The 52775-nt window shown below is 36.8% G+C and overlaps 1 protein-coding gene across 3 annotated transcripts; it reads left to right on the forward strand.

Annotated features, from left to right (window-relative positions):
* The first annotated feature begins 2983 nt into the window (after positions 1–2983).
* Positions 2984–49749, forward strand: LOC103716926 (ferredoxin-dependent glutamate synthase, chloroplastic). 3 transcript variants are annotated; one of them, XM_008805127.6, is made up of 33 exons: positions 2984–3521; positions 9272–9584; positions 9964–10406; positions 10553–10684; positions 13896–13994; positions 14218–14288; positions 15690–15786; positions 16718–16810; positions 19419–19564; positions 24285–24444; positions 28145–28255; positions 28379–28594; positions 31569–31726; positions 33926–34055; positions 34485–34543; positions 34657–34762; positions 36180–36276; positions 39209–39324; positions 39425–39622; positions 39752–39862; positions 40025–40264; positions 40409–40507; positions 43530–43625; positions 43714–43911; positions 43983–44057; positions 44256–44384; positions 44480–44578; positions 47462–47604; positions 47693–47786; positions 47865–48103; positions 48220–48298; positions 48982–49065; positions 49147–49749. In XM_008805127.6, exons 1-33 carry the CDS (start codon positions 3216–3218, stop codon positions 49309–49311), a joined length of 4902 nt encoding a protein of 1633 aa, XP_008803349.2. In that variant the 5' UTR covers positions 2984–3215; the 3' UTR covers positions 49312–49749. The 3 variants fall into 3 exon arrangements, with proteins under 3 accessions (XP_008803349.2, XP_026664198.2, XP_088564408.1); XM_026808397.4 differs by having other exon boundaries at positions 3044–3521; positions 9257–9584; XM_088708282.2 differs by lacking the exon at positions 48982–49065 and having other exon boundaries at positions 3044–3521; positions 9257–9584; positions 49107–49172.
* The last annotated feature ends 3026 nt before the right edge of the window (positions 49750–52775 follow it).

Genomic DNA, 52775 nt, shown 5'->3' on the forward strand with positions numbered 1-52775 from the left:
AAAAATTATTGAATATTGCCGTCGGAAATCGGCCCAACCAAGATGTCAAACTGGTTGAGCTACTGGAGTGCGCGAACGATCGGTTGCTCAAATTATAAAGATCGGCTGAAGATCGTGGTGTATCTTCAAGATGGCGAGGTGGTGCCATTGTGCTCAGATGATGATAGTTGCAATGCTGGTTGCTCCTGAGATGGTACTGAAAAAAAGAGATCGTGCTCGTATTTTTGCTCCAATGTAAGTCCTCTACTCGAATAGTGTCCGATGAGGGATCCTCCGATACCTAAGTTAGACAGACTCTTAGGGAACAGTGAAGGTATTGTAAAAACAACATAGTGGTAGCACAAGGATGTAAGACAACTCGAAAGTATTGTCTGGAGGGTCCCTCAGGAATGGCTTATACAGGCGAAGATCTATTTTTTGGTAGCTTATCACACATTTTGAAGGTCATGCATGGGTTTTTTGCTTGGGCACACTTTCTGCGCATTTAGCCCATATGGTTATTAAAATTGCTTGTGATCGTTGCCGTGGTGTTGCTGGTTGGAGAGAGAATTTGAAATTAGGACTCTCCGTGCGTCTCTAGGTCGGCCATTTGGCGGGCTTTGATTGGTAGATCAAAAGCTTCTTGGCGAGCACTGATTGGTTGGTTTGACACATCAACTATGATCGGTTTCAAAGTGTATCACTAAAATCATCCAAAATATAAAATTTTTTCACAAATTCCATATATAAAATTATTATATGCATTGTCAAAATGAGAAAGCCAAAGCATGCTTTAAGACGAGCAAAGATTCTCTACAGTGCATAGTTTGTACTATAACATATTGTGCAATGCTCGATAGTTGCTATCTCAATAGCTGCCATCAGAAGATGGATACCTGTATATATGTGTGTGTGTGTGTATATATATATATAAATACCTCCTCATGACATCTTGTAATTTCAGTTGATGAATGAATAAAAAGAGTTTCTTTCTTCCTTAGCAATCTTGCTTTGTCACCTTGAGAGAAGGTTGGGCGTGAGGCCCTTGTTCCAAGTTAGGCGTGAGGCCCTAAAGCCACTATCACATCCACCGCTGCCCTACCTCCTCTCGCCTCCCTTTTCTTTTGTGATTTTCATTCCCCTTTCACGCCAAAGTTCTAATCCTTGTTTCTTTGCAGGTCCTTAAAGTACTCCATGTCATTGGGTCAATTATCCTTCCACACCAATAGCAAAAGGGCCCTGTTGCAACGGAAGATGAAGCTTGGTCATCCAATCATCAACCTTCGAGAGTGAAATCAAGGATCCTCCTCCAGAAAAATTTCAGAAGTTCAATGTTTGGTAAACCTCAACTCTAAGTCTGATTTATTGAAGGAAGTATCCTAATCAAGTGGTTTCTCAATCACAACGGTCCATTCTTCTAAGTCCTAAATGAATTAGTATATGCGGGTAACTAGTCCTGAAATTACTATGCTCATGTTAATGTTTTCTTATCCCATATGTGAATGAATTTCCTGCTGCTATTAGGCTAGTTAATCAACATAACTTACTAATAATCCTTATGTTTAAATCCCTCGCATTCATCCTGCATCATTTTTGGTATCAAATATCATGAGGAGGTATATATATATATATATATATATATATATATATATATATATATATATATATATCTATATCTATATATATATATATATATATATAGAGGCTTACAGTACTCTGCCACGTAAGAAAAAAGATTCTGGCCCTGAGCCCTTAGAGACGCATCTGAAAGCAGACAAAAATACAATCCAATAATTAGTATGGTTTGATATACGAGGGCCACCAATCGCAATCTCGTTTAATCTTTTATTATTCCGAGAATGACCCAGATTCTCTTTTGCTGTTGTGACGACGACTCCCACTCTTGTTTTTAGGCAACGCGTTCAACAGTTCATGCCTTCCCCAAATTTCCCCCTTCTGACTTCATATTTTTTTGCGTCTTGCCGCTCTCTCGCTCTCTCCCTCTCACAGCAACACGTCACCGGAGACGTCTCATTCGCGAGTCACACCAATTTTTTAGTCCTCGGGTGCAGCGAAAATGTTGGAGTCAAGTCAAACCGTCGTTTCTCATATACCGCCTGTGTATTTTAAGTTTGGAAAGTCATTTTATTTATTTCTTCCTATTTCCTTATTCCTTTCTTTCTTTTTTTTCTTCTTTCTCTCTACCAAATTGCTCTTAATATTTTATTATAACTATAAATAACAAGGTTACAAGAGTCATCCCCATAATATTTAAATTAGGAATAAAATAATAAATAGAACCACTGCTACCATAAATATAATAAAAAAATATTTACTAAACACTTTTTATAAAAAGCTATGATCTTGCAATATTTTAACCGAACTTTTATATGCCTCATCGGATATTGTCATCACTGGTTGTAGTATAATTTTGCATAATCATTTGATTAATATAATTTAGGCAATAATTTTTATCTAAAAAAAATTGCACAAGATAAAGAATTATTTTTATTTTTGATTGAAGTGAAGATTGAAGTTTTTCCCACCAAAGTAAAATTGAAGTTCGAAAAATATTATGCCTTCATTTAAGTATAAAATGGAAATTTTTAAAATCATTATAAAGGTCAATACATCATCATAAAAACTACTAATTTAGAGCTTGCTAGGAAGTAAAAAAAAAGAAATCTAATCATTTAAATTTAATTTGATGAACAAAGTTTCTTTGTGGTTGGATTCTATTCAATTTGGAGAGATCTAGCTTCCAATCATAACTGTTTGTGATTGAAACGACAGTTGTGTCTAGCGAGCCCTATCATGGATCCTATCTAATGACATATGGTTGTGATCAAAAGGCTATCCTCCTCCCCAATCTAACATTTTTTTTATAATTTAAATAATTTGATTGCCAAGTGGAATACAGGGATAAGAGTCAAATTCTCTTGCGGCGCATCACACCCCCAAACTCCAATAAGCCAGCGCAGACTCGAAAGACCAGTTTATCCCTCTCCTGTCGTCTCTCTCTCCCTCTTTTCCTCTCTCTCTCGTCTCCTCCAGCCTCAAGGGAGGTGGACGTGAGCGGAGGCGCGCGCGCGCGCTCTCTCTCTCTCATACTTATCCTCATCTTATTCCCTCCTCCACACGATCTTCCCTTTCCTATCCTCATTATTCCTGACCTCCTTCATCATTACGACTACTATTATTCTCGCTATCCTCGCCTGTCGCCCTGCGATCAGGGAATGGCGGCTCTCCCCCAACCGATTCCAGCCTCCAAGATCCTCCTCCGCTCCTCCCCCTCCAATCCCACCTTCGTCTCCTCCCACCGGACCCTCCTCCCTGGCGATCTCTCCGTCCTTGCTCTCAAGTCACGAAGGTCGAGTACCAGGGGTGGCGGCGCCCTCAGAGGAGGACTACGTCGGAGGAGCTGGTCGTCGTCTTCCGTGAGGGCCCTCCTCGACTCTGACGTCTCCGGCGCCGCCCTCAAGGCTTCATCCAACGTCTCTTCACGGCAGCGGCGACAGCAGGACGATGATCATCAGTCCAAGGTACTCTGTTTTCGATCTTGTTCATCTTGATGATTTATTTGCATTCAAATCTTGGACTTTTTTATGCAATATGTGTTTCAAAAGCCTTTATGATTATTTGGCTGTAGAGCTTCACAAGGGAGAGTTTTTTCTTCAGTTGAGTGATGGAAATTTACTTGCTTTGTACATGGGGTCCTGGAGTTGCCATTTTTGGTTAATTTTAATTGTAAATGATGCTACTGGACTCGTCTGTTCAGTGGCCGGAAGTCGATTTCTTGTGTCTGCTAGACTGCATCTGCAGTATAATCAGGATAGGTTGGCTTTCTAGATTATTGGCGTTTCTGGTAATGTTGTTACTGAGAATTGATGATTTGAATTAGGCAGACTGCTTACAAGCTTTCTAGATTATTCGAATGAAACAGAGGAATGGAGGCCCCTCCACCTTCTCTGCACGGCTCGCTGGCCCTCCGCCGGCCTCTGCCATCCTCCTTCTCTCTCCCTCCTCCTCCCCCCTTTCTCTCTCTCTCTTTTCCTCTCTTCTGTTCTCCCTCTCCTCTGCCCCCTTTACTGCCTCGGTACGGATCCGGCATGGGGTGACCCGTGCCGCTGGGCAACCAGTCCAGGCTTTCGTTCCGGCACACCAGTCCTTGACCTAGATAATAATTTCTGGTTAGCCTTTTAGGTAAGACCCTGCACTGTTACACATCAAATTTGGTCGGCCTAAAATTTTAATTGTTTTGTAACACCCAAAGAAGGCTTGGAACTATCAAAAATAAGAACTAATATCTATTATTGAACATTAGCAGGAAAGATGACCATAAATATTAGGATCTACTATTATCAGTTTAATATTAAAGAATCAATGCAATGTTATTTAATTGACATGGCCTTTGTCCCATGCAACTGTTCTTACCATGAATAAATTCTCGATAATCCACAACAATCAATCAGCTTTCCTACTAATTGCTTGTGTGATTCTGTGGTATGAGGTCAAATGATAGTCAAGGCTCAGAACAATGTTCAGATGGTCAGATCATCACGTGCCTATTAGATAATTTATGTAATAATTTGTCTCTATTAGAAGAAAATACCAGTCTTTGGTACATATAATCTAATTTTTCATGAAGTCCAAAAACTTAAAACAGCTAACACTCAACCCAGGTAGCTAGATCAGAAATGCTTGAGTTAAATCTTAATTCTACAAAGATGGCTAATGAAGGCCCATAACCATTACTTAATTCTGCAGCTTATTAGACACAAGTATGATGGACATCTAAGAGCATATTTGCAGAGGGTGGACCATCAAATCTCTCATACGATGGAAACACTAATAGTTTTATAATTTCAGTGAATAATCATGTGCTTTTTGACTATCCAGTGATTGCTGCATTGTGAGAAAGCAAAATGAGAAGTGTTCATGGAAATGATTAAGCAGAACTTATCAAGATCATATAGTTTAGAAACAAATAGGACACAAGCAATTGAAGGCAGTAGAAATGAAGACCCTGACCTGCATATGCAAGATTTAAGAATGATAATGTTAAATATGAATGCAATAGCATAAGCTTTGGAGTTAACAGTAAAAAACAAGGTGAAGTCCTTGTTATATAGCTTGGAGATATGGCAAGGAGGGAAACATGCCCTTGACAAGAGAAGTAACTTACATTTGCATGGATGGGCTTGGAGGAAAGTTAAAGTTCATGTATCAGAAATCTTTTAACTATGATGTCAAAAGGATTTTGTTTGCAAGGAAGGTTCCTGTGGGTACTTTGACTTTCACATGTTTTTTTCCTGGGTCTTTTCTTGAGGGTATTTTCATCCTCATGGTATGTGGACAAACTCGTTTGTGTATTTTGGAAATATATATATGTGAGATTTAGTACTATTAGACCTTTTTTTAATTCAGTTCATATAGTTAGTTTATAGTTTTGCTGGTTTGCTAAAATATTTATGCAGTTCTATAAGGTTAGAATTGGTATAATGATATGAAGTAAACCTAAGTACCAAAACTTTTGAGGAACTTTCAGCCTAGAATATAGAACTATGAGCAAAAAATTTGCCTGTCTAGATAAAAAGGGGACCTCTCCAGAACAACAATGAAGAGGATTCATCACTAGATTGCTGTGCATCTCCTTTTACCATGTACATATTAAATTCCCAAGCTTTTAAAATGGAAAATAATAAACCTGTTTAATGAGTTCCAGGGGTAAATTGTTCAAAACACCCAGTGTGCACTTGACAAAACATGAGAATAACTGAGAGCCATTGGAAAATTCTTCCCACCTAAGCAAGATTAGTTGGCGCTATATGTCTTTGGGTGGAGAGTTCAAACACTAGAATAAAAGATTTGGACTTTTGGTACAACTGTGTTCTGTATCTGATACTATGGGCATATATTTTCATATTTGTATATTCATACATAATACATACAAATTCACACACAATCCCTGTTTACAGAGAGGGAAAAATAATCATATGCTTGTCTCTGCATATTAGTTTATGCATAGAACCTTATGACTTGTAATATATAACTGTGGATGAATTTCAATCAACAGCAAGGCCTATATTGGTTTTTAAATGACAATGCTCCATTTGTGACCAACCAAATCCTGCTTTTTTATGGAAATACCACTTGTATCATCAAAAAAAGAGGCTTTTTTTTTAAATAATATAGAGCGTTAATTTCGTTGCACAACCTTCTCAATCAGTGTAGTTTGAGCTACACATGTACTCATAGAATATGGTAATTAGTAGTGCCATCTGATACTATGCTTCAGAATTTGGTTCCTTCTGGTTAAATTTACTCCATTTACTATCCTTTCTGGTTCTTCATAAGGAGTAAGAGCAATGCTTTTTAATTGCTGAATGGTGTTGAGCTGAATATTCTGCCAGATTCACAAGCCGTTCTCAACTATGTAACTTGTATGTTAATTCATCCAAACCCTGAAACCAAGCCTTGTATTTGCTTCTCTTGAGCTTGTGTCAAGCAAATTTTCGGAAAGCATCTTTGAGCAAGAGTATTTTTCCTTTAGAGTAGGAGTTTAGAAATCTATGTCCTCATTTTCATCTACGTCTATTATGGCTCATTATACATCATAACTACTTCTAGATTGGGTGTTTTGGAACTTAAGATATAAGCTGTCTGCATCCAGCGCAAACATGCTATATGATTTTGAAAGGTTTCTGTTCCTTGCAAGCTTGAAAACCCTATTCCTTAATTTTGAGAAGCAAATTTAAATCATTTATTGAAGATTTATATTGCCTTGAATGATTTGTCAGTAGAATTACCTGAACTTTAACCAACAAGGCTGACATACAAAATCTTGAGAAATAAAATAAGCAAGGGAGAGGTTTAGGTCCGACGATCATCCGACTAGCAGGTGGTCAGATGCAGCAAGGACCATTGGATAACCATTGTGATCTGTGATTGATGAGCTTCAAGATTCGTGATACCTGGGACCCCCAGCACTACATTTAAGGCCATGCCAGTCATGGATCACGATGGTGATCCAATGATAAAGCGCTGCATCAGACCACCTGCTGGTCCGACGAGTATTAGACCTAAACTGCTCCCTTAAGAAACCTGTTTCCATCATTAAGTTGCATCAATAACCATAGTTACCATTAGAGCAAGTGTTTTTAAAATTCCTAATCATCATTTTTATATCCATTTCAATAGATGATTGTAATATTTAATACCTGGTGGCAAGCATGCACTTTCAGGCACACTTTCTAGTCAAATGCCAAATCTACGACACTAATACGATGCAGAAAAGTAATGTATCATGTACAGAAAATCCAGTTATGATACTTCAATTTGTATTATATCTAGGGACTCATTTATGAAGCCACGCATGCATGTTTTATATAAGTTGAGCATTATCTTGAATAATAAGGCGTCATAAGAAGATACTACCAATACTACTGTTGAGTATCGAGGAATACTAGTTTCAATATCTAAAATTGAGCATCCCAATGCACAAGGCTCCTGCCACTGGGTTTGAAAAGGGTCAGATGTATGCAGTGACACCTAAGTCACGATGGAGCAAACTTACCACTATACCAAGGCTTGCCCTTATGCTAGCTTTGGTATCTACGCCTCTAAATTGTCAATTGGGGTCACGATAGCTCATGATATTTTTAAAAAATATGTTGTCATTTATTTCACATTAGAGAACTGCAAGATTTACAAAAGGTGTAGAGAAGACTACCTCTCTTGCTACACCCAAAACATCCCTAATATGTGGGCCTTGGATATATTCAAAATGGACCCTCCTTAGGAAAAGTAATATTTGTGGTTCCCATGGCATATTGGCAACATCGGCTTACAAGATTGTATATAAAAACATGCCTCAAGCATTTCTATGAAATATAGTTATTAAACCTGGATCAGACCGGCTGGTAGGGTCAAAAAACCGGTAAATCGATCCCCTGTTTGGTTGGATTTGTTGATAGGACTGAAAATGCATATGACTTGGGGAGAACTAGTTTGAATCGGGTCCTTCCCTAGCTCCAAAGTTATCATTTGAAATAGTGGTTAAGCGGAGATTTGAACCACTTACCATTTGTAAGATTAAAAACCCCTCAAGCACCGAGACAACATTTAATATATACAACTTTATTAAGTTAGACAAAATATTATCCATGTTATTTAAAAGGAGTTATTTGTCAACATTTTAATAATCAATTATCACATAAAAGAAAAAGAAAAAATGATATTTTTTAATTTTTGGTACAAAATTAAAGAAAAAATATCAATGAGGGGGATTATACTAAATCCATATAGTATAATGATGTATACAATGCTTGAATTATCGATATAGATGCTACATAGTTGGTTCTCAAATAATTTTCTAAAACCGTACAATTAAAAATCAACAAAATCAATAAATTCTATATATTTTTCCATGTTATATATAACTGTCTTTACATTCTTTTAGAAAATGGATGAATCACGATATTTTTTTTTCTATTTATGCTGCAATTGAAGCATAGTGTAGTATGTAGATCAATGTGATTTAAAGAATAGTATTTAAAGTCAACAATTTATCAATAGTGATACACTTTTATACCACATCTAATTTCTATTTTTTAAACTTTTTATATTTTAAATTATAACCTGGTATTCAGACCAATGACATGGTGATCCAGCTTTTGGCTGGGTGGGTCTCCAGCCCGGGTTTAATAACTATGATGTGAACTATGAGGCACAATTTTTTATAATTCTGTTCTGATATAAGTCTTGTCAAATCTGCAAGGACGGAAATTTCCTATTGAAGGAGTGCCTACAAATTGTGCATTTGACTCCTGGTGGTTTGGTATTTTCATTTTTGTGAAGCCATGTTCCTGATAATTGTTCCTGCTCTTGATCTTAATTTCTTCTTGTTTTGCTTTCTTGAGATATTTATATGTTCTATATATGTGTGTGCATATATATTATATGAAAAAGCAATGTTATAATCTTTATCTTATGTGTGACAGCAATTTAAATTGTTTACTGCATGCTTTATTCTGGCAATAGCTGAGTCGATGCTTGCACTGCAATTATTACCTGGTTGGTTCCATTTTAACCTTGTTGAACCAATATGGTCATACATATGATAAACGTCAATTTGAAATTTCAGTAATTTTGGCCCCATTGTTCCATCAAATGCCTTTTCTGAGTGAATAGAAATCACTCTCACACAGTAATTTTAATGTAAATTAGTCAGTTGTGAAGCAAAGAATTTTTATCTATTCTATCTTGAATCATGTAGTTGATAAATTATCAGGTTGCAAATTTGAGTGATATCATATCGGAAAGAGGGGCTTGTGGAGTTGGGTTCATTGCAAACTTGAAAAATGAACCTTCCCATAATATTATTGAAGATGCTCTTACAGCTCTTGGCTGCATGGAACATCGTGGAGGTTGTGGTGCAGACAAGGACTCTGGTGATGGTGCTGGACTAATGACTTCAGTTCCCTGGGATTTGTATAACAACTGGGCCAGTAAACAAGGTCTTGCTTCATTGAACAGATCTAGTACTGGTGTTGGCATGGTTTTTCTTCCCAAAGATGAGAAGTTTATGAATGAAGCAAAATCAGGTAATTACTGAATGAAGCAAAGTCTATTTTCTTTGAAAGCATCTTCTTCTCAAGTTTCTTGATTTCTTTATTTTCCATGCTTTGCACCTCTAGTGATATCTGTTTCTTGCATACTTTTAGTGTGCCCCCCCAACATGAAGAAATTTTCTGAATCAAATTTGTCATCTGTTACATGATTCCAGTTATTTTCACTTGGATGGTGTTACTTGCTTTTGTGACCCCCTTTTGGGATTAGGCTTCTATTTGTATCCTAATTTTATCTGTTTGTCTTCTTCCATATTTAGATATAGCAGTTATAATGTTTGTTTTCTTCAGCTTAAGCTTTAGGTTTCCTCAACATTTTTGCATACATTGAAGGTATCAATATATGTTTCTACAGTTATCATGAAGACATTTTCAGAAGAAGGTCTGGAGGTGCTTGGATGGAGACCAGTTCCTGTAAATACATCAGTAGTTGGTTACTATGCAAAAGAAACGATGCCTAACATTCAACAAGTGTTTGTCAAAGTATCAAAAGAGGAGAACATTGATGACATTGAAAGAGAACTATATATTTGCAGAAAGCTGATTGAGCAAGCAGTAAAATCTGAACAATGGAAAGATGAACTCTATTTCTGTTCTTTGTCAAATCAAACAATTGTATACAAGGGAATGCTTCGCTCAGTGGTTTTGGGGCAATTTTATTTGGACCTCCAGAATGAACTTTACGGATCATCTTTTGCCATCTACCATCGAAGATACAGCACAAATACTAGTCCTAGATGGCCTCTTGCACAACCGATGAGGTTACTTGGTCATAATGGAGAGATCAATACAATACAGGTTTACATTTTTATCTTGATTATGTTGGAAATTTAACACTCCCTTAAAGTTTTTAAGTACAATTTCTAAATTCAATGTAAATGCCTTTTTTATTACAACAAATTATTTTATTCATAGGAATATTTCTGATAGCAGTTTGCTTGTAGGGCAACCTGAACTGGATGCAATCTCGAGAAGCAACACTCAAATCCCCTGTTTGGCGTGGTCGTGAAAATGAAATTCGCCCATATGGCAACCCAAAGGCATCGGATTCAGCAAATCTTGATAGTGCAGCAGAAGTATGCGTTCACCACACTTTAGATCCCTTATCACTTTCAAACTTCCATTTATAGCGATCTAATACACACTCTCTCTCTAAGTTCCATTGTTTTGACTTATAACTTATTTGTTTGAAGGTTTAATAGTGTTTGTACTACCCAGATCTCATAATTTGAAAGCACACTTAAGAAAGGAAACTATTTGAGTAATTGGAAGGCCAAATTAGTCATAGGGCCTGAACCTGGTTTTTAGCTACTAAATCTAGCCAAATGCTGTACTCGATGATGTAATCAACAAAATAACCTAGCATGAAGGTACCAGTTTACCTTGCTGGTAAAGTCTTTGGTGCTATACCTAAGACCTAGGTTTGAGTCCCGCCTTCAATTGGGTTTAGGGGCATGCATAGAGGCAACATCCAGGGATATTCTAGTTAGGAAAATGGATTTCCATCCATATACGGAGATATTTGGATTCACCTTATTTGCATTTGGAGAACTTCATTTTTAAAAATGCAGTTAAGTGCGCCTTAGTCTTTAGGTGCAAGCACAAATATCCAGGGATGCAGTATTCTAGTTAGAAAAATGGACTTCCATCCGTATGCGGAGATCAAGGTATGCCGACCCGGTACCGATTACCGGACCGGTTCGGTACTGGTTCGGACCAACAGGTTCCGAACCGGTACTTTGGTTCGCCCGCGTGTGGCCAAAATGGATACAGCATGGCCACAGCGTGCCCCAACGCGCGGGCAAAAAAAAAAGAACCAGCGCGAACGGATCTTTTTCAAGATCAGATTGAGAGGTTTTTATTCCAATAGAACGAGCATTCGCTCTACTTCTTCTTCCCTCTTCAAGCTCGTCCTTCTATTCCCGATTGAAGAAAAGCTTCAATTTCTTCCACTCTCGCCACTGATTCTACTGAAAGTTAAGTCACAACTGAAATGGAATGAACTAATAATTCAATTGATTTGACTTCTTTCAATGAAAGTGTCCAATCAGAAGAGATTCGCACCTACCATAAACTCCTAGTCGTGAACTTCCTCATTAAACAGGATTCCTAGCCAAACTGGACGGAACTGGTCGGTTCCGTCCGGTATGCTTCAAGTATCGGCCGGTTCCAGGCCAATATCGCTTGGTTCTGGCCCCATAGGGCAAGAACTATTTTCCACTACCGAACTGGACAGGTCAGAGACCGGACCGGTTCAATACGTGCTGAACCGGCCGGCACAGGCCGACTCAGCATTCCTTGGTGGAGATATTTAGATTCTCCTTATCTGCATCTGGAAAACTTCATCTTTTGAAAGTGCAGTTAAGTGGGCCTTCGGCTTTTGGCGTAAGCACACTTGTATTCTTCATGTGTAATGTAGTATGCTTTGTCTTGCCATGCTGGTATGGCATTAATATCTGAAAACAAGCAATTCTATGGACATGGTGTAGATGACTTGACTTTGTAGTCTTGGTTTAGTTGTTTCTATCAAGCTAACCAAGAAAATCACCTGTTGAACCCAAAATGTGATTGTCCCATAAATGGGCTACCTCCTGGGACAAGCATTCTGTTTTTACTGTAAAAGACATACTACAAGTTGACCACTTTAGATAAAAATATAACATTAAAAAGAAAAGTATTATGAAGTGTGAACATTACAAAGGTATGTTTTCAAAAATATTTGATTTTATATCTACTAACTGTCTCAAGATGAATAACGACTTACTGTAAAGTACAGATCAAAACTTTATGTTAAGGAGAAGGTTGCTTTAATCTATTTTCTTGGGGGTTATTAAGTTTGAATTCATCTTGTCAGATTTCATCAAAATATTAGACTACAATTTATCTTTAGTTTCTACTACATTTGTGCACCATATTTTTTGGGTACCACATATCATGAGACTTTATTTGATAATTGATCCGTATCTCTTTAGCAGAACAATGTTATCTGGTATAAAACAAGGCAAGGTTATGAAGAAATGTGCAATTTGGCGGAGTAAGAAGTTTATTTAAATAGATCCATGACTTCAGGAGCTAGTGGTCAAGCACTAGAAAACTCAAAAGCATTTGAAACTTGTAGTTTGAGTGGCAGTAAGTCTTCAGATTAAGGGCAGCACCCAAATTGAAGCTTCATGCAGTTATAATTTTTATCTGTGATATTTAACATCAGTTTCAAATCAAAACTATTTCTGAAATTAGTATAACTATTTTTTTCCTATCTGGTGTTAGTTATGTTTCAATAATTCTTAAATGCTCAGTCCTTAAGATCCAGAAAATGCTTCCCCTAGGTTTTCAGTTCAATTAATCTGATAGTGTTTTTGTTTGTTTTTTGACTTAAATGAGTGTTATAGATTTACAAAAAGCCAAAACAACGTACTCTGGTTATGCTAGCTGAATTTGAGGAACAAGTGTTGGAAAAGAATGATATAGAGCCAATAATTATTGAAGTAAGCAAATAGCCCGCATGAGTAGTAGTGTAATATTGTCTTATGAGATAAGTTATCTCTTGCCCACCACCCCTCCTATCTCACATTCTCACCTACTTATTGTTGTTGAATTTATGACGACAGTCTGCCTGATAATTGAAGTGCAACACGTGTTATCAGCAACTTGGTAAATCAGATATAAGGAACTAAGGAAGTAAGTCTAAGATAATGGAATCAATTGAAGGAATAATGAATTTAAATATGCTTATTTGTTCATGAAAATAACATATTTTTCCCAAACTAAACTGCTATTTTTCTATCACAATAAACTTAAGTAGTAAATATGACATTCATAAGTAGGATTGCTAAATAACATTAAATCAGCATGGGACATTGCGTGAAACTTGACCTTAGAAGTGGAACAAGGAAGAATGTTTTGTGCTTTGCTCCTCTAGGAGATGAGGGGTCATCAAATGAGAGTCGCAATCTACTGGTAGATCATCAGTTAGTAGGATCAGTCATTGATTATAGACATAGGAATGAGGATATTCCTTTATCTGAACAGATATTTTAAGATAGAGATACTCATTATCTGATCTTAAACAACTTAGCTGGACAAAGGTCTGAACATGAAGAACTACAGCTATGTCTTTCAAGTTTCTAAGTGTTCGAGTTTACATGGAATGTTGAAAGTGCTCATTTGTAGCATCAGAAACTGTTAAATAAATTTTGTACCCTGTTTTAGTGTTCAATGTGTTAGAGTTTTGTAATTTCATGTCTTTGATAGCTTAGGTATATATTATCCTTGTCTCTTTGTGACCAGTTGTTGCTAAGAAGTGGTCGAAGCCCAGCAGAAGCTCTGATGATTCTTGTACCCGAGGCATATAAGAATCATCCAACATTGATGATAAAATATCCGGAGGTAAGATTTTCTTATATATGATCTATGGGCTCATTTAATGTGCTTGGACGCACGGTTGCTTATATATTTCTCTCTTTCATTCATTTTTTGTGAGATGTTTATATGTTTCTTTATTGTTTCCTTCTTTAGCTTTATCTCAACAGAGTTTATACGATGACATGTTTTGTTTGCCTGGTTAAACTTCCATAACACGTGTCAGTCTGTACTCTCTTTGCAATGTTAGGTTGTTGATTTTTATGACTATTATAAAGGACAAATGGAAGCTTGGGATGGACCTGCTTTACTTTTGTTCAGGTATTTTGCAATTTATAACTTAGATATCCATTGTATTTGTTATATAAGTTGGAAGTTTGCATGTTGTTTTAGTCATTAGTTGAAGTTTATAGGTTTATATTGAGGTTTTCATTATCTAATTTTGTACTAGTTATAAGCAGAGGTTTTTGTTCTATCCCTCACTCGTGTATTGGCTCTGTTTGGGCCCCAATAAGTAAGATAATGACGAAAAAGTGAGTGTAAGAGGGAGTGGGAGCCGTAGGTGATATTCTGGTTATTCTTCTGTTGTGGTTGTCATCGATAACAAGACAGAATCACAGCTTTTGTAACTGTGCATGTGCTTCTATTCCCTTAGTCATCCTTGACTTTGTTCTTCTAATTGTCATTTGTTACATTCTGTTCGTTTCTTGGTGTCCATTTTGCAATACATGGCTGCTTGTCATGTTAGTAGTGTTTCCCTTTAGAGAGTTTTTCCAGAGAATATTACTATGGTACCCCTTCATATTGTTGTCATATGTATTCAAGTTTGTTTTAAGGAAAACAAGATATTTTTTTTATACGAATCTACTTTGGTGTAAAGCTTATTTAGTAACATGCAACCATATTATATGATTTATATATTGCAACTTCACTTGCTCATGATGTATCCTTCTTGATGTACAGTTGCAATAAACACAAAGGATCGAGTTGGGCAATGACATATAATTATGTGGAAAACCCTATCATCAATCTCTTTATTAGCAAGAGGATCATAATGAGGAAAATCGTTGCTTTTTTCTTTTTTACAATTGTGATGTAATTGAGAATCTAAATTAAGTAATGAGAAGACATGATAACAAAATAAGATAGCAGGTATCATCTTCTCAGCTGCGTGGATATATTGGGTATCATGATGAGATTGGTGAAAGGTATGATGCGATTGGCTTTTATGTTTGTAAGATAGTCTCCTCCACCTATCCATCCCCCACCTCCACCCACCCACTCCCTCCATACCCTACATGTTTGTGTACAAACTAGTGCCCTAGAGGGAAAGGTTGTTAAAATGGTTTAAATGTGCTCTATGGTCCCTAAGCATTTAAATGATTTCAGCACATAAATAGACTATGATGGTATGCCCTTAATAAGTGGTTAAAAAATAGTACTTTTAAATTTAAGCTATTTTGTACAAAATTATAGTTATAGATAATAAACCATTAAGACTTTTAAGCTGAAACATATTTCTTTAATCAATATTACCATACAATTGTAATTTAGAAGTGCTTGGCAAGAAAGTAAATATCTGCAAGTAATAAATTTTAGAACACAAATAAAGAAAGGAGTTTGTAATTTTTATTAACATAATATTTTATTTTAGTTATCGACAGAACATGCTTTTTAGCAACTAAAGATCAACAACTAATTACAATCTTTTGATTGATCTAGTGATGGAAAAACAGTAGGAGCCTGTCTTGATCGAAATGGTCTTCGTCCTGCTCGATATTGGCGAACAATAGATGATGTAGTTTATGTTGCATCTGAGGTAAACAATATATTCAACGATTTAGAGGTACTTTAATTATATATTTTCATCTACTATTCAGTTTCTATTTTAAGATCGTGTTATTAGAGTTTCACTTATTTCAAACATGTTCAGGCCAATGTTATCTTCGTTTCATCAAACGGTAATACCAAAGAGGTTTCAATGCTCTATTTTGTGAACAACTGCATCACAAATTTTTCCAAAAATGTTCTGTTTTACATGCTGTATTCGATTATTGATGTTACACCGGTCCCTTGCATAAGAAAATTAAAGATTGGAAGGAATACAAATACCAGCAAATATTGTAGCACTGAGATGAAAAGATATGCTCAAGAAATGCAGTACCCTGCGCTGCTTAATTCAGTATAATGAATGTTAGGTTAATGTGGGCTCATGAGAAATTCTGGAGGTTAGATAGGTCATATATGTAACTCCAATTGGGTGCGCTTCACAAACTGATCATGCTATAACATCAAATATACCTTTGTGGAATGTGACCAAGACTTATCTTACAATTTTTTTCTTGTTCTAGGAAAGAGCATGATTTACTTGCATTGGCTTTTGATATGTCCACTTCAATTATCCATGATTGATCATTTGCTTGCAATATTGTGTTACTGAAAAGTTGCTTTGAAATTTATATAGCTCATCCTAGCACCCACTTCCTAAAGCTGAACCGGCATGGGTCAACATAAGCTGGCATGGGTCAGTAAGGGCTAGCATGCCAAACAATCTTGCCTACCATGGGCTGCCACTTGAAACCATGGATTGCCACATTTTTCTTCAGTCTCAAATATTATCTCCTGATGCTATTTGAATGCTTGTTGATATTCCAGTACTATTATGAAAATGTGCTTATCAGACCCACTAGCTCTTGATATCAGAATTTATGATGCATTGCACCATTTTTGTTGCTTGTTGTTATTTGCAGGTTGGCGTTTTGCCAATGGATGAGACCAAGGTGATAATGAAAGGTCGATTAGGTCCAGGAATGATGATTACTGTTGATCTGCAGAGTGGTCAGGTTTGTCAGTAACATCCATACCTATAACTACACGTAGCATAATTTAGCATTCGGTATTTTATATAAAATAGAATATACTGATGTACACCATATTCCTAAATTTGTATTGTCCATCATTGATTTTGAATTATTAACTCTTTTTTTTAAGGAGTTAGCATAAAGCGTGAAGTCTCATATATAGATGAAAAATTGAGAATATTGATGGCTAATTTTTATTCCTTTTCTTTCATTTGGAATCATCAATCTAGATTTTGGTAATTACTATTTTTGCTGGTGATTGTACTTAAGTTTTTTCTTTTATTTTAAGACTCATTTGGTTCACTGGAAGAATTTTACCTCACTGAAATGTTTTTCTAGGAGGCTGATGCCTAGGTATATGATACCTAAGAAAGTGGTATTTGCATATTGGATTGACCATGGAAAGTGACATAGGAAATACTTTCCAGAGTGACTTATGTTTGGTTGAGCATCTACTTTTCTAAAAAAATTGTGTAAAATACTTGTTATGCCCTTAATAAAGTTATGTAAAAATACCTATAAAATATGACATGAATAATCTTTAATAACTATTTTTAAATATTTAAAATCTAAAAATATATAAAAATATTTTTAGGATTTGAACCTGCATTTTGGAATGAACCCAAAACTTTCTTTTTTTTATTGATCGTAACTTTCGTCACTCGGTTCAGCACCCAAGCAGGTACCTACATCTGGGGGCATAGATAGGCCTAGACTAAAGAAACAGATTCCCAACCGTAAATTTTCATATATGGCATGATACTATAATGCTACTTTCTCATCGGCAATGACCTTGTCATCGCCCCAAATTGCATATGCTTTAAACTGAACGTCCAGGATACACCGCCGCCATCCATCCACATGATAAGATGATGGGTCAATGCGAATGAAGTCTCAGAGCCAAGAAAACAAAGAGGTTTACCTATGTTGAAACAAACTTTAGGACCTAGACGGTTAGCAGTTGTGCGTAGGCATTAAAAATATTTATTGGGTTGAGTTTTTAGAGTTATAAAAATTTAGTAGTCAGACAACTTCTTTATATTGTGGTAATTTTTAATAGTTATTAATATATTTCTTATATTAAAATTACCACGACTTCTTTATATTGTGGTAATTTTTAATAGTTTAATATTAACTATTAAAAATAGCTATCAAGAAGATCATGATGGCTTAAGGGCATTTTTGGTAAAAAAAATTACCACAATTCTCAAGCCTTGTGGGAAAGTGGCTTTCCCATATCCCACATTGGTTTTTCTTTTCCATGAAATGTGGAGAATTTATTTCCATAGGAAAGCTACTTTTCCATCTCTTTTCTTTGAAACCTCCAACCAAACATGAGATATTTTTTCATTTTTTCATTGACCACACTTCCCCTCTTCTCTTCCTGCGAACCAAATAAGTCCTAAGATGTTAACTTGATTGATACAATAGAGTTTAATGGCCCAATTCAGATAATTGACTTAGTGGTTACAATTAGTGAAGCGTTTAATAGCTCAAATCACTTGTTAACAGTTCCTGATAACATATGGAGCTGCTTCAATTCACATTCATGTATTAACATATATCGTTCTCAAGTAAGTCAGTTTAAAGGGAGCAAAATCAATTCACATTCAAGTATTGACATATACCATTCTCAAGTAAGTCAGTTTAAAATTTCTATAGAATAACATGATGTACTGGGCAATGAATTCACAAGTATTGGGAGAAACTTGAGCCAAGGTCCGCTGTACCGACCATACCGACGTACCGGTGGGCACCGGTACCGGTACCATACCGAACCGAACCAGTACTGTATCGGTTCGGCTAGTCTGGGCCAAAAGCCAAAAAAAATTTGAGGTCGGTACGAGCCGATTGGTACGGGCCGGTACCGGTTCAGTATGGGTCGGTACGGTTCGGTACCGGTTCGGTAACGGTTCGGTACGGGTTGCGAATAGTCGGAACCAAAAAAATAGCTGAACCATACCGGTACGTACCAGCCCTACCGACCCGTACCGATCGGTATGGCAGATCATGACTTGAGCCTATGGTGCACTTAAAATATACAAAGGACTACAATAGTTAGTGACTTACCTATACCTAAAGCTGCTAATAAGTACTTTTAAGAGTTTGAGATATCGCCCTGCTACATTAATTATAAATTATCATCTTAAATGGTGTTCAATGCTGATTGTAAATTTTTGGATATGCATTGCACATACTTGCAGGCTGATCCACCAACTTACCTATAGTTATTGCAATGGAGTAGTAAATGAGGTAAATGCGGACTCCTATTGCATGCCATTAAATCGCATATGCGCAGTAAGCTGTGTTTATTTTTACACAAAAAAAAAACACAAATAATATATTTATGTGTGCATGTGTTCTGGTATATGAGATTTTGCATGCTATTAATTATGAACTACTTAAATATGTACAATTTTGTGTTATCTTTACGACTTTATATGTCAAGTTGGTCATTGTTCCTATAGATCTTTAGATGGGGACATGTGCCATATAATATGTGCGTTTTATACATCTCTGTTTTTGTATCTCTTTTTTAAAATCCTCATAAAATTGTTCTAATCTCATATTTGTTATTTTTATTTTTTAGGTTTATGAAAATACAGATGTTAAAAAGAGAATAGCTGCAGCAAATCCCTATGGAAAATGGTTGACTGAAAATATGCGCATTATGAAACCTGTCAACTTTCTCAGTTCTGTTGCTATGGATAATGAAATGGCATTAAGACACCAACAGTAAGGGTCACTGTTTTATTAATTTTCCTTGATTGCTCCAACTTTGATATTCAACTTTTGAAAATCTTTTTCCCCTGCCCCCTGATAAGAGAAATGGCCCAGCCTCATCCAACCTTTAAACATCATTGTGTATGTGCTTTTGAGATTTGCTGTTATATGAGGGCATTGTCATAGATTTAAACAAAGCATCACGGGTCAATCAAAATAGGAAATGTTATTTTTATTGTTGATTTCATTTTAGCTGCTTAATTGACTATTGCCTTTTTTTTTCTGTATCTTCTCTGAATTTTAATTAGCATGGGGAGATTTGTAGTTTGTACTACAATCTAGCTGTCCAAAGATGTCCTCGTACCCATCATCATCGTTGTCATCATCATCATTGGTCATGTTGTAGTTAGAGAATTTGTTGGCTGTATATGAGCTCTTCATTGTTAGGTGCATATTTTTACTATTTTCTGTACTTTCTATGTATTTTGTGAGTATAGCAGTCTAATAACCACTCCACTCTGCTGAATTGTATTTGAATAGGACATGGGTTATTCTCTTCTGTTTTTGACTTTTTTGCTTGATCATGTTATTGCAACAATCCTATCTTGCTATCTATATCGGACACGCCTTCCTAATATAACTATTTTCTGGTTTTTCTTTATCTTTTTTTTATTTCTAACATGCATCTCTAAAAAGGTACAAAAACTCAATTTTGTTTTCAGTTTTGTCACTAGAAAATAAATTTTGCTATTAGTAATTTTCAGTATTTTCAGTTCCAATTTTGGTTTGTGAAATTGAAAAATAATAAATGCATCAAAGTGTCAGTTAGAAATTAGGAAGAAATAGATACATAAAAAAATAAAATAAGTGAAGAGAACATTTTTAAAGTATATTATTATTATTTGGGACATTGGAGGCTTCATGTCTCCACTAAAAAGGAAAAACAGAAATCATGGTAAGAGGGCCATTTATTGTTTCCTTGTTTTGTGCCAATATAGTACAAGTGGAGTTAAACATTCACGAGACTTGAGGTCTAGGATAGGCGAACTTTATAAATTGTTTACTTTTCTCCAAATTCCTCTAAAATCTAATGTTGAAATGCTTCCTATCTTCTTCAACATGTAAAATTTTAAGTTTATTTGATGGAAAATGCTTCCCAACATTTAGATAAATGAAGAAATGGAAATCATAAATAGCCATATAAACAGTAAAATTGGCCTCATATGTTTGTTTCAGCTGAAACTCAGAAACCAAACCTAATTTTCATTGGTTTTGCTCAAAATTAACTATTTCACACTTTGTCTTAGTTTCAGAGCTAAGAGCATTCCTTGAAACTGCGATATTTTACATTGTCTTATATCCTTGGTAACTTTTAATAAGACCAGCTTCTTGATTCTTTTTTTTGTCAAAATGTGCTTTCTTTTTTATATTTGTGTCATATATCTATCTTATTAGAGACAAATAAAACCATACCACTCTTTTTGATTGGCTGATATTAATTATATATTTTGTCAATTTTTCCCTATTATGTGAAGGCTTTTAGTTTCTCCATTAGTTGTTAGAACCATTTTTCAAAAGTATATGATAGAGTAGCACAAGAAGTAAATTCTTGGGCATTAAGGTAAAAGTTTCTGTGCAATATTAAGTTAAAAATGTTGAGGACGATGCTATGATAATGAAATGCATTTGCAGTAGTTCTGGCAAGGCTGGTAAATTTTTAATCATAGCAAGCGTACCCCAAGAGTCAATGGCAAGCAATATATTTTTAGATCAATCATGATAAACTTATTACTAAAGGGCAGACCTTGGAGTAGCAGTAAGGTTGCTCTATTTGACTTGGGTGTTATGGGTTCAAAATATGAAAATACCCTCTTCGTGTGTGGGGGTAAGGCTGCATACATCTAACCCTCTCCAGACTCTGTAGTGGTGGGAGCCTTGTTCATTGGGACACCTTTGATTAAAAACTTATTGCTAGTGTTTAGGAAGTTGTGCTATAATATTTGTTCTTTGATTTGATGTTGATTAATAAGAAGAGAACAAACTTACATGCTTAACTGGAGTTAGGAAGGAAATCTGGAAGTTATTGACCTAAAAATCAATATAATGAAAGCCAAGTATATGAGTTGCAACTTTAATGAAAATGAAAATGAATATGGAGCCCTTCTTGAATTTAAGCTCATGACTATATGTTTTGACTAATTACATTATCTTGAATGGCTAGATGAAATGTAAAATTCTTTTACAGTGTTATTGGACTATGCATGCCGAGGCAAGGATTGCAAAATCGACCTATAGTACTGGTGGGGAATCAGGCTGGTTTGTTGGTTCAGTATGAGAACCGATTTGTATTGGTCCGAACCGAGTGGTACCACGCGGTTCTGACTAGTACTAATTCATTTCGTTTGGTTTCTGGTGGTACTATGATTAAAAAAAAAAGTGAGAAAGGTACTGGGAGCTGTCTCATATAGAGTGCATATCATGGTTCACCAAATTGTGCCGAACTAGCTGGTTCGGGGCGTATCGAACTAGACCGGTTAGGAATCAATCTAGTTCAGCATGTTAAATTGAGACAAGACTGGTTTTTTATTAAACGCCCCTAGTTCTCCGCTCGGAACTCTCTCGAAAGCTCGGGTTGCTTGCGAAAACCGCCCCTCCAACCCCCACCCTCCGTTCGCAACCCCCCGGCCGCTCGCGATGGTCCCCCTCCCTTCCAGATAAGTGCCTCCCTCTTCCTCCCTTCCTTCCTCCTCCCCCTCCCTTTCTCTTGGGCCGCTATTAAGGTTAGGGTTTACCAAGGGCCTCCCCTTCCTCATTCGCTCCCTGTGCAAAGTGAGGAGTTTATATGAAGAGGTGCTTAATTTTTCGTTTAAAATTTTAGAATGAGAAGTTTTAAATTTATGTAGGACGGAAGTAATAGTCGGCAGAACTATCCCAAACTGTCCGGATTGGGAGACCAGGACGATTCCAACAACAGAAATGAAAAACCGTCGACAAAGGGGGAGAAGAAGAAGAAAAAAGAGGAAAAGAGAGCGAGCGGGGAGGGAGGGAGAGGGACAGAAAAGAAGAGAGAGAGGTGGAGGCCGGCCGACAGAGAGCCGTGGAGGCCGGCGAGCCGTGTGGTGGCAGAGTCTGGCGAGCCATGTGAAGGAGGCGGAGGAGGGGCTCCGCCTCCTCTGCACGGTTCGCCGGCCTCCGCCACCCTCCTCTCTCCCTCCCTCTCCCTCCTTCTCTTTAACTCTTTTCTTCTCTCTCGTTCTCCCTCTTTCCCGCCTCCTCTACGTGTCAGTACGGGCCCGACACAGAACAGTACAGGGGCATATTGACCCGTGCTGCCAGGCAATCGGTTTGGGTCCCGGTTCCCGCACAGCAGACCTTGACGGAAGTGATGAGAAAAGATTTAAAAGAACTTACGACATAACCAAAAGTAGCTTTTAGCAGGAATGATTGGTAAATAAGAATTTATATAGCTGGCCTTAAATAGTTGGGACAAAGTTTGATCATTATAAATATGGTTATCGGATAGAGATGACAATTTTTCCTACCCTTATGAAGCTTCACTTGGTGTTGGAGTCAAATGATGGTGAGCACCATGAGCCTGCATAAGCTGATCTGCTATTATCAACTAGTTGGCCTCTTGGGCTGTCCGACTTTTTGCTTGTACATTGTTGATTGTGGTGCTAGTTTGTTTTTGCACCACAAACTTCCAACACTGATGCCTTTTCATCCTCGTCTATTACGTCATACCATTTCATAGGCATTGTCTGTCATCTTTGTTTCCCATCATCTTCAAGCCATCATCTGTTTGTTATTTTGTTTTCTTTGGCATATCAGGTAAGACACAATTTTTCCTACCCTTATTAAGCTTCACTTGGTGTTGGAGTCAAATAATGGTGAGCACTATGAGCCTGCATAAGCTGATCTTCTATTATCAACTTGCTGGCCTCTTGGGCTTTCTGACTTTTTGCTTGTACATTGTTGATTGTGATGCTAGTTTGTTTCCGCACCACAAACTTCCAACGCTGATGCCTTTTCATTCACTTCAATTACGTCATACCATTTCATAGGCATTGTCTGTCATCTTTGTTTCCCATCAGCTTCAAACCATCATCTGTTTGTTATTTTGTTTTCTTTGGCATATCAGGTAAGACACAATTTCACGCTTTACCATTGAGAAGTACCACATTACGGCGCATGCATTCTATATTGGTCATTTGATTTTGTCATCTGCATTATAACATAGTATTTATAGACCTTTATATTCCAAATTTCCAAGTATGTTAGAAATTCAGATTAAAATGCCATCACTTGTCATCCTTTTTCCATCTTCATGGCATATTTGTGTGCATTGGCTGGTGCTTGTTAGTGAAATTGTGCACTAATTAGACATGCATTTTGAGCATGCCCTTGCATGCATGCCTGCTTGTTTGTTTGCATCCATGTAATAAGGTGTTTTCTTGATGTTATAGCATCACTTTTTGGATAACTTGATTTATTTTAGGATATAATATTCTTGTGAAAATGCTCTTCCATCTCATATGCATGTTTGTGCCAATGTAAGAAGACGTTTTTAGCTCAATGTAGTGTGAAACTGCTAGGTTATTATAATTTTTTAATGATAAAACTGGAATTCACTTTTTGATGAGGCTGAATTCACTTTTCTTTCTAAATCATCTACCTTCTGTTTTCAAATAAATGGTCCCCTTCCTGAACTAATTTGCATTGTTTAAACCAGGGCATTTGGCTACTCAAGTGAAGATGTTCAGATGGTCATCGAAACAATGGCCTCCCAGGGGAAGGAGCCGACATTTTGCATGGGCGATGATATTCCATTAGCAGCCCTATCTCGGAAGCCACATATGATCTATGACTATTTCAAGCAGCGTTTTGCTCAGGTTGGTTAGATATACCTCAGATGAAGCAAGCCTACTAATCTAGTATGACCTTGTCTGCCCACTAACTACAAGAGATGATTAATGTGAGTTTGTTATTTATATTGTTAAAATAAATAATGCTTTAACATACTATAAGACTGGTTTTTATACTCAAATTGCCATTCATCCTAACTTTTGAAGTCATCTAAATTTTATAAATATTTGCACTGTTGCTACTTTGGAGTGAGCTTCTTGCTTCAATGATTGTATATTTTACCATTGATATTACTGGGACATGTTTAATTGTTGGAATCTATCCTAATACACAAGTTCAATATGTATCTTACTGGTTACCTGGTCACATGCAACACACCTAGAAAAAGGGGAAAAAATAAAGATGTTTTACAATCTTCAAAAAAAAAAACAACATTAAATAATCTATTACTATATTAATCTGTAATAGTAAGTTGAGGGAATTGAGAAAGTAAGGGAATGCATTGATTAAAAAACACAACAGATAAGAGTCATTAAGGTGAATAAAGGCACATATGCAAAGTAATATGAGATATACATCTTCATCCATTACTACATAGAAGAAAAATGTCCTCTTTCTTCCTTTCTTTTCCTCCTCTTTTTCATTGATCTCGTTAATGACCAAATGCTAGGTGAATATAGAGCACAATATACACTTTCCTTTGTATTAGCCTATACAGTTATACTTTACATTGAAACCAAATTTATTTTTTTATTCATCTTCGGGTTATTCTCATGCTAGTTCTGAGCAAACAAGATTCATGTGGTTTAACATGAAGGAGCTTTTGTTAGATGGCTATTATGCCATCAATAATAATTGTTTGCAAAAGATTTGATAAATAAACTCTGTAATTAAATTTTTTTTTTATTTCTTCGTCATTTGTTATAAAGTGAATATGAAGGGGCATATTTTCTTAAAGAAAAGTGTTTTTGTACAAGGAAATTGAGATTTACAGCCTCATGCATAAATGACTACCTTTGGTAGGCCATAACTACAACCATCTATTTGGGTGGCATTACTACTCTTAATTTGAGGAATCATGTGCTTGTGGTGTGCCAACTTGATGTGGCGCGATAATTACTATGATATGCCATATTGTGCCATGCTAGGCAAGGCAATCTTTGGTAGGGCTTTGTGCCAAGCATTGGCACACAACTAATACCATGCATGTGCCACCTAGTGCTATCTAGGGTTATAGTTAGTTTTTTAGCATGGGGACATTATTGTTACTTCATGGATCTTGAAAATATTTTTACACAATTACTATCTACACGACTAGGGTTGCAAACAAGTGAACATGAGCTAGCCATTGAAGGCCTAGATAGGCATGGGTTTGGTCCTGCATTAGTTGTGCGAGATCTTGGGTACTTGAGTAGTGCTAAGGATCCCAAAATATAACTTTTGGCTAACCTTTTTAAGGTCCTTGGTCGTTACAAATGTGTTAAGAGTCTTAAGACCCATGCGGGTGTATGTTTGTGCGCTAGAAAGGTCTTGGTACTTAAATAAGGCCAAGGAGTCCAAATCATGGTTTCAAAAAACTGTTGAAACTGGCCGGTACCAATATTTTTTCAACTTTTTAGAATTTGTTAATTTCAATACGTACTATCAGTACCGATACCATACATTTCGATGTAAAAATGATGCACGATTTGGTGCCGATATTTAAAACCTCAGTATGAATAATAGCTTCTAGCTAGTCTTTTGGGTGAGTTCCTAAGTGTTACAAACTTACAAATGTTATCAGTGCTGACTTGCCCATGGCCCCTAGGGGACACTACATTGTAGGCCCTTTCGGGTCTGACTACAAGCCCATCATAGTGTTTCTGATTGGACCTTTTCCTTATCAAGGGTGCTAGAGCTTAGATCGGAAGAGTGTGCGAGGACCCACATAGACATCTTTTTAGTCCCACATCGGGTGTGTGTTTAGGAGATCTTGGGACTTAAGCAGGGCCAAGGACACCAATCAAGAACTTTTATCCAGCCTTTAGGGTGAGGCCCTTGAGTCATTACATGGGGTCATCTCAAGATTGGCTCAAATTTATAGGTGGCTATCTCGAGCTTGGCTCTAGATCGAGTTGAGCTAGGTCTTCCTAACTCAAGATTTTTTTCATTTAATGTTGAACCAACTCAATCTTAGCTCTTTTGGCTTGACAAAGTTGTAGGTTTGACAATGCTGAGGGTTTCAAGTCTCGATTTGTTGGCTTGGGGTCTAGTTATCTTAGACAAGGGAATATAAGAAGGGCCAAAAACATGTCCAAGGTGAAATGGGATGGAGAGAGTGAAGGCATTTAGTTCTAGAGAAAGGAAGGAGAAGAAGAGGGACTCAGTGTTGCTATTCTTGAATCTTTGAGACATGAAAATTGTAGGCTGGTGACGGATCTCCTTCTTGGAATAGGATTGAGCATCGTGATATTTGGAGAGATCAAATTGTTATTTTGATACCACCTGTCCTCAAGCTATCAAGAGTTCAAATTCAAGGAGAATGGGAGAGGGAAAGGGAGATAGGAAGATGGGATGTGGGATAGGAGATGCTAGAGAGAACTTTGGACATTGAGGTTTAAGGAGGGGGAGCCTTGAAGGGAGTGGAATGAAAAGGGTGCTAGTCTAGGATTTAGCCTTCACCTTTACTCTTATCTAACGGCCCAATGCATGAGCCAATAGATCATAAGTCCGACACCTCATATCCTTCTGAGCAGACGTATGTTGTAGCCATAAGTTTTGAGGTCTAATGGTTGTGATAAATCATGCTTCACATGAAAACTTGTTAACCTTTAATTATAAGTATTAACATACAATTTTATTGTATATGTTATGAATATGTGCTTTTTATAATTCGAGGTACAATAACGAGTACAAGCAAGCTGGCCTGGCTTGTGTGTCACTCATATATTTGTAGTTCAAAAACTCAGCTTGCATTCAGCTTTTCATCAAGCAAGTGAATAACGAGCTCAATTCCAAGCCAAAAGTGAGTTGCTTTCAATAGCTTGTTACACATGATCACACATCATTGTATCAATTTTATTGATCCTTTTATAAGTGTTACTTGGTGGTGACTTGCATATATTAATCCGTATAATAATAAATAATTTCCTTCACGAAATGGGAACCAAAGTGTAAAAAAGAGCGGAAAAGAGAGAGAAGGGAGGGAGAGGGAGAGAAAGAGGGGGAGAGAGAGGGAGAGATGGGGGGCTTTTGAGCCCCCATAACCTCTGGTGTACGAGAATAGGGGTGAAGCCCTTGATTTGAAACGAAACAAGGGCTCCAGGCCTCCAGCCCTTTTTTTTATTTTTTTCAGGGGCTCTGTCCTTGTTCTCATGCACCGAAGGAAATGGGGACTCGAAAGCCCCCCTCTCTCCCTCCCTCCCTCCGCCTCCCTCTCCCTCCTTCCCTCCCTCTCCCTCTCCCTCCCTCCCTCTCTCTCTCTTCCTCTCTTTCCTTCTCCATCTCCCCCTCCCTCTACCTCCCTCTGCCTCTCTCTCTTTTCCTCTCCTTCCTTGTCTCCCCCTTTCTTGCTAGTTTCTCGAACCGAGGGGCGGAAACGTGCTAGTCCGCCCCCGATATGGCTCAATACATCCCGAACCATGTGGTTCAGGGCGGTACAACATTTCTTGATCCAAATATTGTAAAAATGTTTATTTCCTATTTCTTGCTTGTACTCATGTTCTTATAACATGGTCATCATTTTAGGTTACAAATCCTGCGATTGATCCCCTCCGAGAAGGCTTAGTTATGTCTCTTGAGGTCAATATTGGAAAACGTGGAAATATTTTAGGGGTTGGACCTGAGAATGCTGCTCAGGTATGTCATGATAAATTACTAAATTTATATCCTGAAAATTATTTCTTATCTTATTTGAATCCTGTTCTAGATAAAACATTATTGTGTTTTTGTATCTTATTATGATATTATTGTATCTTTCAGGTTATTTTGTCGAGTCCTGTGCTGAATGAAGGGGAACTTGATTTATTGATGAAGGACTCGATGTTAAAGCCTCAAGTACTGCCAACATATTTTGATATTTGCAATGGTTTAGATGGTTCACTGGAAAGAATGTTAATGGAAATCTGTGAAGCAGCTGATGAAGCTGTTCGAAATGGTTCCCGACTGCTTGTTCTTTCTGACCGTACTGAGGAACTGGTGAGCAATAGTTTACTATGTATATTACTATGTTCAGCATTTTTTTTTCTATTTAATCTTTCAGGTATAGTCCAATTTACTTTGCTCAAATTCTCTTCATAATTTCTGCAAATTCTCAAGTAGAGTTCAGACTTTCTTCCCTTTCATCATGTGGGTTGGAGGTTTTTGGATGATCTATGACCAAAATTTGTTACTGGGCTAACAGGAAAAGGACTTCTTTAGTTCTATACCAATATCATTACTAGATATGTGATCATGATAAGAATCCAAGATTTTGTGCTGATGTTTTTTTCCCCAATACAGGGTTCAAGGTGGCCTTGATGCCCTTCTGGAAAATAAAGAATAAAAGTTCCAATTGACAAATTCTCATTATTATCAATTTTTAAACATTAGATCAATGATTGTCAATGCAACTAACAGACATGGTATATTTCTAGTATTGAACTTTGAAAATATGAAAGTACAGCTAGTCATGGTTGGTGTCCAAGGAAGCCATGCTTCTATGTATCATATTCTAGGAAGCAGAAAAACCAATGAGATCCCCATAATTTTCTCACTTCACCAGCTGTATGTAAAACAAGCTATGCTGGTGAAGGAAAAAATGGAATTTCATGGAAAATCGGAGTGTTGGACCTATGTAGGAATCAAAAGAACAAGACGTAGGCTTTAGGGTCTCTTAATAATTGTCCATGTCTGAAGTCTGCAACTACTTGTCATATTGTGCTACAGTTTGTTGTAAGGGGTGTAGATACAAAACTAGGGTTTTAGTCCTTCAGAGAGGCAAGGCACAAGTTTCTGGGTCTTTTTTTATGTTGATAGTTCTGGATACAAAAACTTATGCGAAAAGAAAGGTAAAAACGTAAGGGACGTAAGTTTTATTTTTCAATTTGGTTAAGTCAACAAACTGTGCTGTGGGTCTAACGCGGTAACGCCACAGACACCAAGTTCAAACATAAATCTTAAAGGAACATGTAGATTGGTCACATTTCTCCGTAATTTCGTCTCGAGCTGTGTATACATTGCAATCCTATCATACACAATTTCACATTAATTCCATTTAGAACATAATGCAATTGTAGATCCAAGGCTGTTCTCCTTTTGTTAATAGTGGGAAATGATTGAGCTTGTTATGCTTTCTCTGGAACCCATAAGATACAGTGCAAGATGTTGACTATATGAGCTTCTTTGTGCATTGCATACTCGCTGCTATTGATAACCCTCTCATGGTAAGCGTCAAGCTGTATTGGACTGGCTCAATTTGCATAGTGTGGTATAGTAAGCCTTATGTCTCTAACACAATGCTGTGATGGCCAGCTTGCAAAGTTTATGCTGATATGCAATTCATCATTGTTGTCAATTATGTAATCAAAATGGGTCTATTATGTAGCTAAACTTGAAGTTTAGAGAAACTCCATAGAGGGATTGAGCATCTTTCAGCACGTGAAGTTGATGTTGAATTTCTTGCCAAGGCAACTTTAGGCAAGACAGGTGCTTGCCCTAAAACCTAAAGGCCAGTTTTAGAAGGTTATGTTATTGTTCACAATTTAAGCTCATGCAACTATGAACAACCCTCCAATTTTGCAATAGTTAGAAAATTTCCAGTTGATGAGCTTTGATATAGTGCAAAACTGCAAATAGAAAGGGTTTTGATGGAAGGCAGATGCCAGGGATTAGCCTGCTGGTTCATACCTTACAGTATCCTATGATGCATACCAAACTAGCACGCTATAGACATGATATGAAGATCTGACACCTTTGTATACCATCTGTATTGACTGATATTGCTAATTAGTGTCTACAGACTCTACACGGTTCATACTTCATACTATTTGATATGCAGATATAAGCTGATGTAATGGCAGGCTACATACCTTGCTTTCCCCTTCCAAGCTCATTCTCAACCATCTTGAACATTCATGTTTTGATTCCAGATGGTCTGGAGATAACCTTTTCTTCCCCCTCCTTTTTTGGGCTTTTTCGATGATCAAAATGACCGATTCATGGATTGGATATGTTAATGACAAAAAACCATCATTCTACATCTGATTAAAGGCTGGAAATTAAGGTAAATGAGAGTATATGAGTGCCCTGCAATACTTGTACTATCCATACACACACCTGTAGCATGTTGGTGAGGGACCCTATTGGTGTGGGTGGCGAGTGACCAACATGACAACCCCACCACATGTTAACCTGTAAATTTGAATAGCTTGTTTAAGTTATTATGGTGTAAAAATGATTGTTTAGTGTTATATCCTAATATGGGGCTAGATTTCTAGGAATTTGTTAAAAACAATGCTAAATTGTTTGACACAAGACTAGAACTAGTATATGTTAAAATTGGTCTATGATAGAATGAAATTGAATAAAGTAGTGCATCCAAAGTTGCTTTCTTGAGTATCTGCATGATGCAGCATGGTAGAATTACCGTGCAAGCCTCTGACTGGTTCCACAATGATATACACTCAATCTTGGCAACTGGTATCATGAAATTGTGGACCAGAAGATCTTATGCATTGTATTGTCAAGTAGTATCATGAAATAGGTCAAAAAATAACTTCCTTGTCCCTTTTATCTGAGGAGAAGCATGTTTAACATTTATGGCTTGCTCTGGTGAAAACCACAACCACATTTTGCTGCACATGTTGAAGAAATATGTTTGTTTTATTTGAATTTATAACAAAATTTCATTAATTCATGCAGATTCCTTCTCCTTGGTACATATTATCTCATAAATGAAATGTTTAGTGTGCTATGTTGAGTGTCATGCACATTTTTGACTAATGTTTCCCATGGATAAGTCATATAAATTCCTTTCTGCTGACACATCTTGTGTTTCATGTTCCTATGGGAAAAGGGTGCATAGGGCTCTTTCCTATTATATAATTGTTGTTATTCGATATTTATGCTTTCTGGATGGTTGTGTAAGCAATTTTTTTCTCATTGTAAATCACTGGATGTATATGATTGTCAGGAACCAACTCGTCCTGCTATCCCAATACTTCTTGCTGTTGGTGCTGTCCACCAGCATCTGATTCAAAATGGATTACGAATGTCAGCTTCTATTGTTGCTGATACTGCTCAGTGTTTCAGCACCCATCAATTTGCATGTTTGATTGGATATGGAGCCAGGTCTCATCTTCTATATCCATCTTCTTTTTAAAAAATAAACAATTGTAAAACTTGTAATTTTTATCTGTTTATCACTTTTATATCAACTTCATGCAGTCTGTAACAGCTAGTAGAAAGATTTGGTTCATGATAGAGTTTTTCTTATACTTCCCTGTCCCATAATGCCGAGAAATTGTGAATTGTTTATGTGGTTATATAAAAAATATAAATGTAGTTAATATTTTAATAATTGTCACAACTAATAAGTTTATTGATCTTGAACACTTTGTCGTCGCCTCCTGAAGTAAGTTCGATTTATATCTCGTGGTACATGTCAGTTTATTTGGTCAAAATTTTGCAATAGGAAGGATCAGGTGCCTTGGAAAGAAGATTGAGAGCGCATTAATGTATTATGTATGTATGTATTAATGCCAAAATAAATTTGTTTAAATTGGCTATATCAAGCTGGGCCTAGCTTATGTTCAGCTCTTTTACTAGTCGAATGAGCCAAAGTTGAGGTGAAATTCAATCCAAAAGTGAGCTGGTTGCAATCAGCTGATCTGTTTGACAGCCCTAAACTCAAGCAGTGTGTTCATGTATCTCATGAAAGTATTCTAAATTTCTAACAATGAGAAAGTTCTCTTATGCTCTTGTGATCGTGTGTGTGTGTGTGTGTGTGTGTGTGTATATATCCTATCACCTTTTACCTTCGAGCTTGTCATATAGTGTCATTAATGTTTAGCTTGTCATAGAGTGTCATTAATGTTTACATATTCATATAAAATCCTTAAAGGTTCTGTGGTTAGCCAGCAGGTGTCAATATTTTGTTGTTCCCTAGTCCTGATCAGCCACTAGTGCTACTTGTGATTACCCTTGAATAGTCCTGTCGGGCATCATCAAGCAACTCCTGATTTCGCTAATAACATTGAACTCCATTTGGCAAGAGTCCCACTGGCATAGAGACCTAGGAAATTACTAGAGATGAATTGCTAGAAATCAAACTAAATTGTTGAGCATCATCACCTAGAAGAAACTTTTCACTTGGGCTTTCATCATCTGTGTACAGTACTTCTTTCAAGTCTTGAAAACTACTAGTACTAGCCACTACCTAGCCATCATGCCGTCAAATCAGCCTTTCTCAAAGCTAGAAATCCCCATTAATTTATTGTCTTTTAAATGTAAGACAATGTAATCCTTACCTTGGAGACTTGGTAAATATTTCAGCTAATACACCCTGCTGCCAATTGTGAATCCATCTTATCCATCTTAAATTAGTCTGCTGTAGTGCCATTATTGTGAGTCCACAATAATTTAGTAAGGTAAATGCTTCGGTTTTAATGCTGCAACAATGAGCTTTGAGAAGTATTCAAGTGTTTAGCAACATACTTAAGCTCAGAGTCGTGTGATGGAGGCTTAAAGTTTCCTGCAAGTTCTGGTCTATATTTGCAGAACATTTTACATATGTTTTGATAAGGAGTTCCTTTGTCTTAAACAGTCAAACCATTTTCTGTTTCCTAGATGGTAGTATGTTTTAATTATTGAGTTTGTGCTTATTTGCTAAGTCATTCATGAGTGATAAATGGTCACCAGCCACCAAGACAACACGTCACCACCTTTATAGTGGATTTGATGTGCATGCCTAATTCTACACTTGAAATTGACTGTCCACATAATATAGCTTTAAATCCCACTTGCCCGACTTCAATGCGCCTACTTAAATGCCATGAATAAAAACAAATGCATTTGTTATAGACCTTCCTGCATTTGGTTTAAAGACTCCAAATATTAAATAAATCAATGCTAATCCTATTCCTATCAAGCAAAAGACTCAAACTCTTGCTCTAAGTAGGAGAACCCAAAACCGATCCTACTCCTCTGGTGACTCTGCCGGTATTAACAGTAATCAATACTTTGCAGTACAGAAGTGCCGCTTCTGACATTCAACTTTAGGTTGCAGATCTCGCGCAGCAGTGGACCAACTTTTGGGCTATTAATGCTGCATAGTGAACTTATTATTTTCTCTCATTGATATAAATTAACAAATCCGATGCCATTCCATAATGTAGTGGATCTTGCTGCTGCTGCTTCTAGTTTCCTTTTGTTTATTTTTGATTTTTTCAATATATACATGAAAGAGGAATCAGTTATTGAGTTTCTTAATGCATTCCATGCTCACATGACAACTTCTGTTAACACTCTATTGTTTCACCTATTACTTAGTGCGGTATGCCCATATTTGGCATTAGAAACATGCCGCCAGTGGAGGCTGAGCACAAAAACTACTAATATGATGCGGAATGGGAAGATGCCTACTGTAACAATCGAGCAGGCTCAAAGGAATTTTTGCAAGGTTTGTATGTCTGTTGCAGGTGATAATATTTTATCTTTGCTTATCACTTTTGCATTAAGACAGTTCTGAAGGGCACATTCCAAAAGTATCCTATGCATATAGGATACATAATTTTCTTATTCTAGCGAAAACTAAATGCTGTCTAAAGGGTTCTCGTTTCTGTTTCCTGTTTGTGGCTCTTTTCGTTTGGTAAACAAAGTATTTATTAGCAATAGATCAATAAGTTGATGCTTCTGCCTTAATCTTCAATGTTCTGTCCCGATGTTCAAATGGACTACACTTTCTTACAGCACAAAAAATTAAAATTGTTGTTATATTAGTATGTGTTCTCTTTTTGTTTCTTGCTAAATGGTTCTGTTTATATATTTTGGCAAGTCTTTCTTTGCTGTTGTTTGTATTCTAATGCTGGTGAAATATTTTGTTTTCCAGGCTGTAAGATCTGGTCTTCTCAAGATTCTTTCGAAGATGGGCATCTCATTGCTTTCAAGGCCTGTGAAAGGATAGGATGAAATCACTTTTGAGTTTATTTTCAGTTTTACCAATTATACTAATCATACTCCTATTAATCAATAGTCTCCTCAATGTTGTTTCTTTCCTCCAGTTACTGTGGGGCACAAATATTTGAAATTTATGGCCTTGGACAAGACATTGTTGATATTGCTTTTCGTGGAAGTGTATCAAAAATAGGTGGACTAACTCTTGATGAGGTGATTGATACACCTTAGTAAACCTCTAAGCTCTTGCGCCTACATGCTAAAACTGCTACCTTTTAGATTTCGAAACTCCAGTATATGCTATAAAAATGGTGTATCTGCATGGATTAAATATTATGCAAAATAACCTTGTCTTTGCTCTGTTTTCTGTAAAAAACAAGTTCATTCTGTAATGCAACATATAATCAGAATAAATTAAAATATCTGAACATGATCAAGTGTAAGGTCACTTTTCTTGGAGCAGTGCATCCACTGAATACATAGCACATTGATCATGTTATTTATGATATACATATATGCATACATATCCGAAGCCACAAAAAGACATACTTTGTCTCTTTTGGTGCAATAATGCATGAAACAAAAGGACAGGTAATCCTTGTATGATGGAGATCAAAACACTCTTGAGGGGTGAAAAGGATACATATAGCATCATGATAATATATATTCTGCTCATTTCAATTGGTATCATACTTCTGGATTTTATATTGGTTTTGACATGTCCTTTTATCTTTCCTCTCTTTGAGAGTAGTGTTTAGTTTATCAATGAGATCTTTCTTGTCCAAGAAACCACTCATGGTTAAGTTAATCTAATCCTGTGGGAGACTTTTATATGACGAGGCATTTTACAAGCACATTATGTAGTGCATTCACATGATATATAAGGGCTAAGAACTATACTAGTTGTGTATTTAGTAATTGATGTGAACAGTCGATAATGCATGTTTGTGATGATCTTTCATTTACATATTTATGAAGTGATGCTTTGTGTAGCATATTCAGCTCCAATCAGGTTAAAAAAAAAGCAGTCCAAGCAGCTAGTAGTGGAAAATAATTTGGCAATATGGAAATTGATGAATTCTCTGGAAAGAAAAAGAAGGCCTTCTAGGAACGGTCATCAATGCAAAACGCATATAGAAAAAAGGCAGTCATCAACACAAATTAAGACTAAAGGTACAAAGATAATATTTTATAAAGTCATCAAAAACAGCCCATAATGCACAAAGTGAATCCATTTACTAAATATTGATTGCACTTTTGTTCAGCAAACTAAGATTTCATGCAACGAAATTGATGACTCTGAAGCATCATAATTTAATAATGAAAAGAGGAGTTTGAAAATTTTTATCATTCACTTAAATTAATGTATTTTTATGTAAAAATGATTTATAATTTCAGGTTTATGCTCATATGCTTTTATCAAGACCAAATGATAATATAATCAGTACAAAAAATATAATGATAACATGCTGGATAAATTTTTAAGAGTAACATTATATTGCTTACCATGTGTATGTGTTGTCAGTCTTAATATTTATAATATTTTTTTCATCCTTTAAGCAAATATTATTTAATAATGAATGCTTGATAATCATGTTGTTTCTTATGAATGTCCTTTTATTTCTTGAAGTTGGCAAGGGAAACCTTGTCATTTTGGGTGAAGGCTTTCTCAGAGGATACGGCTAAGAGGCTAGAAAACTTCGGGTTCATTCAATTCCGACCAGGAGGTGGTATTTGTTTTACTGCTTCTTTGACATAAGAACATGTTAGTTGGTTTTTCCAAATAGTTTTCATGGTCAAATATTATTTGTTGCCCTACGATCCAAATCAGTTTTTTTTTCCTGATCTAAGGAGAAACATTGGGTTAGCATTATTGTAGTACAAACTGAAATTATAGAAATTGATGATATGTGGATATTATTCCATACAAGGTGAAGAATGATGCTTCTGTGAATTGTACTTGCAATGCCCATTATATTGGTAGACATTCTACTTGTTTTGTATGGATAAAAGGACTACTTACATTGCTCTCATGTCATATGGATATTTTAGTCTCTTGAGTTTCTATTGTATATGAAGGAATATTAACTTCAAAGTAGAAGCACATTCTATTGCTCTTCACTGTAAGATTAAATCTAACCAAAAGAATGACCTAATTCACTTTGAGCTTAGTCAGACGACGGAGGATTTTACTATAAACTCTTTATCTTTTTTGATTCTTCATAAACAATAAGCAATATTAACACCACCTATGATTGCTCAATGTTCTAAATGTTTTTCTCCGCATAGAAAGTCAAAGAGAAAATGTAGGAAAAAGACAATCATAAAGGGGAAACAGTAAATTGAAACTCAACAGACATATTTAGTCATTTTCCCGAGTTATATAATCTTGTGGAAATTATCACATAAGGAATCATTATGAATCTTTGTCGTCATTAGCTTTGGAAGTAGAATCATAAACAAAATATCCAAAAATAACAAAGCTCAATCAAATTTTAGTTGGCATCATCAATGTAATTTGCTCCAATTAAGGGCCGCATCATTCATTAACTCAACCTTTTCCAAATCCTCTTTTTACAACTCTTATTTTGGTCAGCTAAACTGTCAGGTTCATCTCGTACCAAACCGAACTAATGCAGAACCAGCACGGTTCGGTACTGTTTTTCGGAAAATAGCATGAACCACTCCAAACCATCTGGTTCGAACCAGTTCGCCCCCCTTTTCAATATCTTGAAATGCTTGAATCATGGACTGTCGAACCGGGATGAACCCGTCGAACCCGGGTGAACCGCTCGGTTCACCCTGTACCGAACTGGTACCATATCGAACTAATAGCCGATCGACAGGGGTTTCGATACCTGTTTGGCTAACCTTGCTTATTCATGTTTTATTTTTACTCTAATCCAAATGTGAGCACTTTGGAACCTTTTTGGATCACATAATTTTAATCAACTTTCACATGTTATCCTCTACTATTTGGAAGTTGGAACTCTATTTTACCCCGATTAACTTTGTAATTAATTGTTGCACAGGATTGTACTCTGCCATTTGATCTCTCATATATAGTTTAACTCCTTTATCTGAGACTACATAAGTGTTTAATTGCTTGATGATTTCTCTCAAAATTTTTTGATCAAAGTGAAAACTCTTGATCTGAAAGGGGGTTGAAAGTGTCATTAAGCAGGTTAATCAATTTGTGTGATACTAAGAAGAGGTGGAAACGAGCTGAACATGGGCCAAGCATCAAAGTACACCATACTGTACCAAATCGGACGGTACAAAACATATCGTATCATACCGATTCGGTACCAGTATGTGGTATAGGAGGCATACCGACACTCGGTACGCCGAACCGGCCTCTGTACTGGGCGTGCCGACATAGTATCAGGGTGACACCGATATGGGGCCCGATACCAAGACAATGTACCTTATCAGGCACAACTTCAGCTGAACTCATTGTATATTCGAGCCAAGTCTAGGTTGTTCATGAATAGCTTGTTCAATAGATCTAGTTATAATTTAAGATCATTTGAGGCTTTTATTTATATAGCTAGGGGTAGTAATCCTGATTATATTTTATTCTTATAGTTGTAATATTTTATTCTACATAATCTATAGTAATTTATATATAAAAGTAATTATTAATATAATTAGATTATCTATTTTTTCTAGCCATCCTGCCACATCCCAAAACTTGGGATGAGGGATGTCTCGGGATGCGTTGAGTAGGATGCCGAGACCACCATGAGACAGTTCCATCTTTATGCTTGGGCCTACGCCATCTCCTACTTCTTGCTAGATGTCCCATCGGTACTTGAATCCTTGTTCAAGTTAATTTGAGCTGAGGTTCAGTGAGCTAAGCCTAGCTCTAGCTAAGCTCATTAACTGAGACAATGAAAGCTGAGCTAGCTCATGAACAGCTTGTTCGTTTGCTAGCGATTGTATTAAGTAATGGCTGTTGCTTCCCAAGTTTTTCTAATAATGTAGATATATATAGTTCAGTTGGTATAATTAATATTTATGCTGGTCAGAAGCATTAGAATTGCAGGTGGTCATTATGTGCTAAGTCGGCATTAAATTTTTCTTGAACAAAAAGGATCCAGTAATGACTCTTGATTTTTGAGAATAATGGTACAAATTTTCCAAAACGCATTTCTTGTTTATGCCTATATTATTTAAATGGGTTATATAGAATGGTCTATGAGCTTGTCAGATGTTGGTTGAACAAAAATGATGCAAAACTTTGGCTGTTAAGCTGCATTTCCATTAAAAGAATGGATTTATAGAAAAAAATTAGTTGTCTTGACCAAAAGGGATATTCAAGTCTCGACTCAAATAAATAGAACAATGGACTATATATTTTGTCCTTTTTTCCCAACGTCTATTCACTGCCAACTTCTTAAATTAATGTTGCTGGATAGCAGTACGTTTTAAAGGCATTGATATTTTTCATTTCATATTACATCTGCAAGTTCCAAACCCAAAATAGATCTGAAAAAGCTTGTTAGTAATGGATTCTTTTATCTTCAAGATCAAATTAATTGAGAGCAAATATGTCTATATCAGATTATTCAGTTACTCATGAATTGGATTAAATGCAGTGTAATCCTGCTTCCATTGTTTGCCGGTGCATATTATTTGTTTTCTCACTTAATTCAGGAGAATATCATGGAAATAACCCAGAAATGTCAAAATTGCTTCACAAAGCAGTTCGCCAAAAGAGTGAAAATGCGTATGCTATTTATCAACAGCACCTTGCAAATCGGCCTGTAAATGTGAGTTTGTGCTTTTCAACTTCATCCATCAGATGCTAATTTCTCTTTCTAAGTCATCTAGGATTGATGTGGTTGATATTTTTGTTCTTTTCCATTTTAGGTTCTCCGAGATCTTCTTGAATTTAAAAGTGACCGACCACCAATCCCTATTGGCAAAGTTGAACCTGCATCCTCCATTGTCCAACGCTTCTGCACTGGTGGCATGTCTCTTGGGGCTATATCAAGGGAAACACATGAAGCAATTGCGATAGCAATGAACAGAATGGGTGGAAAATCCAACTCTGGAGAAGGTGGTGAGGTAGGCCCAATTTTCTTGCTATAACTGAGATTATATAAAAAATGTACTAGAATTTGTTTGTTTCTTAGTCACATTTATTAGATAGTAGTTTAGATTACAGGCTTATCAAAAATTCTGAGTGTTTTGCAGGATCCAATTCGTTGGCATCCACTAACAGATGTTGTTGATGGCTATTCTCCAACATTTCCTCACCTTAAGGGCCTTCAGAATGGAGATACTGCCACAAGTGCAATTAAACAGGTCATAAATCAATCTTTTTCTCTATAAGATCTCCTTCCTTTATCATGTGGATCATGGTCCCCTGTGTATCCAGCATGTTTTAAAGCTGACAACATTGTCGCAGTAAATCTTTATTATGTCTTTTCATAATCAAGTTCTTCTGAACCATGTAAATCCTCTCAGGTTGCTTCAGGACGTTTTGGTGTCACTCCAACATTTTTAGTCAATGCTGACCAGTTGGAAATTAAAATTGCACAAGGTGCAAAGCCTGGGGAGGGGGGTCAACTTCCAGGGAAAAAAGTTAGTGCGTATATTGCCAGGTTAAGAAATTCTAAACCTGGGGTTCCACTTATATCTCCACCACCGCATCATGACATTTATTCAATTGAGGATCTTGCGCAGTTAATTTTTGACCTTCATCAGGTACAGTATGCATTGTCTATGGCTATTTCCATTTCGTTACCTCACAACTGATGATGTTACTCCGCAACAACAATGTTTTTTGATATGTTCTCAACTTTATGCTTATGCTAATCTGCATGTGGAATCTACTCTACATGTATGTAGGTCAATCCTAAGGCAAAGGTATCTGTAAAGCTTGTGGCAGAAGCTGGAATTGGCACTGTTGCTTCTGGAGTAGCTAAGGCCAATGCTGATATAATACAGGTGCCGAGTCAGTGCTGTCTTTGGTATTATATTCCAAAATATATGCACTCTTTATTCTTCCTGTCCAATATGTATTTTTGTTAGTACGACAATGATGACCAACAAGTCTTATCTCATCAATCATCTATCCCTGCTACACAGTTCTCATTCCCTCATTAATATGAATTTCTTACAATTCGTTAGCAATTGTTCACTTGGTGGGCTCTCAATTTATTGGCATCCTCTTCATCTATTCAATTCACTTAAGCCTCCAAAAGCAGTTATTTCTGTCCTAGATGAAAATTGTTTAATGCTCAGATAATTTGAATTTTGGTTGACAATATTTTGTGCTGGTGCATGCTGCTAATACTGTGAACATCATGTTAGTTTACAGATTCAGATTACCTTACGATTTGATAATATCTATCAATTGAACACAAAGTCAGTGAAGTTAAGCTTGGATGCAATAGGAGCAGAGTAGAAAGAATACATAAGCATTGGTATTACAGAATAATCAATTTCTTTAGGTGAGGCATGTAATGTAGACAATATAAGATTATCTTGGAAAATAATTTGGATAATTTCAGTTCCATGCAGGAAATCCTGGGAAACATGACTTCAACCTTAGTATTAAATATGAATTCACTCTATGTTGGTGTGTTTATTGTCCTTGTTTTGTGGTGATGCAGTAGAAAAGTTTGGTATCAATTTTGCTTTTCGCTCATCCATTATGAAAGGAGTTTGCAACCTAACTTCATGTTATTGTTATGTAATATTTGGTTGCTTTTCCATGTCCATGTTGAATGTATTTTTATAACCAATATCTATGCCTCAAACATGTACTTTTGTGAAGGGGTGTGGGGAATGCTCTATGCATGGCTTTAAATCCCATGGGATGGGGTTGTTTTGGTTTTCCCATGAAATGGGACGTGCCGCCATCCCACCCGGTCCCTTCACTTGGGACAGGGGATGTCCAAGATGTGCCGGCCAAGATGTTAGGACAATGGCAGGACGGTCCTGTCCCAATACTTGGGATGGTACCCCATCCCAGTGTCCCACGGGACGTCCCGCCGGGACTTGAGTCCTCGGATATATGATATCTAAAAGGTAAGGAAGTCTTAAAATTCCTAAAGCGGGAAAACATGAAACACTTATGTAACATGATAATAGTCATTTCACCTACTTAAATTCTTGTTCACGAACACTAAGGTCACTCGGCATGGTCCTCATATGCTGCATATCATTCCAGTTTTGCTTAGGCGGCAGAACTAATTAGCGTATGCCATATGATGCCAGCATGTGGAAGACATCATCACGTACTAGGTTGCATGGCCCTTTTCTTCATACTGAATTAGCATGTTGAAATAGACATAGCTAGTTGTTTTCTTTTTTTTTTATATGAACCAAAACATGCTTGTTTCTAACGCACTTAAATATTGTTTCTGCAAAAAAAAAAGGATAACAACTGAAAGCAACATGATATCCTACAATTAGAAACTATGATGCACGTTGATAACTGTGTATTGTACCATTCGAGGTAATACAGCATGTATTACTATCATAGTAATACACTGTTATCAAATGTAGGACTTAGGTTCATCAAAATAAGGTAAGTGATGCTTGAATATTAATATATCATATCATAAAATTCTAGGTTATCGCAATATAGTACTAAGAATATAATACGTATATGTATATTCTTTGAAATCCTCAACCCCACATAAAATGTCTTGCAACTTGTAGGCATCCTTGTGGCTTTACGTTGTTGGTGCTGTAAAGGTACCATCATTGCTATATGGAAAACCCATATACTGGTTGCTGCACCAGATATGATGTATGTGTACCTAAATAATGTGCACAGACATAGTAGCACTGGAGCACTGATTATGTGAAACTGGTGTGTTGGGGCTAACAGCCCTGAAGATATGTAGGTTATAGATCACATTGATTGTAATACATGGCATTGTGATTATATCATACATGATTATATTCATGAATTAATAATCAAATAGTCATTGAAAAAATTTCTGCAGCTTTTTTTTTTCCTTTTTCTATTTTCATGTTAAATCTGCAGTTTCAGGTATAGTCCCAAAATGTCGTGTGTTAATATCTATTAGTCACTTCACTAAGATTATATAAAAGACATGGTTTCTTGAATATTGTTGGACTATAGACCACATAATTTAGGCAAGTTCAATTAAATATGACATGTAAAATTGGTAGCTCATACTTCACTGAATAACATGCAGTTAACCAGTAGGGCAACATGGTATGCCATATACTAACTCATATTGCCATCAATAGTCTAGTACAAGCAGCGCTGCAGGATTTAGGCACGAGAATCAGATTTGGACAAGTCTCCCTGTGTTTGACTCGGCAAGCGGAAAAACGAGATATGGGATGCATAAAAAAAAACTAAAATATTATACTTAAATTAAATATCATATTAAAATAACATTGAAATGTATTTGTTATTAAGGTCTCTGAATATTCATGTTTCTCCTCGAAACTTCCTAATTAACTAAAGGATTTCAGAATGATGACATTAGTAAAATTATTTTATACTTGAGATTCTTAACTGATCTTTGGAAAAAACAAAACCTTCCTTTTAATGTTAATATAGTGGCTTGCATTCATTAGTCCAACTCTAACGATTTTAAGAGCTGTAGTTGATAAAATATGATGAGCATCAAGGTGTCATACAAATATCTGATTCAGACATGTCCAACATGGATTCTAGGAGTTGGACATGAGTATCCATGTAACACAAGGTACAAGACCAGCTGAAAAAGAAAATTGTCATAGGAAGTGTATCATATATCATAAATAAGTCCTCGGTGAATGCTTATCCTGCTGAATTACCTGGAGAACAAAAGGGGCCACACCTTTGATGTGTTATTGTTGAGTTGGGAGTACTGTTATCAATTGTAATCTGCTTATATTCATTCATATCCTTGTCTAATTGAATAAAAAACATTTGTTAGCTTTCATCTATTAAGGCAATAAGTTTGAATAAGATCGAGTTGTTCTGTCTGTGTTACAGATATCAGGGCATGATGGGGGAACCGGAGCAAGCCCTATAAGCTCCATTAAACATGCTGGTGGGCCGTGGGAGCTTGGTTTAACCGAGACACATCAGGTTTGTCTTGCCTATTATGGCCAAGCAATTTGATTTTGTATGCTGAGAATTTGTATGTCCAGGTAATGAAGTTAATATATTTTTTCAGATGCTTATTGAAAATGGATTGAGGGAAAGGGTGATTGTGAGAGTTGATGGTGGATTCAAGAGTGGTCTTGATGTCCTTATGGCTGCAGCCATGGGTGCCGATGAGTATGGTTTTGGTTCTGTTGCAATGATAGCTACAGGATGTGTTATGGCACGCATCTGCCACACTAATAACTGCCCAGTTGGTGTTGCCAGTCAGGTAGCAGAGGAAAAAATGTTCTCTTTTTTTTTTCAAATATCCTGTGAGACAGCTTTTTTAATTTTTTGCAGAGGGAAGAACTTCGTGCCCGTTTTCCTGGTGTTCCTGGGGATCTGGTTAACTACTTTTTATATGTTGCTGAAGAGGTAATCCATCATCGATTAGTCTTTATTGGTAAAAGAAGTATCTCTACTTTAGCAACTGAATTTACCTTTTTTCTTTGAATACTTTGGAGTACCTAACGTAAAGTTTTCTCTTTGATGTGTACACCTGATCTGGTCTCGAAGCTTTATATTACAAGTTATCATAATAATCAAGTTAATGAGATTTAAATGTTCGGTCAGGTAAGAGGTATTTTGGCTCAACTGGGTTATGAGAAGATGGATGACATAATTGGACGAACAGAGTTGTTGAAACCAAAACACATCTCTTTGATGAAGACTCAGAACCTTGATCTCAGTTACATTTTATCAGTATGAATTTTAAAACTAGCATCAAATTAAATTGCTTGACCTTTTGTGTTTATGGCCTCTAGATTTCTCATGGGCGTCATATGTGTAATTTTCAGAGTGTTGGACTGCCAAAATGGAGTAGCAGTGAAATAAGGAATCAGGATGTTCACACAAATGGTCCTGTTCTTGATGACATTATACTTTCTGATCCTGAGGTAGCAATAGATTTTAAGTTCCTGTTTACAAAACATGGGAATTTTTTTTATATGAAATATGATTTACTAAAAATAGCATTTAAAGTCATCTAATGTACAAAATTTTAACTATTATGTTTTTGCTTCCATAGCCCTAACTATAACTGTGAAGAATTGAAATCATTTGTTTTTTTTAATGAATCCTTATTTGCCAGAAGTTTCTATCAAGGAACACCTCTAGTCTTTCTAGTTTCTATTCTCGTTTGCAAACAAATTTCACAACTTCCATCTTATTACCTTGGGTCTTCTCTTGCTATTTCGAATCCCTTTGATACAACTTTGAGCAGTTGCTCTTATTAGGACCTTGGATCTTTGTAGCACGTCTATACTCTATACTAATAAAATCAGTTCTTTGTCACCTCATCCATCACTCGTGCAATTCTTGTATCTCCTGTAATATTCATGTTCCTCCCTTTCTATGTTCTACCACAATTCTAATTAAAATTATTGCGGCTATCACAATCATATTGCTTGCTTGCGTCTTCTTTCTTTATGTTTTGGTCTGCATAATGTTAAGGCTTTGTTGTTGTTTTAGTGGAATATATAGGTAACTCGCCTGGGCATGTGTTTGTCACATGTCATTTTAGCAAGTCTCCGCTTTATTCACAGACTCTACTAGATGTCATCATCCATCAGAGGACCAATATTCTTAGCATTCTTCTCTCTTTAGCCTTTGCTAGAGAGAGATCTGTAGATTTTGGCTAGGCTCCCTGGCCTTGGGCAGCTGAGGAAACCATTCCCCTTCCTCCACCACTCCTCTCTCTCTCCCCTCTCCCTTTCTCTCCCCTTCTCTTCTCTTCCTTTCTTCCCGTCTTTTTTTCTTCTTCCCTTCTTTGGCTGATGGATTCTCTCTGAGGTCCTTGCATCACCAACAGCGGGATGTCCACATGGGAACGGTGTTTGTGTTAATGAGTCATGACAGCCCACTATAGCAAAGCTGTTGTCACAAGCAATGGGATCAAAGGTAATGGGTTGGTGAGGATTAAGCTGGCGGTTGTGGTCAGGGCCAAAGGTAGTGGGACCGGTAAAGTGAGAATGGGCTCAAGGATGGTGGAATCAACTAGAATGGGGTTCAGTGGCCAGATCATAGGTAAAGGGTTGGGGAAACCAGGGTTGCTGCTAATCAGGTCGATAGTGGTTAGATCTATAAGGATGAGGTGCTAATGGTTAGATAGGTGGAGCTGATGCCAAGCAATGCAAGGTGACAACTAAGTGGAGGCCAGTTATAGAATCAGAATGGAGGCCGGTGATGGATTCAGAGAAAGGATAAGGTACGCACAGAGGAGCAGGCAAGTGATGGGATGGTCCTGATTAATGGAGCAGGATGCCATTATGCAGCAAGGTGCGACTAGTCTGCAGGTGATGAGAAGGTCCCATTAATGAAGCAAGATGCGGTCAAGGGGTGAATGGGAACCAGTCTGCAATTTCGATAAGTGGAAGCTAGCTAGATCAGTTCAAATTTTGTTTTATCTGGCTGGTTAATGTTGGATCCACTATTCTTTGCTGGACCTACCCAGTATCTCAATGTGGGCTATGTGGAGCTTGGACTTTTTCTTTGTGGGTTGGCCAGTCTTTGAGCTTGGGATTTTAATTTGTGGGTTCGCCTGTCTTTGGACTGGATTGGCTTGTTTGGACTGTTGGGGCTCCTCTATCTTTTCTTCTTTTCTTTTTTCTTTTATTTTTCTTTTACTCTTTTCTTGTTTTCTCTGATCTTGTGTCATTTTGTATACATGAAATGGGAGGTGGCTTACCACTGTTTTGCTCGAGGAAAAAAATCTTTCCATTCTTTGTGTATGAGATGCACACCTGTTTAACCAATTGCATGATGGATTCTCAGCTATTTGTTTTCACCAAGGCCTTATTCTTATTTTCAATTTCATCAGAATTACATTCTGAATTGCCTTTTTCCCTAATTTTGAGGCCGTCATTGTTAAGGGTTTTCTGCTGGAACATTGTTCCAATTTGGTTGGCCTTGCACTCTTCCCATGAACCAATAGAATATCATCTTCTAATAACGTGTACCACATCTTTCCTAGTATCAAATAGTATGTTAACTAATTGAGATGAAGTCATAATTCTAACCCTTATATAAAGTACTATGACAGGAAATTTATCTCACTTCTAATAATAAAACTTGTCGCTAACCCGACATGCATTTCCTTGATAATGTCAAAGCACTTGTTATGTCGAACTTTATTCCTTGATGCCCATGAAGTTGCCTCATGTGGTATTCTACTATATGCCTTCTCAAAATTGAGAGCATATGTAGATTCTCTGGCCATTCTCTGAATTATTCTTTGGATAACCAACAAAATAATCACCTCTGCTGACTTTTTGCATAATGTCAGATTTGTTATCTTGCAGAAAGCCAAATTGGTTACTTAAGATTGTTCTCATTTATATTTATCTCTGTTATCTAATGTTTTGCATAACTTTATATTGTGGCCTAAGTTTGATGGTGACTCTCTCTCAACAATATGGATAAATATTTTAATTTAATTTGTTAACTATCAACATAAGCTATTTATGCTTGAAACTAAGAGCGCTTTCTTTTACCGACTCTGAGCTTAAGAAGAATCAGTGCTTTTAGTTGCATTTCGTAACCTATCTTCTCTCTTAATGCAGTGGTTTTCATGTCATACGATCTTTAGTGTCCAATCTTATCAGTTCTTACTGGTATCACCATTTGGAACTGTATTGCTTTGGTAGCTTTGCTTCTTAAATTTCAAAAGCTTTGCTGCTCATTTTAGAAGCCATCTCTTAAAATTATTTGACAATGTCTGTTTAGGCGTTAACATTGGACATTGTTATGACTCTTTTCCTTCAAACCTTTCCTTGATGCAGATATCTGAGGCGATTGAACATGAAAAAGAGGTTAGCAAATCCATAAAAATCTATAATGTTGATCGTGCTGTTTGTGGCCGCATAGCTGGTGCGATTGCCAAGAAATATGGAGATAAAGGTTTTGCTGGGCAGCTTAATATAACGTATGTTAGGCCTTTTACATTGCTCTAAACTTTATGGCAGACAACTTATGAAAATTTAAATAATGCATTCTATTTTACCTTTCTCTAGTTTTACTGGAAGTGCTGGACAATCTTTTGCTTGTTTCCTGACTCCTGGAATGAACATTCGACTGGTGGGAGAAGCTAATGATTATGTCGGAAAGGTACAAGTGCGAATACACTCTTGCATATTTCTGCTTTCTTCTGTTAGACTGACACTAGGTAAGAACCTTTTCTTCTAGGGTATGGCTGGTGGAGAGCTGATAGTAGCTCCTGTTGAGAATACTGGCTTTTGCCCAGAGGATGCTGCTATAGTAGGAAACACCTGCCTATATGGTGCAACAGGTGGTCAAGTATTTGTGCGGGGCAAAGCAGGCGAACGGTTTGCTGTTAGAAATTCTCTTGCTGAAGCTGTGGTTGAGGGTACTGGAGATCATTGTTGTGAGTACATGACTGGGGGTTGTGTGGTGGTACTTGGAAAGTAAGTATTTCTTTGCCCCATATTTCTGTTCTTGAAATTTGTAAATCTGTTAACAAATATTCTCATTTCTCTTTTTTTCCTTTTTTCTTTTTTTTCTTTTTTCCCCAATCCAATAGAGTGGGCAGGAATGTTGCTGCAGGCATGACTGGTGGTATGGCATATATCCTCGATGAGGATGACACTCTTTTTCGTAAGGTGTTTGCAAAAACCTTTCTCATTCTTTTTATCTCGTCAGTATAGAAATAATGAACTTATAAATGATGGCAGATTTTTAATGGTAAAATAATTCAGTCGTTTGCAGTCTCTCTCTCTCTCTCTCTCATATCGGTCATTTTATTTTAACATTCCTCACATTCGTTTATAATATTTTTTTCACATTCATCTTTGCATATAATTATAAGACTTCACAGGTCATATGTTTGAAAAAATAGCATTAATCTTTGCATGGATGTGTCCTCATGTCAGGCCTTTGTTGAGGATCTAGTATTATTTGGGACAGTACATTTAATGTCAGTCACAACTAGTAGCTCTCTCTTTCTATTCACCTGTCATTCATGGCAAAAAAAATTTGGAATTAATGAAATGAAAAATGTGAACCTTTGAAATCAAACCTCAAAACATATAGTCAGGACCTATTTTTTAAAGGGCAACGCATGTAGGCTTATGAACTTGCATTATCCTTTTTAAAGTTAATCAAGACCTATTTTCTCAAGGGTAATATTGCAAGTAGGCATATGAACTTGTGTTATCCTTTTAAGGTTAACAGGGCTTACTGTTTGTATGTGTTCTGTGTTTTATAGAACATTTTGAAGCTTGTATTATGTCCTTGTATATGATAAAGTGCTACTGAGTTGCATGCTAATCCTTGGTTGTAACAGCTCAACAAGGAGATTGTGAAGATTCAGAGAGTGGTAGCTCCAGCTGGACAGATGCAGCTGAAAAGCCTAATAGAAGCTCATGTTGTAAGATAACATCTTATACATTAGGGTTTTTATTTTTGCAGGTAATGCCATAACTTTATCCTTTTTGTTTACTTGCTAAAGGAAAAAACTGGGAGCAATAAAGGTGCTGCAATCTTGAGAGAATGGGAGGCATATCTGCCTCTATTTTGGCAACTTGTGCCACCTAGTGAAGAAGACACACCAGAGGCTTGTGCAGATTTTGAGAGAGTAGCAGCTAAGAAGGGGATGACACTACAATCAGCTTAAGATTAGAAACAGATGAATCTATAAACTGCCAATTACTTGTACATTAAGCAGCAGAGTAACAACTCATCAGTTGTCACAACTGGGATTCACAATCGGTTGTGCATGGCTGATGCGGTTACACTCAACAATGAAGAAATATTAGAGTTGGGAGAAAGCCTACAGATCTTATCCATGGATTGTTCCATTCATCATCTTGGTGGAAAGAAAAAGATTGCAAGCCTAAATGATGCTTCCTCATTTTCTTGTAGATCTCAACTGGAAGGGCGGGTACACCTCTGTATAATTCGCTGTGGATTGTTACTTTTGTAATTAAAACCTTTGCTATTTCAATTTAAAGGCTGCAATTTCAGCCAGACTGTTTGTGTCATGTATATTACCTTTGTAGTAGCTGTTGGGCCTACTGAGAACAAGTGATAATTTGATGGCTTAGTGCTTAAATTGTCATTTGCATTCAGGTTTCGATCTAAAAAGAACCGTATTATAGTTGTTTCTTGATGCTGTAGACTGCTTTGTGGAAGGATTAGGACCTGAAGATATTTTGTTGTTCATGGACTGCTTGAAATCGGAGCAGACAATGGATGTGCCAATGGGAATTAGAATTTGATACAGTCAGGTGTTTAAATACTGGAGGGCATGCCAGTTTTTTCAAGATTCAGTATGGTATTGGATAGGGATATATGGTATGGGATACACTATATACTTGTACCAGTTTTCTTCCAGAATGATATGGTATCACTTTTACTGTCCCATTTCTGGTGGTTTTAAAATCCTGGGACACAATGACTGCCATTTTATGTTGTCATCGAGCCAACATTCTTAATATTGGCATTGTGATAAAAAGTGAATATTTCCATTTTTAAAATGTTTGTCTACATAAATAATCAGGATATTTTTTTTATCTAATGCAATCCTTTTGTAACAATATGTCCAATTAATTCTTGTTGGATCATCATTTTTTTTAATTTCATTTTTTCAATATGATTAACAACGTGAAAACCAAATGAGTTGAAACAAATGTAAATTGTTGATGGATAAAAAGATCATATTTGGTTAGGAGATTGATTTCTTTTATGCACTTAGATCATATCTTAATAAATTTTTCTATTATGGAACAAAAAATAAAGTAATTCTGCGCTCGCACAGAATGTTTTTTTTTTAAAAAAAATCACAAATATATATCTGCATATATGGCATGCTAAACCGGTCCTCGTGGTGCAAATAGACATGTAATTAACCTCTTAAGTATATCAGTTCAAGATCTCATTCAAAAAAGATAGCAGAAAAATATCATTTGAATTTTTTATCTTATATATATATATATATATATATCCAAGATCTATTCAGTGCATAACTAATGTAGGACTAAACATATATCTATATGGATCATAGGTTAAGTTTATTCCAATACCTAAGGCTTCATTCAAAAGGGCTAGCCAAAAGGTATTATTTGATTTTTCACTTTATATGCATATCTAAGATTTACCCAACATATAATCAATATAAAATTAAATATATGCTTGCAGGAGTCTTCACACCGAAGTTTAGAAATGTACTAGGTTGCAATTTTTCATGACTAGGAAATGGTTTAAAACTTTATATCCGCTGGTCTTCAAAGCAGTACTCAACTCATCATTTAATCGGGACTTTAAGTTTCCCATCCTCCCAATTTAGAAATGAAGGGTCTCTCTCTCTCTCTCTCTCTCTCTCTCTCTCTCTCTCTCTCTCTCTCTCTCAGGTGAATGGACTCCTTTGGTTTTCTCATATCCTAGGATGTGTTTGGTTTACGACCGAAATTAGAATTGGAACGGATTGAAATGAGCATCAGAATGGCCATATCTTTCGACGTGTTTGGTTCGTGACCAAAATCAGAATTTAAATCAGAATGAAATTTGATTACTAAGAAAGAATAAAGATTGGGTTTTGAAGAATTGGGCAAATTCCCAGTCCCCCCCTAAATCGGAATAAGAATGGCAATCTACCAACCAAACAGCTAGAACGAGAGTTATACATTCCTATTCTCATTCCAGAGCCCAACTCTCCCCCGCCAAATATACCCTTAATATATTGTCAGCTAGGGGGGGCCTTATTAAGTGCAATCTTTAGAAAGCCAGACCTTAAAGATCTCTGGTGATGTCTAGAAGCAACCAATTGCTAGTTTCTTAGAATTAGAAACGACTATCTGCCCCCTTTGTGTGCTCTCGAAGCATCAAGCGGTGCTTGCATGTAGCGAAAGAGAAGAAGATATCAAGTTGCAGTGGAAGAGGCCAATGTACGGGACATTCAACTAGATTGTTAACAATTAAAGTTGGCCGAGGCCAGCCGGCAGAGGCCGAAGAGCCTCCGCTTCCTCTGCACGGCAACTCCTTAGCCTCCGCCACCTCCGCGCAGCATCTCTTTGGCGCTCCACTAGCTCTCCGCCGGCCTCCCTCGGCCTTCTCGTTCTCTCTCTCTTTTTCTTTCTTCTGTTCTCCCTCTCCCCCATCTCTACTATGTTAGTACAGGGCTAGCACAACATGGTGTTGGGCCATATCGACCCGTACCGCCAAGCAACCGGCCCGAGGCTCGGTACCGACACAGCAAGTGTTGCTTATAAGTCTTTATTAATTACGATGATTATAAAAGTATAATAATGCTCAAAAGGTTAATGTGGAGACATGGCTTAATTTGAAATATAGTGTTAAGCAAAGTTTACCATATCGATACCACTCTATACTGGGTGTACTATACCATACCATACCAGTTCCATACCGAGACTTGTTACAGGAAGCATATCTTAATATACCTAACCAACCTTGTACCAAGTATACGAATACTATACTAGCATAGTACTAGTACAGGGTCCGGTATCAAAATGTTAAACCTTGGTGTCAAGACTAAACCCGTTCTACATGTTAGGTGACTATGAGTGATGGATCCAGAAAAAATAGACTCTAAAACAATGATGGTAGAAGAATGCTTAGAGTAACGGTAGCAGATGTTGCAACCGAAGAAAAGACATATGTGAAGAAGATGAGATTATTAGTAGTTTGAGGGCATAGGAGGAAACTAGTTGGAGAGGAAATTTTTAAATAGAAGAAAGATGTTGCAGGACTGTAACACCCATACTCTCTAGTTATAAATTGTATGCCAACCCAGGCACAATTGAATTGAGTAATGAGTCTATTTTACTTACTAGATTGTTAAGAGTGTGCTATTAAAAACCCAAGGATTGGATTATGAGGGAGACCAAAAGTACAATCACTTGATAGATAGATAGCCAAAAAACCCATCTCACCGGCCAAAATCTTCTACCTACAATGAGTCTGTGCCCTAGAATATTTTTGGAATCTCAATCTACACCTTCTTCCGAAGAAAGGAAGAGAGAGAGGAGGGCGCGGACATCCGGCAGAGGCCGATGGAGGGCCTCAGAGTTGTATGGAGGGGTGGAGAAGGGACTCCACCTCTAATTCCCCTGTTTTGCGCAC

Source organism: Phoenix dactylifera, chromosome 12, assembly GCF_051530095.1.
Source record: "Phoenix dactylifera cultivar Ajwa chromosome 12, Ajwa_hap1_PhDact_Kaust_v1.1, whole genome shotgun sequence".
Classification (NCBI taxonomy): Eukaryota; Viridiplantae; Streptophyta; class Magnoliopsida; order Arecales; family Arecaceae; genus Phoenix; species Phoenix dactylifera.

Excerpts from the sequence above, each read along its gene's own strand:
- LOC103716926 (XM_026808397.4), top strand. The coding sequence starts at position 3,216 with ATGGCGGCTCTCCCCCAACCGATTCCAGCCTCCAAGATCCTCCTCCGC. Across the intron at positions 28,595-31,568 it reads CTGACCGTACTGAGGAACTG|GAACCAACTCGTCCTGCTAT; the intron begins GTGAGCAATAGT and ends TATGATTGTCAG. Across the intron at positions 34,544-34,656 it reads GGCATCTCATTGCTTTCAAG|TTACTGTGGGGCACAAATAT; the intron begins GCCTGTGAAAGG and ends TCTTTCCTCCAG.